The sequence below is a fragment of the Phalacrocorax aristotelis genome, chromosome 5 (assembly GCF_949628215.1).
Source record: "Phalacrocorax aristotelis chromosome 5, bGulAri2.1, whole genome shotgun sequence".
Taxonomy (NCBI): Eukaryota; Metazoa; Chordata; class Aves; order Suliformes; family Phalacrocoracidae; genus Phalacrocorax; species Phalacrocorax aristotelis.
This window is the reverse complement of record NC_134280.1, coordinates 7,132,469-7,204,557: the sequence shown is the minus strand read 5'-3', so window position 1 is coordinate 7,204,557 and position 72,089 is coordinate 7,132,469. Positions and strand designations below refer to the sequence as shown.

General features: G+C 43.8%; 1 protein-coding gene across 1 annotated transcript; it reads left to right on the top strand.

Moving 5' to 3' along the window:
- The first annotated feature begins 21,631 nt into the window (after positions 1-21,631).
- On the top strand, positions 21,632-39,171 carry LOC142057221 (histamine N-methyltransferase-like). Its single transcript, XM_075092834.1, has 7 exons — positions 21,632-21,741; positions 25,009-25,205; positions 26,144-26,196; positions 29,664-29,771; positions 33,305-33,435; positions 34,019-34,112; positions 37,169-39,171. Exons 2-7 carry the CDS (start codon positions 25,069-25,071, stop codon positions 37,522-37,524), a joined length of 879 nt encoding a protein of 292 aa, XP_074948935.1. The 5' UTR covers positions 21,632-21,741; positions 25,009-25,068; the 3' UTR covers positions 37,525-39,171.
- Positions 39,172-72,089: the final 32,918 nt, after the last annotated feature.

Sequence of the window (72,089 nt, the reverse complement as noted above, 5' to 3'; positions counted from 1 at the left end):
GCAGAGCCATTTGCCAGACCTCAGATTTCTTTCAGCCCTTCAAGCACGTGGTGGCCTTCTGGTAGCACCTTGTGAAGGGGGCTGTTTTCCTCAACCTGGATGAAAAAAAGAACCCCAAATTTTGCCTTTGCTTCATTTGCAAAGGTTTCTATAGCCCAATCACTCAACATCAGTCACCTGCAGAACAAGGAAATGTCCTTTCCCCCGGTGACAGCCATTGCTTCTCATGATTTTTACCATTAGATTAAAAGTTTTGAAAGTATTTCTGTGGTGTTTTTTTTTCCCCAGTAAAAGATTAAATGAAAAGCCATTCTCTTTATGCCTTTTGTTTTCATGCATTCCAGAGAAATGTACTGTCAGGGTAAAAGAGAGCTTGAGACATTTCAGCTTGAGAAATGAGAATTTGGGCAAGTTCCTAAGCACAGAAAACCAAGATTTAGAATAGAAGCAATTAGAAAACTTTAAAGGTGGCACATTTCTTCTGTTATAATCATCAGACTTAAAAGATGTATAAAATGCAGCCTGCTAAATAGCAATAGAATATCCTGCATTCTTTAAAACTATATATTCCTCCTAAAATTTTTTGCACGTCAGTTAAATCTTACCAGAAAATGAAGGAAATTACAATATGTACAAAACGTTAGCTGATGCTGTCGTCATGGTACAAGAGAACCACCCTGCTTAAAATGCTTAGACAATTACAAAACAAGCATTTTACAAAATTTTTAGGACCCAACCCTCTGCAAATTGTGAATTTCATAGGAAATTCATTGTACCACCAGCAGAAATACAGCACTGGCATCAAACCCGTCTTTTTCTAAAGAGTTGAAAATTTTATTTTCTTTTTCCTTTGACAACCAATGCAAATGCTCTAAATCTTCTCAGGCCTAAGTACAGATGGTGTCAGCTGACTTCAACAGGAGGCAATGCTTTTAGATGCTTATAAAAAATGTGATTTCATGCATCTCTCCTGTAGGCTATTATTCAGTGATGAATGTGCAGAAGGCCTTCACAATGCCCAAGAAGTGACTAAAGCTCTTTGTTAAAGGCAGAAGTTGGTCTCGGCTACTGCAGAGCTCTGGCACAAAGCATTGCACAAGGCTGAAACCTACCTTACACGTCTGAGTCGAGATGTTCTTAGGTAAGTTCACTGAGCAAAGCAGGTCACATCAGCAGATATAATGTGTCCTTTGAACCTCCGGTACCTCATTTTCTGTTCTCCACTGTGGCATCTCTTTTCCTTTGATCATTGCATAAAGGGCAGTTGTTTCATTACAATGGAAATAAAAATAGTTGACACGAGAGAGTCGAGTTTTCACTATTCAGAAAGACAGTGGAAAGTTGCACTCCAGTGTTAGCTTGAATAGAGTGAACATTATTAAGGGCTAACATGAAAAAGACCTCTTGAAGGAGGTAATGCCTTCACCCAATTAATCCTTCCTAATGAACTTACCCTTCGGAGATGGGTAGAGCACTTTCAGCGTGAAGTTTTCTTCCTGTGATCATTTGTGCCAATAAAAGTCTTGCAAGAAAGCTGATGAAAACTGATGTGGATGTGCCTGAAGTGAATTTATTTTGATATTTGACTTGTCAGAAGAAGAAGGGGTTTGTACTTTTCAATCCCATCTGCTATCGTGCTCTCTCTTGATGATTTCTGTTCTTTAATAGTTCCTCAAATGATAATAAGGCTCCTAGGCATCCGCTTCCCTTTGAATTTGCAGCTGAGAAAATTCCATATTTGAAATACTTGGAAACGGAGTTTTATTTGATAACTTGTATTTCTGAGGTGGATAACTACTTTGCTGAACACCTTGATGGTTATTTCAGTAACAGTAATCTGAAAATGTTCTGGTTCTGAGAAATTTTGTGTGAGGAAAGAAGCCTTTTTCCACCCAAGCTATGTTATAATGATACTTTGCACTTAGGCATATTCTTTTATCGAAGCATGTTTTATTCATCAATTCACCAGACCCACAATTGGCTTTGTCTAATTGTGACTCTTCTTTATACCACACGGGCTTGGAAGTCCAATCATGACAGTTCTTTACTACTTTTCCGTGTGCTTTGGATATACCAAGAAAAAGGGTGCCAGAGAGGAAAAAAAAACCCTGTGAAAATTCAAACGAAGCAGAGGGTGTCAGGCTAAAACAAATCCAGGGAGAGGAAAAAGTCAGAAGGATTGATGAGATTTTATATATTTATGATGTATTGGATCTTTTGTAAAACCAGGAGCTCCTGTTGAGCTGTAATTAGGTCTGGTCCTAGGTAGTCAAAAGTGTGAAAGCATCTCCAAATGAGGATACCCGAAATTAGCTACCTAGTTCCTACTTCTATTTTAAGCACTCGTACTAGTGATCTGATTTTCACTGATGCCAGTGAATATTTTTGCAGTCTTGGAAAAAGAAATGTGCCTGAAAAATAGGACTGAAGTTGATGAACTGAAATACCCAAATTTTAAATGTTGGCCACTGCAACTTGTCCACTGCTATAAAGCGATTTGATAGTGTGATCATGAATAGCAGCTATGAGTCTTCTCTCTCTCCAGCGTAACCAGCAAAAGAAAAGACATTTAATGAGGACAATGGTGCAAATATCTGGGGAGAAATTACTTTCCGACTGCTACACATTTTTGGGATCATGATAAAATTAGCCACTTCGAATTTGCGCAGCCCAGTTTCACACCTCAGATGAAAAATCGGGATTTTTTTTGAGCACCTCAAGAAGCTCGCACTTCTCAGCCCCTGGGGCAGGAAGGAACAGTTTTTAAATTGTACTTTGTTAAATATGGTTATGGAAGAGCAAGTGTATCAAGGCTAATACAACCAGGTGATGGGCACTGAATTAATATTTCTTTCTGTATTCTGGAAGAGTCTCTCAATCAGAGTGAGGCTTTGCGGCCTGTTTATAATGTCACAGTTATAAAGATGAACAAGCAACTTTTTCAAAGGCATAATTAAGTATCACAAAAAAAGCGTACTTCCCTACCAAATAAAAATAACAAGACATCTAATTAAGTGAAAAACTATACTAGCTCTAACAGATTTTAGGGTCTATAATTTATCTCTATAGTAATGGGTATTTTATAGTCTACCTTACTTAGTGTATAATAATGTTTTTTTAAATTATTAGTTCTGCTTCTGTTCCATGTATGTTAGCAACTGTTGCATTCATCCTTTTCAATTAATATCTTAATATAGCTTCCTTCTCATGATATGTTCATGAGACAGAGCTCCTTTGCTCATTTTTGCCAGACATTGTATATCTGCATCTGTTCTTTGTGCTGGGTACAAAACATCATACCTGCATCTTGCTTTCCCTGGTGGTCCCATTGACAAGCTTGGGTTAGAGTGGATACTCCTGTTAGGGGCCATTGTTGCTGCTGCAATGAATTGCTGGTGGATTTTGTTTCAAAAGTCTTCAAAATCAGCTGTTTGGTTGGGTTTTTATGTTGTTGGTGGTGGGTTTTTTTGTGTGGTTTTTTTTTTTTTTTTTCCCTATCCCTGTTGATACTGGTGATAGCACCCAGCTTTTTGTCATCAACAAATTTCATGTTTCTGTTATTTTTGCTAAGACTTTTAATGAATTTACTATTACTCCATAGACATTCCACAGTATATTTTCTTTGTCCTGAAAGTTACCTTTTCGAAACATTATTTAGCGTCTCACTTTTAGCCATTTCCCCACCTATTTCATCATCTCCAGATGGCTTTTCTGTTGAAATAATTATGCCCTATGGGGCGTCTTAACCAGTCCTTATTTAAAGACAGAAAAGATTAGAATGGTGGTATTTTTTTCAGTTTAAGTAAATAAGTAAATAATCTTCCCAAAGAATAGCTCTTCCAACATGACTTTTGCTATGCCCGTGGACCCCGTGGTGCATTACATCCTGTTTTCCATTTCAACATCTTTATTTACAGTTTCCTCCAGCCTTTGCACCAAAACCAGCCCCACAACCGAGACCAGGCTACCAGGGCTCTGGGTTCCTGGATCACATTTTTCACTCTATGGTTCAATCACTGGACTCCTGACTTGACAAATTTATTACAGAATCTTCCTCCTGGACTTGTGACATTGCATTCTTGAATCCAAAAAGAAAAATACATATATAATATATAAAATACATATAAAAATACATATAATCACATGAAAACTGGCAACAGGTTAGTTTGGGCAGACTGTGGTCCTGAGCTGGCCATGCAGGTTATATAGTGGCTGTAAAACTCTAACTAACAAATTGTGGTGTTCGAAAAAGAAAAGGACATTTCTGCTGGCCCTAGTCTTCAAGCTTGTGTTTCTCTTTGCTATGATCTCGCCCTCAGGAGCACTTTGGGCTTGTGCCTCAGAGCAGGAGGAGGCAAATGCTGCTCTTGTCTTCCAGAGCACGAGCAGGTTAGAGAAGACATGTTCCCCAAGCTTGGTTCTAAAAGCTTAGACATGCTTTTTGATTATAAAAGACACAGATGCATCAGCATCAGCCAACGCCAGAACCATCTATTCACCCAGGGAAGTGCTGCAATAGATCAATGTTAAATGCTTATTTGTGCTTCACTGCTTCAAGGCACAGAAACTAATTACTAAAGATAAATTAGCGCTTGTGACAATGACTAAGAAATACACGTCCCAGGACAGACCACCTTGACCACAAACACACAAAATTCTCCCTCTGATTAGGAGCAGCAGAGGGTTACACAGCATATCGTTCAGCCAGAACTTGCTCGGGGTGGAGCGCTGTTGGGTTTGTCCGTGTGCCAAGGAGTTGGCAACCATTTGCTGAGCCCCTGACTCTTCCTTTTCCCTATACGAGTCAGCCACTTGACTCCTCTGTGTCTCTGTTTGCCCAGCTGCAGATTAGCAGCAGTAATAAAACACCTCATGCAGATACCAGAAGACAACAAGTGATGGCAAAGCCTCCCCAGGGCATTGCATTAGCACGTGAACTTTCTCTCTACATGCTGCCTGCTCAGGAACAACACGTGCCTTGCTCCTCTTCCATATCACCTGTACAACAGCTGGTAGCAAGCTGAAAGTTTTCTGTGTTGTATGTGAATGCAAAGAGTTTTTCTAGCCAAAAGCCCTCAGTGGTTCTCATTGTAGCTGTGATCAGCGTGTGGCGGGCGCAGACGAGAGCCCAGCAGGACTGCAATCGGCTTGTAATGCAACTGCTCCAGTTTTACCTCCCCTGAACCTTTTGTTTCTCTCTTCTTCTTCTAAGAGTTGCCAAATTTGGTGGATCTGAACCCAGAAATTTCTACCCTATCTTACTCCCTTATCCCCTAACTGGCAAAAGTATCTGTAGCTGAGGGATGCAGGATGGATCTCCAGGTCCCTGGGGAAGGTGAGTGCCTGGGAGGCTGCAGAGCTGCTCTCAATTTTCTCTGCAAGGAAAGCAGGAGCGAGCTGCTTCCATTAACTTTTTGCAATCAAGCCCTTACAAAAGAGCTTGCAGTCAGGCTGGGCACTGCATGTTCAGCAAATTGTGTAAAACCAGCGGAGTACAGGGAGCAGCACAGAATCAAGCCTGTACACTGCATCCATCATAATGAGCTCAGGGGAGATGTGAAGCACTGCAGTAAGGATAACCTGAGTGGGGAAACCTCATGGAAATGCTTCAGGAATGGTTTCTGGAGGTGAGGTGGCTATGCACACCCAGTGCTTGGGGCAGCAAATCCAGTCTGCCTGGTGGGCCACAGCAGTGTCTCAGCATCTGCAGCAAAGCTCCTCTGTTACCCATGTTGGTTTAACTACAGACCCCAAATAACTCCAAAATGAGTACATTGCTTCCCTATCTCCATGGAAAGTACAGCTACTGTTATATCTTAGGATTGCACTTGTCTTTTTCACCTGGTTGTGTTACTGTGGCACCACAGACCCATCTCAGGCTGCAGCAGATCAGTTCCTTGTTTGTCACCTTGCACCATCCCAAGTTGTAGTTTCAGCTCTCAGAGATGTCCATTACTCTCAGTGTCATATCCCAGTCCTCATCTGTACTGAAGGTGTCCCCTGGGTTGGTGTCATCAGCAGTTTTATCACCGCACACTTAATTTTCTGCCAAGGTCATTAATGGAAATATTAAGCAGTGTGACTGACCCTCGAGGAAGACCCTAGAGAACACCTCCAGGTCTGGTGCTCCTTTCAGCATTATTCGTTACCAGACCCTAAGCATACTTAAGAGGAGTAACCTGTATTTTTATAGTTATGTTTTGACATGCAAATCTTTTCTAAATATGAAAATCCAAATTTTGGCATAAGCAGCTGAAAGAGCACATCTGGCTCCCTGGCACCTTCTCCATCAGTTTCCCAAACAGCACAGCAAAACATTGAAGAAGTTGGTGGAATCAGCTGAGCTGATGGCTGGCTGTGCATCCCCTCACTGGGGCTCTTCTAAGACCCCCTTTTGCACCGAGCCGGCGGGGTTGGGCTCACCAGCACTGTCTGCCAGCTGTGGGGACACGGACCCAGGGGCTCCCTGCTGCTGGAGGCAGCCCAGGCCCCAGCATCACCAGTGGAAAAGGATTTGGCCCCAACTTGTAACCTGGCCGGCTTTTATAGCATCTCCTCAAGGTCTGGCTTGTGGGGCTGACGTTACGAACCCAGCCTGTGCTCAGGCAGGTTAGGTGACATGGATATGACACCTGCGGGGTGTTACAGCTGCTCCTACGAAGCCGCCTGGCCAAGCCGGTGCTGTTGCAGGTAGTTTTCATAATTTTGATTTCAGGCAGCAGAGGTCAGCATTGCCCTGCTGATGGGCAACCGTGCTTCCCACCTGCAAAGAACAGCAAAGCATCTCTTCTAGTTAGTCCCCGTTTCATTGTGATGAAACGGGCATGAATTGTGTCTTGGAGCTACAGCAGCTCCTTTGGGGTAAGTGCCCAAGCCACCAGCTGCACCTGCACCTGCAAGGGAGGTGGCGAGGGAGGCGGCGAGGTGGCCTTGCACATGTCATGGGCTGTTCAGGGTGCCTGGAGACAGCTGAGACGTCCTCAAGGTGCTGCCAGGAGACCTGTGGGACACCTGTGTCCACCCAGTGTTGCAGCAGCAGAGAGACTGGTACCCCCAGCACCACAAACATCCCCAGGCACAGGTGTGTGATGGACCCTGTGGGTCTTGGCCATGCTAGGGACGTTCCTCCAGTCCTGTTTGTATCAGGACTGTATTTTGTCTAACTGATTTACATCTTGTTAAATGGCTAAGGGATATTATAAGCATGTGACTGACCTAAATGCCATTGCATATAGCTAATTATAACACTTCTAAACAATCTATTGTACAGTCTAGTTAGTCCATGTAATAATTGCTCGTTCTTTAAAAATGTACTTTTGACATAATGTGGGACCAGGAGAGGAGACAGAGATGTGAGCAGAAACTCAGGGGAACACTTTAAGGGGGGTCAGCCATGGAGGGGAGCTGGCCTTGCTGGGGGAGAAGGACACGAGTCTTCCTGTTTGGGGCTGAGCTGTTGGGTGGACAACCTTGGCTTGAACCACAGGGGAGAGAGGTGGCAGCAAATCTTCATGGCCCTAAATATGTCATGCGGGGCACTCCTGCACCACATGACTTGTTCACACTTCCAATCCTAAACAATATCTCTGTGCATTGAGCCAACATTAGGCACTTAAGTAATGAAAACACTTGTTGTTTACGCTTGGCAGTCATTAAAGTTGTATCTGGTCAAGAATACACAAAGACCCATAACATTTGCAAGATACCAATATAGACTGCATAGTGTAACTGCTTACTTAGATTTTAGCCTTTTTTCCCTTTTTTTTTTTTTTGCAAGTAGATTATATCTTCAAAAGTACTGAACCATTTTTCTCAATAACCCATGCCTTTAACATAGGGACAATGCTCTGTGTGAGTGAACACCAGGATGTCCAGCTGTCTCTTTCCTGCTGCCTTCTTTTGCCTGCTCTGTGGTTCCAGCCCACGACAGATTTCTCCCCTGTAAATGTACTACTACAGATGTATTATTAAATGCATAACACATTTTCAGAGCCATCAGCCTGGCATCAGGCAGCCCATCCACCAGGTAGACTATCTAATTGCTGTTCTATGTCCCAAATATTTTTTTCTGAGCTAGGAGATTCGTCTTTCTGATCAGAAGTAGTCTTTATTTTGAAATCTTTGGTTTTTTCACCTACATTTTGAGTGATTCAGCCAAGCAGTTTTCAATCCATGTGTTCTGCACCGTGTTAATGTTATATCACTCTTGGTGCATAATCAAAATATTACACATCACAAAACCAGCGGCTGTACAAGTTAAATTGGTTGCCTCAGCATTATTGTCTTCATCAGCCAAAATCCTAATCTCATAATAAACCCCAGAGGTTCTTGACAGGAGCAGTTTCCATCAGACATACTATCTGGTGCTCATTGTACATGTCCTCTTGAAGCAGGGAAATGTCATGGCACAAAGCTCTTCCCAGAAGCCTGAATGTCCTGTGGGTACTATATTGTCACCTCTGCAAAGCAAAGTAGCTTTTATGGCTCCAGAGGTCTGGGCAGTGCATGGATGGCCAAGGTACTGACCAATCTTTGGCCCAGGTTGAGGGCAATGGCAGAACTTAACAACTTTGTGTCTTTTCCGTTGCCCTCCAGGAGGTACAAAAGGAGCTAAATTTGGGTTGAATATCTAATAAAAATAAATAATTTGATGGCTGGAGTTGGTAATGACAAGGAAATTTAGGTGTAGTGGTAAACCTGGTGTGCTTGGCCTTCAGCACTAGCTATCCAACTGAAGCTCAACATTAAATTACCTCAAAAATATGTGTGGTATGGCAGACTTTGCTGGATTGATCTAGGCAAGCTGTCTAGGGAGACCAGCACTGAAGTTTGTTAGATGAACAAACTCTTATTGCCATTCCCTCAGCATCCCTAAGAAATTTACTGTATCTCATATATTTCTGAGCTTTCTTGTATTTTCTACCTCTTGCACTTGAAGGCAATTTAGCAAGACAGTCCCATGAAGAAAACTACATTAGACCACAAGCGAGACATATACCAGTGGGACAAGGATTAACATAGCAGCTTTGGTCTCAAGGCATTAGGATACAGTGCCACATCGAGGTGAAGAACCCACTCATTGCACCACAATACTGTGATTGGAGCAGCCGGGACCTGGGTGCTCACTGGTCCACCCACCTCTCCACCCTGCAGTTTGAGAGATGTTTAGTACTGAGTTCATAAAAGAAACACAACACAGAATCCCCTGACTGTGGCAATAGATTCAAACACTCTCAGTCCATTAGTTTAAATAATCAATAGCCGTAAGTGCCATAATGCTGTCTCCTACCTCACCATGAAAGCTGAGAAGTTACAGAAGGCCATGTGTAATTACGGGCACTTTCTCCATTAACTTTAGGAAAATTAAACCGTCACTATTTGGGTGTCTGGCAGGTTACTTCTCTCAGAAAACCTGGTGCATCCAGCTTAAACAGAGCTGATCAATGGAAGAATAATGTATATTTTTATCAAGGTTTTTCATGGCATTATCATGTTACTCAACACCCAGCAGCTCAGTATGTGTTTTGGATGGCACAGCTGCATCTCTCCAGCTGCAGGAAGGTCCTCTTCTCTTTATAGTACTGACCCCAGCTGCAGGGGCCAGAAACAGAGACGTATCCCTGTTTTTAAAGGATTGCTAAAGATCATCGTCCCTTGCGCTGGAGCAAGAAAATCCTTCAGGCAAATTGTAATAAATAGCAAGGGGAGGGGGGAAAAATCTCTTCTTCCCAACTTTTCTGTCTTGTTCCCATGCTGTAAAACCTCTGTCTGTAGAAAGGTGGCTCCAAAATTTATATTAAACTCCTTTTAAAGCCACTGTGTATGGTGGATGCAGCTTTTAAGAGTGCTGGGGAAGCTCTTGATGTCTGCTTTTTAGAGGGTCCAAACTAAGACCAGGTTGGCTCTTCACAGCATGCCCAGTCCCCCCAAAATCTTGACCTCAGTGTCAGAAGCAGGAGCAGCTGGAGGGGCTGTGGAAGTGCTGGGTCCTGCTGAGCAAAGAAGCCCAAGGTCAGCTGCAGAGACCAGGAGATCCTTTGCTTAAACTCTCAGCAGTCCCAGCTGCCCAAATACCTTTTCTGTCCCTTTTTGCGCCCCTGGGGTGCCTGGCTGATAGCAGGGTACCTGCCCCACTCACACCTCTGATGCTGCCAGAGGTGTCAGTGACCCTGGCAGCACTGCATTTGGATGGGGAAACAGCTCCAACCTGGGCGAGGGATGAAAACCACTTTCTAGGAGACAGTGCCTCATGGTACTGCCCAGCAGCTGCTGCGGGGTTGGGTGCAGAGAAGGCTTTGGCTGCAGCAAAGAAGGATGCCGCAAGTGTCCTGGTGGTGCTTCCCAGCGGGAAACCCAGATCCATGGGGAGGACTGGGGACCACAGTGCAGAAATGCATTAAACACCCATAACATCTGCAGCTGAGCCCCTGTTCCCACCTTTCCAGTGCGGCCACAGTCCCCTCTTCTTGCTCAAAACACGGCTGCCTCTGGCTCTTCCCCAGCTCAATCTCAGCACTGGCAAAGCCATGCCTTGTTCCTGCCCAACCCTTGAGGTGCCTCCTTCTGAAAATTGGGACAGCCCAGCGTCAACAGACCAGACCCACTGGGTGTGATGGAAGGTTATAAAACTCCTTAACACACAGAAGGACAAGCATGAAACCAAGAGCAAAGCACTGGCCACCTAAAACACTGTTTACAGATTAACTGTAATGACTCACAAAATCATTTATGAATATTTCAAGCATGAAAATTTGCATTGCATTTCTGCATTCTGTAAATGTTCCAGGGTTTTTGAGTGAATTATTTTTCAACCTTAATTATAGCATCATTTATTTCTTTTCAGGGGGTACAAGCATCCTCCAAATTAACAGTACGCTCCTATTAATGTTCCATTTCTGATGTGACAAAACGGTATATTCATCCTAAAATACAACTGGGCCAATGAACCAAAAAATAGGTGATTAACAGAAGCCCAATTCCTTGAATAAATCAAAGTTTTGATGTAGAGGTTCTCATCTCCCCAGTGAGTGTCTTAATCCCTGGTTTATGCGCTTATCTGCAGCGCATTTCTTTCTGCCGAACGCTTTCATTTTTGCACAAAAGCAAAACAAAAGGCAATTAAGTCCCCATGGAACAAACCCAATTGTTTCACAAAATGAAATTCTTGTTTTCTGGCCGGCCTTAAGGTCATAGACTTTGAGAGGAGGCTGTGGTACTTTGGTCTGCAGCGAGACTGCACCTGAGGGCTTTCATGATTCAGAACTGCTGAAAGTGGTCTATAACCATCCCCATCCCCAAAATCCTAGGTGGTCTGTGACTATCCTCCTCCCCCCAGATCCCTCAGTTCTAAGCCACTGACAAAGGCATGGTGAAAGGGGGTAATCGTGACCGGACCATATTACTGGCTCAGGTAGGAACTGGGCTCCTTCATCAAAACTGGTGCTTTTGTCTCATGGGTGACCAAACGCAGCAATTTTACCTTGTCTCGTTACCTGACTTGATGGATTCCTTCCATTAGGAGAGGTAAATATAAGCTTTCCTTCATTTTTCCCTTTACACTGTCTGCCCCCTGCGACATCAGCTGCCCATGTGCAGGACAGCTCGTGGGCGATGCAAAGCCACAGTGCAAACAGGGCACATCGCAGGGGTCCGTCCCCTGCCTGCCACCCCACAGCCCAGGGAAAGCAGAGTCTGTCCAAGCCATTGATCACCACTATTCTCTGCCTGACTTAGTGTTTTACACCACAGGAACTATTTGTGCTGCAGCTGAAGCTTTTCTCCTAATTACTAACAAACAGCAGCAGGAAGCCTGTGAGAAGCTATCACTAGTTGAAGTGTGTGAAAGAACAAGTGCTTGGGTTTTGTTTCATATACCCACCCAGCTGCCAGCTATTTAGGTGTTTCCCCAAGCCCCTTATAGGGGCACTTATGGGCATCAGTGGGTGTCTAGCCCTCATGGACCTTGACCGATGGACTTACCTAATAACTTACCAAAGTGTTTATGCAAACAGCCCTGCCCTTACACTTGTCTCCTATTTTCTTCTACTTTCATCACTGTTCTGGCTTCCTTTTTTCAGTTCCCTCGATGATACAACAGGGACAACTCGTTTTGCCCAGAGCTGGCCAATGTAACTTGGAAGTGAGGGGCCATTCTAGGATCAGCGTCAATAGGACTATTTTACACACATATCCTGAAGACAGGAGCTGGGAAAATATCACCTGGAGGAGTTATAAACTATGCAGATGTCTTTCAGTTTTAATCATAGCAACTCCTGGAGCCCCACAAACCTCTTCTGCCACCTATGCAACAAGGTGAGGGGACAAAAGGAGGACTGTCTCTACCACACAGAACACAGACAAAGGAGGTGGCCTCAGGCCATGCTGAGGCAGGACTGGAGATCCCTTGGGTCTGCCTTAACCCTTACCTGCTACATTACCCTTTCTGTGGTGTGTACTTTGGTTTTCACTTCTGGGGAATTTTGAGTTTTGACTCATTGTTAGCCAGTTTTTTGCATGTTTTGGGTTTGGTTTTTTTGGTGGGGCAGTGGGGGGTGTTTGGGGTTTTTTTGTTAGCCCATCACAGCTGGGAGGGGACAGTGATGGCTGTTCTCATGGCCCTTGTTATAAAACGCATCCCTAACTTGCTCACACTTTCCCTCTACCATGCCAGCCATGGACACAGACTGTGGTGCACAGCACTCGTCTGCTTTGTGCACTCTTCAGGAAAATTTAGGTAGGGGAGGGATAAACTCTGAGCCCAGCTGGGTCAGAGGGGCACTGTGAAAGCCACTACCCTACATCTAGTCAGACATGAAGAGACCCAAGGGAACTGCCCCTATGCCACCTTCCCGAGGGTGGGACGTGCCTTGGGGAAAAAGTTGTAGTGCAGTGGGGAAAATGCCAGGTTTCCTGTGTGTGCTGGGATCAGTCTGACTGACACGTCACGCTCTGCTTTCATTTGTTGATTGACAGATGGGCTTGGACTTGTGGGCACCCCCAAAATAGCAGTGTCCTTTGTGGAGCTCCTGCGGGTGCTGATGCAACGCTAGTCCAGACGAGACATCATGCGTAACTGAAAGTGGCTGGAACAAGATGTCATAACATGGAGTGTTGTCTGCAGGCTGAAACAGCGTGGAATAAATAAATAAATAATCCTCAGCTGCCCTAATGATTTTTGTATGTTTTCACATATTTATTCACCTGTGGCTGTGCAGATGTTTGCCTCTGGAAATCCAGAGCTGGATCACTTTTGCATTTTCAAGCCTGGAGGCTAGAGGCAGAAGATTTAACCCCGTATTACCAGGAAGCATCCCACAGCCAGGGGGTACAACCACAGCTCAGGCCTCCCTTCTCTGGGCTCTGAAGAGCATTGTTAGTAAAATTCATTAACTATGGCAAGACGCTGTATTTTTTTCAACTATCTATGACATAACTGCTACACTTCAATGAATTTCAGTTTGCTCTGTACTTTCTTGTCCCATACCCATACTTGCATATCCTAACCCAAAAGACATTCCCCGCTGCCATTCGCTACTCTTCCCAGTCCCCCCAGAATCTGGATGTGACTGCAACAGAGACAAGCTTCCTAGTGTGACAAGGAGGTGAACACCTATCACTGAAATCAGGACCAAATTCTAAAGTCCTTTTGTCACCATTAACTTCACCAGGGGTTTGTCAGGGCAGAGACAGACAAAATCAAATCCAAGTAAAATACTGAATATGATCTGCAGAGCAGGCTCATCTCAGACCAGAGATTGTGAAGAGGATTCCTGCTCAATAAAAGCATGAATACACGTATATATAAAGAATCTCAGAGGCTTTTGTCTGTGAGAAGATGAGAGGTGAATAGGGATCAAAATAACAAGATGGCAATGTAGCTTTCTAATAAAACCCTGATACCTTTAGAGTAACTGGTCCTGGGTTTATTTAATCAGGAAAATAGCTGGGACTTTAAATAACTTGCAATATAAAGCCTGAACAAAGGAGAGAGTGGGCAGGCTGAGTCGGATGTGTTGGTATCTTGCAGGAGGATATGATGCTTGAAAGAAGCAGTGACACATGGAAACAGCCTACAATGGCACTGGCTGGATTGAGGCGAGAGATAGAAACGGTATTAAAAAAAAAATTATTACAAGCAACAGTTGTAAGCCTGCAGGGCAGAAACGAAAGGGAGAGTAGGAAGCGTTGCAATAGATAAGGAGGGCGAGTGAAAAGGCAAGGACACGGTACCAGGAATGGCAGGAACGGTGGGAACGGCAATTACTTGGGCTGTGATAGGGGAAGCAGCAAAAAGGATGCAATAGGGGACCACAGGTGGCTGTGGGCAGCACCAAGCTGCCTCCTTCCAGGTCCGCCCCACTGCTACCTGCAGGCATCCCTTGCAGCCCCCTTTCTCCCACTCATAACCTTCCAAAAAATCCCTTTTCAGAAAAAATCCGTCACGTCTGGGTTCAGTACAAATAAATGTGCCTTCAGTTTAAGGTTTGAGGAAACAACAGTCATTTCTTTGGGAATGACTTTTCACAGAGAGGGATAAAATCCACAGTACTTTTACTTCTCGAAAAGTTTTAAGGTGGCCTTTTCAGCATCCCCTGCAAAATATGAATGTACTCTGCAGGGAGGAGTTTTCCAGCCAAGGCTCCTCTTGGCTCCAAATTAAGTTATGTTTAAAAAAAATAAAATGACAGCACTATCCATGAAAATCTCTTGTACATTTTCACTTGACCAATGTTATAGTACTACATCAAGGGCTTTTGCATGATCCATGTACCTAACACTGATGAGTGCTAGCTAGGAAGTAGTGGTTTTGTACTGATATTTCACTGCAAAATTCCACATTTGCAACTCTTTTTGGCAGTGAAACTAATGTATTGGTTTGAACTGTAGTACAAAATGTAGTATAAATTAAAGCATGGCTATACCCAAAGCCAAGCTACAGCATGGCAATACGAGGCCCTGGCAGGCCACAGACAACCTCACTTTCCACCCTGAATAGCAGCATCCAAGGGTCTAATTGCATGTGACAGTAGTTGGCCATAACATCTGGTATTTTAAAAAAAGTGAGATCAGTTTTACAAAAATTTCAGCTTGTTTCTGTGGTGCTAGGTGCAGTTTGTTTTGTACTTAGGAGTTATACGTTGCCACTTGCTCCGCTGGGGTGTGCTTGCTGAAATTTGAGGGCTGGAGAGGCAAGGTTGAGCAGCTCTCCGTGCCTATCCCGTGCTGCTTGCAGCAGTATTTGCTCTTTATTTTCCTTATTCCTCCACCTTTGACCCATTGTTAGGCCTGGAGGAAATAACAACAGCATGACTGACCTTCACCTCCCATCTGCGCCCAAGGCCGGGGGAGGCCTGGGGCCACGCGATTCCCCTCAGAAAGTCTGGTGTTGCTGAGCCGGCTTCCCACGCAGGCAGTCGGATGCTCACTGGCCCTCTGTTATCAAATGCATTTTCATCAGTAACCTGCAAGAACTGGTCATATCATTGTAATGAAATTGGCAGAAGGGACAAAGACTTGGGGGTTGGAAGAAAAAAAGGCAAAGGAAAAAAGGCAAAGGCAAGTGGCTGGTATGAAGGGGCTGGGCTTGCTGGGTGCAAAGCCCCATGTTCAGGACACCCTTTTATCTCCCAGAAAGCAGAAACTCTTCAAAAAGACATATGGACCATGTTAGATGCTTGGTATATATAGGTTGCCACAGTAATTTAACACCCAAAGTGGTGCATAGTCTCCGGGCTGTACAGACACCAGGAGGGAATGCCATCCCTGTGCTGGTACTGACAGCTGCCATCCGGAGCAGGACCCCACAGACTTAAAAATAATAAAACAGATTTTGTCAAAAGAACACTCTTTACCAGGTCAGGGTAATTTAAATGCTGGGGTTTGGCACCAATTATGGCTTACAAGCATCTGAAATGTTCCTAATACATGGTTTTAGAGTCATCTTAATGCAAAGATTTTGACTATGAGAGTTGTAGGCTACTGCCATCAGAGGGGGAGGAGTGTGTCTAAGCCGTTTCCAAAGCTTATCGTAAGTTCCCACAGGAAGAGATATGAATGGCACGAAAATATTACACTTCAAGCAGAGAGGTTTAGGAGGCATGTGAACCACGTCGAGGAGCTGCAAGCGGAATATTCAGTTGTCAAAATAATGCTGGGATGGCAGCTGCTGCGCTTCCTGCATTAACATGTCAGAACCAGTGACAGCTGACGTCAGTGCCATGTGCTCGGGGGGTGATGGCTTCCCAAACATGGGCTAGAAGAAAGCCCTTCTAATTTCGGTTGATTGCTTTTCAAATGCAGCTGTTTCAGATCCTCTTCGTCGCACGAGCTCATTAGGGAACAGCTAGAGGAGGAGGTAAGAGGAAATTAATAGCATGGAAGGTGCTGATCGCAAGTAGATATTGCATAGGTATTTGAAAGACAGTGATCTGCTGAGCCAGGAGTATTTATTTCAAAATAAACAACAGGCTACTTCTTTTAAAAGTGAAAATTATTTAAAACATGGACAGGTATCAAGAGCTGCATGAATTCTGCATCTCTTCATGCCTTTATCACCAAGGTGCAGCCTAATAAAGTGGGTCTGAAGCTCCGCTGAGTACTGGGGCAGACCCATGTGACAGTCTCTGAAAAAAAAATGTCCAGGATGGTATTTTTCATTTATAGACAGTTGGGTGTTTCTGTCAGTTCTGTCCTCGCAGCACTGCATCCTGAAGAGGGAAAATAATTATTCCCACATATGGGTAAAATGCCCTAAAAATTGCTTTTTTATAATGAATGATTGTTGCTTGCTAAAATCCATACCTGTGGAAAAAACCTAAATCAGCAGCAAAAGCGGCAAAGAGGAAGACCCAGATCCTCTTCCCTGGCACAATTCTGCTTTCCCATGACATCCATAATCTGAGCCAGGTCTTTGCTGAGTCCTTCATGCTTCTTCAGCACAGAAACTAGTTTTTTTGGCAGAGATTGAAGTCCCAAAGAAAAAGTGAGCTGCATACTGCTAGGGGCAGTGAGAGGCTGGCGGTCTCATATCTGGTCCATCTCTGTCTCGTGGCTTTGCCGGACGAGAGCTGTACACTCTGGGTGATTTCCAGCGGCATTACCTTCCACCAGCTCTTTCTTGTAAGGAGTACCAGCCGGTGAAGGTGTGCACCATCCTTTACGACCTCCCAACCCAGACACAATAATGAAATCCCTTACCAACATTTTTTTTGAACTTGAATTTCTTTTGAGATTATTTTTAATTAAGAATTTAAGTTTCAAATTACTAATTGAAATACTCTAAATTTTTTTTTCAGTCTGGGAATAGAGCACTGATTTGTTTCACTAATTACAAACCAGTGCTCCATAATGAGATATTTCACAAACAATCTGTGATTCAATTAACTTCAGGGAGGGGGAAAAAGCAAAATTATTTTAACTAAGGCACACTTTTGTAAAAATTTAATCTGTTCCTCAGAGTTACTTGGTAAGATAAAAGGACATATTTTTTGAATAAATTGTTCTCCATAGCTGGTGCAGGTATGGCCTGTTGCAGTTGCTTAGTGTATTATGAGAACAAAAATTGAAAAGACAGCCAGCCTGCCTTCCCCGCCCCCCCCTCCCCAATATTTTTATTCTGTTGTCAGTGTTCAAGAGGCATTTGGGCAATGCCCTTAATAATATGCTTTAACTTGTGGTCAGGCCTTCAGTACTGAAGTAGTCAGGCAGTTGGACTACATGATTATTGTAGGTGCCTTCCAACTGAAATTGTTCTATTCTATTCTATTCTATTCTATTCTATTCTATTCTATTCAGGGTCGGATGGCCTACAGGGATGAAAAAGTTGCACTGGTTTGAGTCTGGCCATACTGGAGAGGGGCTGGGGTGCTGCACCCCTCTTGCATGAAGATCTGTGGCAGCCCAAAATGTGAAAGGCCCAATTTTAAGGTGATGATGCTGGGTTTAAGGAGAGAGAGCAAATCCTCACCTAAATCAGATGGGAAATCCATGGGGTGCAGCTGTGGGGGAGTGCATCGCACCCACCTAGGGATGCTGTACCTGCCAAACCCACCCCAAAGCCATGGTGAGGATGGGGGCTGTGAAGACATGGACCCCTTCACCTGGTGCAAACACAGCTGTGCTGCAGTTCCCCTGAGGCACCCCGGTTTGTATGGGTTGTACCGAATGAGCTGCCAGAGGAAGGGGGCGGCTGTGGCCTTGTGCTGGCCCCTCTCCCCCTCGAAGGGATGTCTGCACCTGTGGCTGCGTGTGTGTGCATGCAAAGCTTTGGAAATTTCCATTTTAATAAAAGCAACCTTGGAGGAGCATGAGCAATAACCTGTCTGCTCTTTGGCACTGACGGTTCGGTTGTCCTGTAAAATGAGATTTTGCTACCCCAGCACAGCGATCTTGTTATCAACCCCAGCTTACATCAGCGTGCTTTATTAGAAGACAGCAGAAATAATTCTTTGGACATTAAGCAACATCTAGCTTCTGCTTTTATCGGGCTTGCTGAGGTGATTAAATCAGATCCAGAAGTAAGCCCAATAAACTCCTGGATCTCTGGGCTCAGATATTTGGTCCATCTACAGATGCTTTGAAGTCTGGTGAGAGTACAGAAATTAGGTCTTTCCTGCCCAGCCTTTCCCACTCCTGCTGCCTCTTGAAAATCCAGTTTCTTAGATATGACCCATGTACTTTGGACTCTTGGGTTCTATTAAAGCAGAGGGGACATTACTTGTGGAGCCATCCCTTCTGCTCCCAAGCTCAGCTTTGCTCAGCTGTGACTTCAGGCTTTGGTCCCTGCTCCAACGGGATGGATCTTTGCACGAGTGACAGTCACTGCAGCCATACGCATGACTGATGGGCTGTGCCGGTGCTCCTGTACCTTCCAAGATAAAGTTGGCATTACACAGCTTTACACCTGTATTCGCCTGTCTTCAGGTGTAATCAGCAGCCAGTCCCAACGCTCTGCCTGTGCCCATCTTTTTTGTTAACTTTGCACTTTTCATCTCTGAAGGCATCACTTGATTAACCAGACATCACAACAGTTCTAAATCTTCAGTGAATACTTTTGTGCTACTATTCCCACTTCTGCCACAGGACCGATGAGGTTGTTGGAGCTTGTGGCTCCGCACAACCTACGGGAAATCCTGCGCTGCTGCTGGCCATGGCTGGTGGCCACTCCAGGAACAAATGGCAGGGCATGTTCCCCTGCACCTCTCCTCCTTCAGTGATGTCTGTCTCCCAGCATCGCTCACAGCACCCCAGGAGAAGAAATTATAATGATTGATTTGGACCAAGACCATAACATTTAACTCCTATCTCCTCCTTCCCAGAGTATAGATTTCCAGCCAAAACTCATGCAAACTACTCCAGAGAAGGAAATGATCTGCAGATGTTGACTTTTCCCAGCTCTCACCGCTCCTAAGGGGCTAGTGACAACTACTCAAGTCTCTGCCAGGTGTCTGGGTGGACTCGTCTTACTCACAACTTCGTGTTTTAATACCACATCACTGTTGGCCAAGTATCTGCAAAGTTGTGATTTATCCCCTGAGCTGTCATGACAGAGAGCTGTTCAATGTACAGTAGCTATTATTTCCCAAATATTGATGCCCTCAAGGCTCATGGGATCTCCTTTCAATAACTCAACCTCCTGCCATCTAGGACAGTGCTGTGTATGGGAGGACGCATGGTAAAATATCACAGAGAGGTGATTTTTCTTTTCTAAATGTTGACATTAAACAGTGTAAAACCACATTAATGAACAAAGTGGTAGATCTGCCTGAGGGTGGCGTGACAAGCTTCTTTGCAGGATTTCATTTTGCAGAGCTATGCCAGCTGCCCTCCTAGCTCCTGCCCTTCTCTAATGGCTTGTAGCCTCTGGCTCAGCACAGCCCTGCCCTGGGTGCAGGTGCCTCTGCAGCACATCATAGACACTGTTGGAAGGGAAGGTGCTGGGGGCAATAAAAGTAAGGTTTAGGCAATAGTGTAGCATCACCCCTCCCCATTTATTCTGGACTAGGGGAAAACTGAGCTCATGTTGAACTGAAATGGCTGGGATTTGCATCAAAGCTCACAGAATGTGTCTCCAGAGGAAATCAAAGAAGCAAATTAACAGCAGCATCTTTTATTTTCATAAAGCACTTAAAAGTACCAGGTGCATATAATTTTTATCTTTGGGTTTCTAAACTTAGGCTTTCATATTAAATGGCAACTGGCACTTGGAAAACTCATTTTTAGAGGATTGCAGAAGGAGAAAAACATGGGCCAGATGCACTGAGTTTATTTTCTTTTGACAAACTTGCACATTCTAGCTATGTTCAAACATAGCTGAACAGCAGTGCTTATCGCTGGTACGGAGCCAGGACAGGACTTTGCACAGCAGCCGCTGCAGCAGGGTTTGCACCCACAGCCTGTGTGGGAGCCATTGCTGCAGAATTAGCATTTGCTGGGACTCTGCAAGCCAAGAGAGGCTGGCTCAGTTCGCAGCTGTCTGACAGACTAGCTGCGGTGTCATTTTCCTTAAAATGTCCCTTGCAGATAAAGTCGTGATCGTTGATTTGAAACAACAAAACAGTTGTGGAGCTGCTCATCCCTCCCTTGCGGCTTTGGCATCCCTCTTTGCTGAGGGACCAGCAGAAGGTACCGAAACACTGTAGCCCTGTGGCTCTTGGTTTGCTGCTTTGTACCTCCTTCCCTCCAAGTGTCCTGGAAATGGTGCTGTGTGTAAATGCAGCAGGGTTGCCTTCCCACATGGTCATCATTCTAGCTGAACAATTTTAAGTGTTGATATGAAATCCTTATTTCAGTAAACTTTCAGCTAAATGTCAAACTATAGCCATTCTTCCTGTAATTGTGCCTTTGAAAGCATAATTATTAATATTACTGGTATTGCTTTATATGACTTTCACAATGTGAACAGTTCATTTCTCCATGAACAGTTCATTTCTTTATCTAAGTCCAGAAGGAAAACTTCTTCATTTAACTTCAAAAAAATTCCTTCTCACTAAACATGAAGTAACAATGAATAATTTGAGGCACACACAGAGCAAATATTTTATTAATGCTCTGAACGCAGTGTGATAGCAGATGTGTGTCAGTGTTTTTTTTCCACGTGTGTGTTCCCTGGGATAAAACAGCTCATAACAGGGCTGCGGAGGGTGCACCCAGCTTCGAAAATGCTTCCCATTGCTTAAGCCTTGGAAAGTAAGGGATAAGCAAAATCTCAGCTGCTGGCAAGAAAACTAGCTAAAAGCAAAGCAACCTATAACAGTAGGCTTCCATAGGCAAACTCTAAATAAAACTGTATATTGCCATGTGCCACACACCGAGACAACTATTTCCAATTTATCAGGGGTTACATTTCTTATATACCAGTGGCAGGGCTTTATTTTTCATCTGGACTCTAATTAACATGTTGATAGATCTCCATGTCTAAACGCTCCCAGCGTGCTGATGGCCGCGCCAGGTGTGGCTGGTGGGACAGCCAGTATGGACCACGCGGAGGGTGCCGGGTGGACATGGCGGGCAGGGTTTAAGCTGCCCCCTCTGCCTCTGCAGGCAGCTGCTGCTGCATGAGGTTATGGTGTTGCCTGCTCCTTTCTCAGGCAGCCAAACCTCCTCCGTGCTGCCACGTCGCGGCCCCGGGGGTGGGACGGCAGCAGCTGCCGGGAAGGTGGCCGGCCGGGAACACATCCCGAGCTCCGCAGCAGCATCACGCCGTGGGAGCCCGTGGCCCCGAGAGGCACGGATCACTCGCACGTAAGTACAGCTGCCTCCGAGGCAAGCACGAGCTTAACAGATTGCGTTAAATTCTTCCAAGAGGGATCCCTGTTTTGCTGGCTTTCAGTGAAAAGCCATAATCCTGTGCTAATAAGCCCAAGCTCCTGCTGCAAATAGTTTACAGCTGAGGGCACACTCACTTTGTTTTCTGGCTTCATGGGGAAGGTTTAAAGAATTTTAGGGTGAGTTTAAAGGAGGTTTAATTCTGCTAGTGCTGGTGAAAACCAGGGGTGGATCAAGCAACTGCAGCGTAAACACAGAGGCCGTTTTTGACACTCCTCAATCTTTTTAGGGAGGTAGTTATAAATTTGGATTATCATTGAAGGGGACATGCCTAAATGAGTATTATTATCCAAAAGTTTCTATCAGCCTGATTCAGAAAAAAAATCCTTCTCTTCCTTCTCTTTACTCCTTTTTAAAGTGAACTGGCCGCAGTTCTAACAGCAAAACACATAATGAAATAAATGGGGCAAATTCAAACAGCCAAAAGCATAATGAAATAAATGAGACAAATTACTTGAACTGCACCTAACAAGAAAATGAATCTCAGCCTCTCATTAGAGACCGTCGAGCAGAGGACGTCAGCAAATTAAATCACAGGAAGTAGAGGGAGGCATAGAAAAAAGGTTGATCATCTAAATCTCCTCTTATTAACTGCAAAATATTTTTTCAAGATTGAAGGAAGCAAAATATGTTAGTGGCAAATGGCAAAGCCTCTTTATGCACTTAAAGTAAAAAGCAAGGACTTGGGCAGAGCAGAGGAATGAGTAAACAAGGAATGCCCCGCTTCATTTTCAGGGTGGGTTAGCAGCAGTTCTCTGACGTACATCCAGGTGTTTCCTTCCCTACTCTCGCTGGCAAAATTTATACTTGGTTTCCCCAGGTTAATTCAGGTTTTGCTGGGAATCTCAGTGCTTGTCATCTGGGAAAAGGGTCTGAGGGTGTTGGTGTGCCTGTCAGAGGGCTCATGTGCGGCGGCGGAGCTGGGCGGGTAGTGTGGGCAGATACTGCCCTGTGAGCCTGAGCGATTGTCCTCCACCTAACAGATGGATCCATAGTAACTATCTATGTTAGTTTGTTAGTTATATAGTTAATAACAACAGAACAGAACAGAGTCAGTTCAGCTGCAACTTCTTGGTCTGTCTGTCTAACTCACAGAATGGATTGCCTCTCTTATCTAACACCACCAGGCTCATTGAAGCACTGGTGGGGGGGTAAGCTTTGTAGCTGGGGGGGGCTATTGTGGGCATCCAGGACCCAGCATAGCTTTTAAAGCTCTCCCATCTACTTGTTACCAGGCCCTTTTAATCATTGTTGTTGTTTAACAGACTTGGCTTTTCTGTTTTTTCCCTTGAAAGCATCCTTGCTGTCTGAGGGGCTAGGGCACGAGGAGAGTGCTGAAAGCCAGGTCTGCCTCAGGGGTGGTATGGGCGGAAAATCATGCCTTGGGTCCTGCTCTGGAGGTTGCTGCCCTGGGACTGCCTCAAGGACGGAGGTTAACAGGCGTTGCTAATTGACCTGGCAGCTCTGGTAGCATCACCTGCTGGAGGAGGTGCATCAGCACCAACCTTCACCACGCGTCCTCCTGTGGGAACCTTCGAGATGTGTAGAGATGTGGCTCATGGGATGCAAAACAAAACCATGTCATGAGTTGGATGTTATCTTTGGCATGAGCAGCAAAGGAAGGTGGGCAAAGCCAAGCAGCTCACATTATCGTTGAAAAGGGAGCAATAGGAGCTGGGGAACCACAGCTGCTCAGCACAACGGTTATCCCTAGAAATTGTTCTTTGAAAAAGAGTGAGCACGAGAAAGAGAATAAGGGGATGGCTAGGCAACGCAGAAATGTCAGGGAGAAATTGTGCCAAGCCCATCTCTCTGTCAGTGCTGTAACTGTCCCAGTGTACAGGGGAGAAGGAGGCACTCCTATACAGAAGCTTTAGGGTTGGCACCGCCTTGTATGACATTCTCATAAGCAAGCAAGGAAGACGTGACCTTGATGAGACAGTTATTGGGTGGATGGAAAACTGGTTGGACAGTTAGTCAGAAAAGTTATCCACAGTTCACCACCAGAAAAGGAGGTAATGATGAGTATGAACCTGAACTTGCTACTCTTTCATGTTTCCATTCATGATTTGGGGGAGTGGTGAGGCTGTGGTTATTCAGTGCGCCACTGGGAGGGACTTGAGCACAACAGAGGACGGAATTATAATTCAAAGGGACAGGAGAAGTAGTCTGGAAAAAAACCACGGTTTGTATTTCAGTGGTCGTGCTGGTGAGTGAAGGCAATCAGCGTGGGGTCTCAGTGGGGCGAGGGAAGCCGTCCTGGCTGCACTCAGAGCTGGGGGACCTCAGCAGGTAGGAGGTTTTTGCTCTTGGCTGCTGCACTTCAACAACAACAGGGCTTGGTGGGAGGCAGTCCAAAGGGAGTACAAAAAATAACAAGAGATGGCTGGGATGTAAGCTCTGCAGGGAAGTCGGATCTGATGGTAAGAGATGCAGTGTGGTCCTTAAGCCTGGGACCCACAAGAAAAAAGAGGACCTTTTTCTCCTTGCCAGTTAGGACAAGATGTGATAGACTTAAACTGTAGTTTAAGAGGGGATGAACACGGCTTTTTGTACTTTTCAAGGTACAGCCCGACATTTCCCAGTAGCACACTCTGCTTCCCCTGCTCCCTACTCTGTGTAAGCCAGGTTTAGCACAACATCCACTCCAGTAACTCACGTGGTTTTCGTGAATTAACTGCTTAGCCCATGGGAATCATACCATTATCTTCAGAGGAACTAGAAAAATAAAGAGTGCATTTATGAGGTTTTTATTGTTTTCACCCCACCATCAGCATTCCATTTAAGAACATCAAAAGATTAAAAAACCAGATAGAGACATCTGCCAGTATCTCTGGAGATGCGTGTTGCACTTTCTTCTAATCCAGACCAAGTCTTTGGAGCCTCTCCATGCGTTTAAGAAATAGGGGAATTTTTCTTTTATTTAAGAACCGTCTAAAGACCCTTTTACTGGGTTTAGCAGAGCCCTGTGTCAGCACAGTTAAAAAATGCTGGCATTTCCTCTGCACAGATTAAAGATGATGTATTACCCTTTGCTGCTCAAACCTGATTTACAGCTTCTATCTAAAACTTACATCATACTTTTTAACTGTTCTAAGGCGAACTAGCAGGGCCAAGGACAGGGAGCAAAGTCTGGGCATGTGCTGTTTTTTACTTTTCCGGCATTTGTTATTCCTTCTCTAGGACTGAAAGAAGAGCTGCAGGGAGAAACCTGTTCCCTCCTGCACCCTTCCAACCCCCAGCATGGCATCACCCATGAGGAGCTTGTCCGTCAACCCTGCCAGATACCTCCAGTCTTTCCGCCTCTTCCTCGCGAATTCAACCGAGCACCAGTGCATGCAGGGGTTCATGGAGAGGCAGCTGCCGGCCGTGATAGCGAGGTAACTCAGAGGTGGCCACACCGAGCTGAAGGACAGCCCGGGGCATGGTCCTGCGGTGGAGATGGGCTCGGCCAGGCTCGGGCGGCAGCCTGCAAGAGGCAGATTGCTGTTCCTTGTCGGCCTCCCCTTCTGTAGGTCTGTGGTAGGGCTTGGCTGGCATTTTCCTCTGCACACACCACTAAACGGCTGTTCTTTGGGGCGGAGCCTGCCTAGCAGGGAGGAGATAAGGCTGAATTGTTTTGTTGCATGCAAATTTAACTTACCCTGAATCAAGTCTAAAATGCAGTAAGAGATACTGCGTTCCAATATTAATTTTGATTGAAAACATCTTTTTAAAACTAATCTTTTCAGGTAATGTTTAGGTGCTCTCTAGTATGTGTAAATAATGCTTCTGCTTTGCCTGCCATGCATGTTTTTTGCTGGACCCCTCACTTTGCAGGCTGGCTTGGGCAGCAGGCAGCTGGGGTCAAATCCTGGTTCTGAGGAGGGCCATCTCTGGGCCCAGCGGTTTATGGCCTTGCCAAAGCCTCACTAGCGGATTTCAAACATGTTACACTCTCGTCTCTTCCTCCCCATTTTACAAAATTTAAATCTTCTACAAACAATTTTTAAGCTGCTAGTCCAGATCCAGGGAGGTCTCTGGTCCTTGAAGCACAGACATGGAGAAGGTACATACCTGCTGCTGCCTGTATGCGCTCATAACAAAAGCAGCACTCCTCTACAAATTGGCAAAATAACTGGAAATCAGGAATCTGCAAAGAGCAGGGTTCTGAATCTGCCCCCTCCTGCCAGCTCGCAGGCATGCCTGTACATGTGCAGTTGCGTTTGATTTTGTCTTCCAGATTTTGGTCTTCATAGGATCTCTGGTGCTTCCCAAAATGGATGTAACTCCCTCTACTGGGTAGCTTTCAAAAAAATGTATAAATAATGTTTTTCAGTGTTGGAAACGGGAAGTCTACAATCAATATTCTAAGTGTTGGTGGTGGAGCAGGTATGCTATGAACTTCGATATGGATATGTTTTCCCCCTCTTTTTCAAAGAATAGAGGATTACGAATTGCAGAAAGGAGCAGAGTGGGAAATAAGTCTTGTCTTGGGAAGTCAGCTGCAGGAGCAGATGGCATTAGCTGGTGTGTGGCCACATCACCTGAAAACAGCTTGTGCTTCCTCACGCTGATTCTTGTATGTCCTCCACGAGAAACCTCCTTCTGCACCATCACTCCTGAAGGGCAGAGAGAAGCCTGAACTGCCCCACACTGTTTCTATGCAAACAAAGCACCATAATATCTTAGATGCCTCAGAATATTAAATTTTCACTTGCATTGCAGTTACTCTCCCCTGTAACTATTTACTGATGTAGTAACTCCCCATCATTGCCACCTCCTGCCCTGCTATGTGACAGCCTTATTGTGCCTCTATCTACTTGCTGGCCACTGTCAATGCATAAGACCGTCCTGGAGCTACTGTACCCCAAAACACTGGAGATGAACATAAGCTCCAGAGGAAATCCAGAAGAAATCAGAAGATATAAGTCTCTTATCTGAAGTTCACTGGGTGGAAAAAAAAAAGTCAATAACATCAAGTGGCTTCTTCTCATTAAATTCTTGCTTAAGTTCCCCCATAATTAAAGCCTATGTTTTCTAATTCTGCTCTGCCCATTAAGTCATCAAAATTAAAATTTATAAGAACAGTTAATTTAGTTTAAATGCTTTAATCATACCATCTCCAAAGACTAATCTCAGCTTTGTCAATCTCCCCTAATAAGTAAAACGAATTGTATGTAAATGGTGGGTGTTAGTATAAAACACAGTGTGACAGAATAGGAACATTGCTCGCCAAACAAGGGAAACCATTCTTCTGCCAAAAAGAATGTTGTTTTTAACAGGAACACTTTACTTTAAGTGAGGTACTTAACTGCCTAACCAGGGACACTCCAGCTTAGCATGACGGATATTCAATCAATAATGTGAAGGCTAATCTCATTTTGTGATGTAAAAGAACCTCAACACCACCAAAACCCTGCTCCTTGCTGGCTTGTTCCCACCACGGGGTGTCAGGAGGAAGCCAATTCCCAAATTCCCCCCCCCAGCTAACCCTGGCGAGGGAGCTGCCCTGACCCCATCTACCCCTGCACTTCACAGGGAGGGAGAACCGAAGGAAAGCATTTCCTTTCCATTTTTCCACCTCAAGAGACAAGCAAACCATTTAGTGTAGCATCATATCCCATTACATCCACCGTCTACAGCGGCTGCCTTTGCCTACAGCCTCTGCCTTATTAAGTTCACACTCCAGCGTGCAGCACTCTGTACCTTTAAAAACCATAAAAGTCATCAAGGCTGCTATAAAGTAGCAACTGTGCTATAAACTATCCCGTTACGTAAAATGTTTAATTAGAAACTTAATGGTGAACATAGTGGTAGCCTTTAAAAGGTAATTGTGTTGGAGAGTTTAAATAATTTGGATAGCCTAATTGCCAAATTGTTGATAATGCAAGCTGCCACAGATTTGACTGTAAAATGCCTCAGGGCACTTGTTTGCATATAAAAGACCTAACTGAAGTCAATTAAGGCTGTGGATTAAATTATGAATCAAAGGGGTGGGTTTTTTGTTAAAAAAAATACAAGGGTGGTTTGGCCACATAAGAGTGAAAGGGAATATATTAACCTATCCACATATGGAAATGTGAAATTCAACTTTTTTTTTTATCAGGACCTGCACAGCCTTCTCAAAGGGCTAATCCATTTTACAGAAAGTTGGTAAAGCAACCAAAAATCAAAAATATTGCAGTAGTTCATTAAAAATTCTGTGTTCCCAGATTTTACCATGGTAGGCTGCAGATGACTGACTTTGCTCTGATTTTTCAACAGAATACAATGTTTGCAGTGATAGCAAAGCTGCAGCTATTTCAGCTACGTCAGAAATCCAATTTCCCTCCCTCAAAGAATGTGCTTGCACAGATGCCACGTAAATTTTGGTGTTATTAGTTGCTTTAAGACACATAGGTTTGAAAAGATTGAACTTTTTGGGTTAAATTCTCGGGGTGCTAAAGAGCAGGTGAGACCTGGGCTGGTGTACATGGTTTTGACCCACGGTGATGTGTGGTGGGGCCAGAAGCAGTCAGAGAGCTCTTTGTAGTGAAAAGGATGCTCCTGGGGGAGGACCTGGTGTGCTGGGTTGAGCTCTGGGGCACACATTATGGCTATTTAATCCTCAATATTTTCCTTTTTTACCCCAAATCTTCTGGAAAATGGAGCTAATGCTGAAGGGGCTGACGGGAGCCCAGAGGCAACTGAAAATCATGAGGGTGGGCAGAGGCCCTGCAAATACGATGGGTGCCCTCCCTCCATGGTCCCTCAGCAAGAGCCTCTCTGACCATCAGAGTTTACTGGGTGATCTTCCATTCAGTACATAATTTTGTTCATTTGTGGGTAATTTTATAATATGGCATTGTGTGCAAGCACAAGTACATCCTTCAGGACAAAGCTCAATATTTGTCTGTAACACGACCCCTGGGACCAGTTCACCAGTTACCCTCTGCTTCACTCTTTCTACCTTAATTTATTCTTCCACTATTTATCCACCTAAAATTTATTCAAGCACAATAAGCAGAAGTGAGCCCTAAGAAACTTAAGCATGCCAGCGAGGTGTTGTCCCTGGACCCATGCCTCAGCCAGGAGCATCACCTCCCCGAGCTTCCTATATTGTAGGTGGGGAGATGTGGCCAAGAGCAATGGCAGCTCTTTTTTAATTTTGAAATATTGGATCTATTGGTACTTCCATCAGTAAAATAATTGCGGCTAGCCTGAACAGTATCCAGAGAGAACTACTCCTCAGAAAGGAAGTACTGTCAGCTCTGGGATATTCTATAAACAGGAGTTAGATAAACATAAGTGGTATGTGCACTATTTGTTGTACTTATGGAAAAAGCCACAGGACACTGAAGACAAACCGACAGGAATGTTGTTTCTGATTCCAGTGAAAACACATATTCTTGTCTCCCTCACCCACATGGCCTGGTAACCAGTGAGGTGCTTGGCTAAAAATGCTCTTACTGACGAGTAAGAAATCCTGCCAGGTTTGCTGGTGACTTGAGACCATCAGAACTGGTATTATCAGAGTCATTTAGGACCTTCTGTGGAAGATTAAGCCACGTCCAGAAAATAAAAGGTCACTCCACACGCATGACTCTGTCTGGTTTCCCCTTGGCACTGATGGAGTTAGTCAGAGAGGAGGAGTGAAGATAGTTGGGATTGATATTTAAATTTTTCTCAGATCCTAAAGCTAAAGCCTCAGTGGCAATCTGCTGAGAATACAAAGCAGCTGCATGTACCTGTGTGGTACATTCTCTGTCCGTGAATGGCAGGCATCAGTCTTCAACCTGGGGATGAATTGGTGGTTGAGATAACATTTGCCTGAGCTTTGCTTTCATCTTGTATTCCTATGTCGCCTGCTTCCCTAGGTGAGATAGACCTGCTGATTCTCTCAAAATTACAAGCCAGATATCCAGGGGTCACCATCAACAATGATGTGATAGAGCCAAGTACTGACCAAATCTTCAAGTACAAAGGTATTTTACATTGATACATTAATTTAATTTATATATTGACTTTACATTAAGTACACTAAATGTATTAAAAAGAGTTGAATGCTGGACAACCCCACATTCAACTGTGTTCTTGTCAGAACTGGTTCTTAAAAGTTAAAAAAAGTCCCTATTTTATGCTTTTTTTGCCATCAGTGCTTTTCAACAATGTTCAGTCTTGCATTAAAATCTTACTCTCTCATCCTGCAAAGAGCTCTGCGTGGCAAACGCTTGGGACTAGGCAGACTTTAAAAGATAAGCAAGGTGGGAACTGGGGAGTGATTGTATGGGAATAGAGTAAAATCCCCACATGTCAGAGAGAAAGCTTTTCTCCTTCAGCTTGCACTGAATCAGGATCCTTCCTCAACTTCGAACAGAAAATTTTAGTGTCTCATGGTAATTCTCACATCTCTTAAAAATAATTTCCAAATAGCTAAATCTCACAGTATTGCACTAAATTAGATGCCATCCTTTAAAACTGAAAACAGGGAAAAGAAAGCAAGGTGGATAAGAAAGACTTTTGCTGTGTGGTCCATGGCTTAGAGCTTGTTTCCTTCCACCAGCACAAAGGACTGAGCAACATTCCTGAAGGAAAGCCAAGCGTTTTCCAAGGAGGACTGAATGTTAGCAGGGGTGCTTTGGTCAAATTGCCTTACAAAGCGAGCATTAAATATCAATCCACAGTTTATCACTGGATTAACACCTACCAGGCTTTACCTTAGCAGGTAATTATGGTCTTGTATGGAGGTGACACCAGCTACACCGTACAGGCTGTGAGCAGCCCCGAGCAGAGCACACCTTGCCAGAAAGCGGCTGCTGAATGGACGTGGCAGTAATGAATGAACCTCGTCAGCCGCCTGCGTAGTTGGAAATGCTCCAAACAATACTAAATACCAGACTGCAAAATCACGCTGTAAATCTCCAACTCTTACTCTTGCTTAAGGCCTTAAAAACAAAGCATTCCCAGTATGAAGCAACTGTGGAAGTCTAAGAGGAAAAATAATAATAGCAACAAACCCTTTCTCCCTGCAGCAGGGGAGTTCACAGTCACTGGAAGCACCAAAGGCTCCCAGGAAACACATCATTGTTTTATATCTGTCTCTGTGTTACATGGACCTGATCTTTGAAAGGCTATCTTGTGCAAAATCCCAGGAGCTTTTACACTGCTCCAGGCTGGGATGGTGAAGAATGGACAACAAAGCATCTGCTCTGTTTATAAGACAGTTTGGGCAGTTGCACACAGCATTTCTGTCCGGTCTGGGCCATTAACCATAGGCTATGGGGGACTGGATTTGCGCTGAATCTTCCTAGTGGTCTCGCCACCTACCACCAATTAACTGGCAGTCCTATCCTACTTCAGCGAGGTTTTTTCCGGAAGAAAGTTAAAGAAAATATAAGACGTTGTCCTTATTTTAAGTTTTATGCTAGACTAGAATGAAATATTCATCTGAATTTCTTTCTTTAAACTTTCTTATTTGGTAATTAATCATGTCCCCAGTAGGTATCATTAATTAGGTTTCTGAGCCCTAAGATTTTCCGGGGAGAATTGGAAACATTATCTGTGCCTCTGAGGATTCAGTAGTTATGTTTTCTGCCTAAACAGATACTTTCTCCTTGGGAAGGAGAAGCTACGCTCACAAGAGAAACTTCATACAGGGACGTGCAGTGATGACAAACTGAGGTTTTTCTTAGGTTGCATTCTATGATGGAGGCTCTCCTCAGAGTCCCAGGCTGTGACTTTCCTATATTCCTGGTCCATGTCCAGGTGAAGTCCCTTGTTGACCGTGGTTGGCGTGTTGGTCACATCCCAACTGAGCTGTGCTGCCATGGCCTGCACAGCGCGGCACAACTGCAGGCAGCCCAGTTTTGATGGCACCCGTCAAGGGCACACGACCGGCTTCTGACCCAGACAACAATCTCAGCTGAGCCCGGGAGAAAATTATGGAAAACTTTTCTGAACAGCTAGGGTGATGTGTTTTAGTTTCAGATGAATCTTTGGGTGGAAACTTCCCATAGTCAGAATGAGTTTGTCCTTTCTGAAATTTTTACTTTATAAGCCCACCTTGGCAAGAAACTCAGTGTTCTACCTAGTTTCTCCTCTCAGACTGTCTAACAATTGAACCGAACCAGATTGCACCAGATTATTTGTGATGGTGAAATGAACTGCTGCTGAATGAAGCATGAGTTTATAACAGCAAACTGAATCTGAACTACAAGTGCCGGGGCCAGTGACTGATAAATGGTAGCAGACAGGGTAACAGCAGCAAGCATCTGAAAGGGGTGGCCCATTTCCAGCCATAAAAGAAAAGAGATAAGCTCTGATGGAGCATTTCTCATCTGTCTGACCAGGGTACATCCTAATCAGAGCCCAAAAGGAGAAACATTGTGATTAGTGGTGTAAAGGCACTGGTCTTAGCAAATCATGTTGTTTTGAACATGTGTTCTGTAGCTAAGGCTCAGTCTGCCTTTGGGCCATTTAAGTTTTAAATCTACGTTAACTCCAGCGAAGCACAGCAATCGCATCAGGGCTAGCTTTGTCCTGCAGCAATCCCGAGTGCCAGGCAGGAGTGCAGTGAGATGAGCTCCATATGCCAGCAGATGGACATTAGTATTCCAGCATCCCCTAAATTATGAAATTATCTCTCAGTTTTGCTCTCATAAAAAGCAAAGGAATGCTGTGATGATCCAGGCCCTCAATATAACTTATTCCTTGAATCCACTTCTCCAGCTTTCTGCTTTCCTCAGGTGCTGGATGTGCATTGCAGTAAAGCCTGAAAATACCCCATGTGTCTTTGCTTTAAAACACTATTATCCCTTTTACTTGAAGCAGTCGGGCAAAACTGTGGGCTTCTGAAAAATTATTTGAACACTGAAGAAGCCAGATGTCAAGAGATATGTCCTTGCTTATGGAGCAAAGCTCCTTCCTTCTCTCACCATCCCCGGGACATTCCCAGAGCAAGCCATTTGCTTTCTCTGCCCTTTTTGAGCTTTTAATTGTGCTTTCTCTCCAAAACACAGTCCCCTCGATCCATCCTCGAGCCCCTGTATTTATTTCTTCAGTCTCTGGAAAACCCTTTGCCATGGCCTGCCTTTTGCTCAGCCATGTGGGTCTTGCATGGCACCTAACAAAGGGGCATTCAGCTCTTCTCCAATTCAGCATGAAATGTGCTGCTCATGGACTCTTAACTGTTTATCCCAACCAACATCTTTTAATGCATCTTGAGCCAGTCACGGGGAAGAGTTTATTTCTTTTGTGTAACCAGGTAAAGACTGGGTGAGCCCAAATGAGGGTGTGAAGAGTAAAGCACCAGACCCTCTTAAGACTTCATCTTACAAAGACCTTTACAGCCCCCTTCTCACATACAGGCTCAAGGTTTTAAATATTCCACTGCTGTGTTAAACTGGTACCAAAACTTTCTACCTAAATATGACTTTTGGATGTATTAAAGCTCTGAATGGAAATTGGTCCCATATTTGCAATTGAGATAAGTTCTGTCCTGCCTTCTCCCGTATTTCAGAGCGTGTGGCTGAGACAACAAACCTCGAGAACATAAAGTTTACCTGGCATGAGGAGACAGCTTATGAATATGAAAGTCGAATGAATGCAGAAAAGAAGTCTAAAAAATGGGACTTCATTCACATGATCCAGGTAAAAGTCTCTGCAAAGTAAATGTTGTCAAAGATTTGGCTGTTAAAAGGATGCATGAAGTACGTGACCTCATTATCGACTCTAAGGGAAAGAAAGGTGAGTTTATTTCCCTGTAATTTAAAGTACTTAAGTATAAGTGAATTACGAAAATGAAAGATGAGTTACAGCAAAGCAACTCTGAGCACAGTATTCCTATTAACAAGGCTGTGGGTGGCAGTCAACTAAAAATACATTTTACCTAGTGTTTTCAAAGCTCCTTGTCCTCTCTGTGAAATTACCTTTGTACTTCCAAGTTTACCGCAGCCATTACAAGCCATCTTCACTGCTAAGAAAAACCAAGTCTCTTTAACCCAGGTTAATGAATGAACATGATCTTGGTCCTGGGAGAGCCAGAGAGCAGGCAAGACAGTGACAGCCCTGAGCTTGTAGCGTGGGCCCACTGACTGGAGTTGTGCTAACGTGTCTTGTCACCCAGCTGCACTTCTCTCCAGATTGCCCCCATGGGTTTCTTTTACCTAGTGGTACCCGTTATAACATTCACCAGATTGCACTGTACCTCTGTAAGCACCTCTCTTCTTTCTAGATGCTGTATTATGTGAAAGATGTCCCAGCGACTATCCGGTATTTCCACAGCCTCCTGGAAGCACAGGGGAAGCTCCTCATTATCCTGGTGTCAGGTGAGAGCTGCTCCGATAGCACTGCTTGGTCAGGCAAGAGCCATTAGGAGCTTTGGGGTTCCTGCAAGTTCAACAGATGCCAACTAGAAACCAATGGACATTTTTATTTAAAACATCCTTTATCACGTATAGAAGTGAACTGGCTGCATAATAAATGGTGTCCACCCATCTACATCCATTGAAATCTTCATGCCATCTATATCTGCACAGCTCTGTGCTGCAGGCTGTAAAGCCAAAGGCTTTGTGGGCCAGCAAATCTGTGCAATGGGCACAAAATGCCTTTCTCTTGCCCTCTGCCCTTCCCCATCCTACAGCCTGGCCAGTGATGGATGGCAGCAGAAAGCCCCGAAGTGGGCGAGAGGCTCCGTCCCACAACTCTCGCTCACAAGAGCTCCTTCAGCTGCCGCTATTTTCTGTAAAAGGCTTTTCAGACTGGGCACTGCATTACCTCGCTCCTGGAGACTTGCGGCATTAAGCAAAGAGCTACGATTGTGCCATGCAGCAGGTGTTAGAGCACATATGGTTCATTTTCTTCTCAAACTGCCCGTTTCCTTAATATCACCATTTTGGGTGGAAAACAGCATTCTTAGGCTGTTTCAGATCTCAAAGTGTTGCTCTGTGGTCAATCCAGCAGGAAAATGTGGGAGCAGAGTAAAAAATGACCTTTTAATATTGTGGGCAAGATATGCTAGAGATACTGCAATGGCGGGGTATAATTTGACTCTAGAAAGCCTCAAATTTGCCTCACAAGCTATGGAAATTTTAGTTCTGTAAACAGTCACATCTGATAGCTTTGTCAGGGGTGTTGTTACTTGTTCAGAGGTTTAAGCTTAATTTTTTATTGAATTTGGCCATGTCTGCAAACTGTAATGTGTTTGGTGGAGTTCCTTTTTTTTGTGGTCATGAAGAGTCCACACTGAAGCGGCACTTATCTGACCTGAATTTATTCAAACTATTTTTCTCCAAAATGTTTTTGCTTTAAAATGTTTTCAAGCAGTTCGCTACAAGAAATCTGTATTTTAAATTATCTGAGTTACTGTTCTTGCTCTTTGGCTGAATGAGAACAGATCATAATATGAGACTATTGCTGATTACCTGTGTATAGTTAATTGAAACTCTTTTCCAGTTGCTTAACCTGTCCCTTTGGATATTCATGAAATGAATACAGGGAGGAACACGTGTCTATTCAAAACTGATGTGATTAAAAATCTGAATTCATGAAAAATATTGGAAGTCCTCTCTGGGCCAGGCAACTCAGTGTTTTATGATGGAGCAGAATGGAGCAGAAATTGCTGGGGCCAGCAAGAAAATGGGAGAGAGGAGTAGGGCTCAGAATAGCAGAGAGGAAAGGAAGGGGGAAACCTTGGGGGCAAGAAAAGTATAGAGAGGGGAAGAAGGAAGTGTTATGAAAATGAGCACTGTAGCAAAAAGAGGCACTGAAAGATAAGCAGGACAAAGCTCATTTCAAAAAATGAAGGTATTGCCATCTCCAACACAAACACATTAAGTTGTGTTAATTAAAAGCCAGTCTGGGAATAAGATTGATGGGAGGGGGCTTGGTCGGTCAGTCAGTGAAGGTTGCCATCCTTCCTGCTCCGTCCTTGCCGGGAGAGCAGGCGACTTGCAAGAGCTATGCAGGGTTATTTTTAACACATTTAAAAAATCTGTTTACATCGTCTTGAAAACAAAAGTAGTGCCATATGCTGAGCCTATTGAGAGCTATTATAATAATGCTTCGTTCAGGTAGTGTATAATTGCTCGGCTCAGAGATGGCACTGAGTCACACAACACTGACACCAGCAAATTTTCTGCAATTAGTGCTCTGCATTCAATTTCCACCAGGTGAAAGAAAATATTGTAGCCCATCTTCTAAACACCAAACTGTTTATTTGACTATAAATAACTGTTTGCAGATAAAGCATTTGCAAAACCGCCGAGCAACTGGTTTTAGTAGTTATGGAGATTTATAGTCATAACTCTCAAGAGCTGCTCATTAGGCTCCAAGTTATTTTCATCCCATCCAGTCATTCTGAGTGATCCTTTTATAAATGATTTACAGCAGAAATGCTGAATCACAGATCCAGGGTGAGGGGAAATAAAGATGTGAAGACATACCTGGGGAGTTTTCAGCTTACCCAGCTGGTTTTCTTTGTCTTTGTAAAACGTCCCTTGAGAAGAGGTGTGTGCACAAGCGTGGGCTCAGCATGGGCTTAGTTCTGGAGGTGATTGCGGTGCTACAGGAGCTTTTTCCCTTCCTCACCCTTCATCTTTGCACAAACAACTAGTGCACAGCCAAAATGTCCCTCTAGCACCTCTGGGGAGGTCTACTTGGGGTGATGGGCAGCCCTCTCATTGCCCATGCCCAACAGCATGTGAGCATGATGGGAGCAAAGGCTGAAGCCTGGGAGGATGGTGCAGCTTCATCCCGGGCTCTGTCCACCCCTCCCTTTCCTCCATCACACATCCAGCCACAGGGACAACATGGTCAGGCTTTTGCACCCCATGTATTCCAAGTAGCAGAGAGACAGTTTACTGGCAACAATTGTTTCAGTGAGGCTCACATGTAGCTCTACCACAAGGTAATTAGGTGAAGGAATAGGAGAGGATTTTGTCTTCCAAACAGGCAGCTGAAATTTAGGGAATAGTTTAAATCAAGAAGAAGGCTCTGAATAGCTGGTGTTCAGCATGTGGACTATAGAAGGATGTCCCTGAGAGATATTGCCAAAGCAGATGAAGCAGAGGGGTGCAGCGTGCTGGGAGTGGAAGGGGGGAGGACTGAGTGCACTGAGCTGCTCTGGCCTCAGCTGGGGGCTCAGTGGGAGGTGCTGGAGCTCCAGGGTAAGTAACATGTCCACACCCCTCCTGCAGCCCCCAACCACGAGGCACAGAAACAGGGAGGCAGCTGTCTCCACCATGCTCCAGGACACATGTCCCAGCTCTGGAGAGACCCCTCTCACAGTGAGAAAAACTGCTAAAAAAACCCAGATGATCAAAAATTTGTTCAAATAGTGTTTTTTCCTTAGTCGTGAGCATTCTTCTGGTGGTTTATCTCTTAGGAAGCAGCGGCTGGGAAACGCTGTGGAAGAAATTCGGGTCTTCCTTCCCTTTGGATGATCTCTGCTCTTACGTTTCCTCTGCTGACATCAAAAAGATACTGGATTCAGCAGGGCTGAAGTACCAGTTCCATGAGCTCCCATCCTACATGGACATAACAAGCTGCTTTATTGAAGGGAACGAGGATGGGGAGCTGTTGCTGGATTTCCTGACAGAAACTTGTGAGTTTTCTAAAACTGCTCCTCCTGAACTAAAGCGTCAGGTAATGGAAGAATTAAGAAAGCCTGAATGCAGTGAAGAGAGAGATGGGAAGGTGCTATTTAATAACAACCTGAGTGTAATGGTGATTGAGCCATGACTTAACCCCTTCTTGCTTCTCAATCCAAAACAAAGAGCCAGATACAAGCTGTTAACAGCTGAAATAAATTTTTCATACTTTGTAAGTGGCTTTATTTTGGTACTGATATATAATTTTGGAGCCTGTTAAGAAATCAGTATTAATATCTGTTCTTATAAGCGAGCTTTAATGCCCAATTAATTCTGCACAAATCTATGAATGTGTAACTCACTAAGCAGTTAATTGTGCTGTATTATATGAATGTTGTGTAATCAGATGTAACTTGGACCATCCACTCAGGCACTGCAGAAAAGTAATCAAGAACTATATGTGGTTTTACCATCTTAATTTAAAAATTCTCTACAGACCAAATAAGCAAATTGCAACTTCTCAGTGCAGCTGGCAAGAGAGGAGACTCAGAATGACTGACTGTTTGGGTGGCTACTCAGTGGGATCTCTTGAGCTTACTGTGACTTCAAGATCTCACACCGCCAGTTACCAAAAAAGTGGTCTCACACCTTCTGCACGTGCAGTGGTTGCCTGGTCCTGCCTCCGCAGCCAACTCATTTAATGGCACTGCTTCTCTCTCCCTGTATTTTGACTTTATGATTGTGCTGTTGCCTCTGCAGAGTGATTTGTGGGCAGGTCCTTACTGGCACCACAAGAGCAAAACAAGTGAAGATGGTCGAGGCACAGCAGTGGTAACAACCGTTCTGGAGAGGTGGATTTCACTAATGCGTGCTGATGCAAAGCATTGTCAGGAGTCAGCAACTGCTGTCACATAGAGCTTTTTAGTATTTTTAGCTAAACACACAAACCTCCTGCTCACAGCCTTTCACTAGCCTGGCAGCAAGGGCCGTACATGGCTTGTGAGCTTTGTAACATGGAAGATGTAAAAATGAACCCTGATGCTAAACTGACAGGTTTCGGTGGGATTTGTTTCATTTCCAATGGGGTCACGTCAGGTAAGTCTGTCCAATATACAGTATAGGATGTTCAGCAAGAAGGTGCTTCACGTCCTCGGTCCCTTCTCTCCGTGGGGCTGTCTCTACTCCAGTAGTTGATACATTTGCTTTGCTAAATGATTTTACAGTTTTAAGAAGTGTTATGCTCTCTACGAGGCACAATGCATGGTGGAATACAATATAGTCACTTGAATGCATTTAATGGTCTGAATACTCAGTTTATCCGGTGAGCCAGGTGTGATTTCTGCCATTGAAATAATTTGATTCAGTGTTGAAATGATTTACTTTAGGTAATCCTTTAGCTGCAAGAAATTATTTTTTATTTTTGCATATATGTTTCTGATTCAATATTGATTGTTAAAGATTTACAAGAGTGATTTACAAGAGACCACATTGGGCATTAATGGCTGTTTATAATAATCTTAGAGAGAATTGTTTGAAACACACTTCTCTTCGTGTTCAAATATTAATTCCAGTGTATTTTAGAATGCTTCCATTATATTTCTCAGCTGTTGAACAGAACAAAATCTATTACTGCTTTTACACAGTGCTATGTACAGATTCCTGCATTAGAAGACCTCAGTATATCTGGAAGCTGTTACGGTGACATGCTGGAGCAGGAAGGAAAGAAAATCTCTCATTAGGACAGATTGCTGCATACATTTCTAATGGGAAACAAATTAAAGTTACAATTATTTTTGTAGCTCTTTTGTGCTGCCAGTGACCTCTTCTAAATAGTGTGCATGAAAGAGGTGACCACTGAATATTGCCACATGAACCCTGTCAGGAGTGACATATCTTTTGGAGCCACAGTAATGCCAGAACAACAACAACAAAAAAACCAGATCCAACAGCAAAACCCAGCAACAAGATGCATAGGCAGGTCCTGTTGTTTTCTGCTTTAGCAGAGGTAAAAAATACAAGAAAAAAATCTTTTTAGAGTTTTTTTTGGGAGGTTTGTTCTGAAAATGTGGGAGACAGCAGGGAAGTTGGGGAGCAGCAGAGATGATCTGGAAAGAAGAGAGGAGGATATGACTACCCACACAGAGAAATAGGAGATTCAGTGTGAATGCATGTGTGAGCTCCTTCCCCTCTTTAATCACCAAGCGAGAGGCCGGGGAAAGGGACTGCTTGCTGGGTGTGGAGTGGCATGGGGTCTTATCTGAAAGCAGAATTCACTGAGGGAAAAGGCACTTTCACCCCAGGCTGGAGAAGACAACTCCTTACCTCAGACCAGACACGTCAGGGTGGTCCTCTGCCACTGCTTCTGCTTCTGCGGAGAATTCTGGGGGTTGTTCAGCCTGGAGCAGAGAAGGCTCCAGGGAGATCTTATTGCAGCCTTCCAGTTTTTAAAAGGGGCTTATAAGTAAGATGGGCACTAACATTTCAGCAGGGCCTGTTGTGACAGGACAAGGGGTGATGGTTTTAAACTAAAGGAGGGGAGATTTAGACCATATTTAAGGAAGAAATTGTTTACACTGAGGGTGGTGAAACGCTGGCCCAGTTGCCCAGCGGGGTGGCTGATGCCCCATCCCTGGAAACATTCAAGGCCAGGCTGGACGGGGCTCTGAGCAACCTGATCTAGTTGGGGATGTCCCTGCTCCCTGCAGGGGGGTTGGGCTGGATGGCCTCTAAAGGTCCCTTCCAACCCAAACTATTCTGTGATTCTATGAATTTCATTAAAAACTGTGGAGGGGGGGTGGGAATGACAGTAAACTCCATTCTGTATATGCAGCTGCTTCCATTAAGGGCCTGGGGGAAACCTGAATCAGAAAAGCACTCTTAAGGGACAAATTATTTTTAATTTTAAATTTGTAACACACACATTTCCAAGAAGGAAGTACTGTAAGTGTTGTTTAGCCCATTTAATGAGTGTGAGGAAGACCAATTTTATGCTTATTTGACCATAAAAACCAAAGGAGTTTTTGTAAAACTTTCAAACAACATCTGAACAGCCTGAAGAGCCACATTTTCACGTGAGATTCACCCTTAATTGTACAGTGAGATACTGTTATTCCACAGCATGTCTGAGGAGTCCAGCCCATCCGTGGACTGGGATTTATAGGGCAAGTTTGCCTGTGTGCTTTCTGCACCAAATTGTTTTCCTCTTAGTAAGTCTGCCTTATCTCAACCAGTAGAATTTTAGTCCAAAAGCACTTCTCCAGACCAGCCTTGCTCTTTGCAAACCCCCAGCTGGATGTGTGGGCCAATGGTATGGGTATTCCTCACTTGCAACCCTAGAAAGTCAATTTATACACTTTATACAGAGGTTTGCTGAGAAAAATGGTCTTAAACCAGCATAACACTGATTGTTAAAAATATACCAGAAATGATTCTGCAAGTTTTTTGTGCATGGGTGCCCCTTTCTGGCTAAATATGTGTTTCAGATGTGAAGTGTAAACATTTTGCAGAATATGACTCTGGGTAAATGCAATCCTTAACATTGCATCTATAGGTTCATCAGAGATGGTTCTGAACAGTATTTCTTTTTGAATTGGGAGACATCCTTTTTTCTTTTCATTTCACAAGAACGTAAACCTAGAATATAGAGATTATATTACAGGTACAGGAGAAAAAACTGGAGGGAGGGAAGGAGGAGGAGGAGGGACAACCACTCTCCTTTGAAATAGCAGGCAAACACCTGGGCCTGTGTCCCTCTGATAAGTAAGCGTAAGCTGGTGGCTCTGTTGCTGCATCAGGTGATTATTTCCCAAAGTAATTCCCATGGGAGGTTTGCTGTGCAGGGAAGGGAATAGCCTGATGTCCACAGATGAGGCATAGCTTTGGAACGATGCCACGCGGGAAGGCTGGGGAAGAGCAAAAGTGGGGGAGGAAAAGGCTGACCTGCTCCTAAGGAGCCTGGTCTTCACGTTTATATCCCCTCTGCATCAAACACATCTGCCTGAGCAGCTTCAGGGCTGTTACTTTAAATCATACGTATAAAAATATTCTCACTGCTCTGTTAATTACAACCGCAAATTGAACAAATGCACTTACAGCGCGGTTGCTGTCGCCATTTCTAGATCGGTGTAATTCATGCTTGCAAGCCATGATAGGATTTTTTAATGTCATTACACAGTAGGGCAAAGTCTTCATTTTTAATAAAAATACAAATGCTGAAATGAAATGGATTAATATCTAATTTTACATCTTCATTTACATGATGTGTAAAATTATCTTAAATATTTGTTATGGATGGAGTGGCTTTCCACCAATTTAGGCTTTTTTTCGTACTGGAGAATGTTAACATAAATTGTAGCATAAATCATTGCCTTGTAGAGTACCAGAAGGCGCATATAAAAACCCATATCTTTACTGCACATATTTCCCATTAACCATAATCTATTAGTAATTGAAGTTCATTACAAATTCTTGTAGACTTTATTGCTATCATGCTGCATGACATAGTGAACCTGGCTTGCATAACAAGAAGTCCTTGCTGGGAAATATCCTATTAACAATGACAGTGCATTTGTCATTGTGATAATAAATCCAAAGCTGCCTGTAGATTATAAATTATTGCGGCGCCATTTCCACTGTTGTAGTTTAAAAGTTTTGTCAGCACTTCCATTTTAAACCCCTGCTTTACAGGCAGTTATAACTTGACCGTAAAAATTTGCAGTGAGCTGAATCTCAGCTTACAAGGTCTCAGTCCGAGAGCACGTTTCTTCCCCCAGTGAGATTCATATTTCATCCACATGAAAATCTTAGAAGCAGAAGCTGTGTTTATAGCAGATTTTTTTCTTCTGCATTTGCATAGCTTCTGATTGGAAAACCCAAGCCATTTGACAAGCAATTTGTCCATAATCTTTCTAAAGGTTGTGGTAAAATTTAAAAATATATCAAGACAAAAAGATGGGAGCCAGGCTGAGCCGGTTTAGCAGCTGAAAAAGCCTCAGTCCTTATCTCCAGGTGCCATGGACTTCAGGGAGGCGTCGGACAAACCCTGCTTCTCTTCAAAGGAGCAACTGAAGAGAGATGATGCTACCCATATGCCTTGCAAAGGTGTTTTGAGGATTAATTACTAATGCTGAAATTCTGGCATCCACTCAAGTCATCCTTCATCATGTCTATGCAATTCTTTGAGCTCTATATAGGTTTTAAGTGTTATTAAAAGAAAATTGCCATAGAGTTGAACTTTAAGTGTTAATTATGACTTGAGATATAAATGACATCAGGTCAAATCTTTCACAATTTAACTCCATAACTGACTTCAGCTCGCTACACCAGGGGATATCTATCTAGCTGAATGCATCTGTCTATCATATTTCTCAGGTGCCTACAGCAATGCATCCCATTAGCTGGATGAAACCATTATGCCTCAACGGCTCCTGTATAGTGTAGGATGAAGCCTTCACCTCCCTGAAATTGCTGGGGAAAATTTCCCTCCCACCATCAAGGGCAGGTTTGCACATGATCTTGCAATACATGCTCTGTGTTGAAGTACTGCTCCCGTTTTCATGGGTTTGCAGTAAATGCGTGAGTTTCAGTTTGCGTGGGTCTCATGGATTTTGCAGTAAATATAATAATCGTCTTTTCACATCAAAAGTGTCTTCCATGCCCCAAATTGCTTTAAAATCTTGATATGCGAAACTGCTTCACTTACTGCTGAGGTGCAGCGGTCTCATGGGTGAAACTCAGCAGCTGTTGGATGGTTCACGGAACCATTTCACAGCGACTCAAGGCAGGAAGAGGAGGCGGCGGCGGCTGTCGGCAGTTGAAGTGGCAATGCCGAGGAGCAGAAAATAATTACCCAGGCTGGCACTGAGCCAGGGCATGGGCGCTAACATGTCTCCTCTGGCCAAAATTGCCATCATCTCACTGCTTCCCCTATTGCTCAGCGGCAGAGTGGTGGGACACGGGGCTGGCTCAGGATGAAGCCTGGTGCCCACCACCGCGCCAGAACGTCCACCAGCTTACGCTGGTGGTGGAACCAGAGGTCTCTGCCATCAGTGGGCTTGACACCAGCTTTTGTGCTGCAGTCCTACCTACTGTCCTGGTTCTCCTTCATGCCAGTAGCAACAGTGAGCTCTCCTACAGCTCACAAAGCCAGCCTTCATTAGCCCATACCTCCCAACACCTCACGTTCAGATCTTCCCAATTTCCTGGCACATCAACAGGTGCTTCACCGCCAGCCTTCGCTAGCAGAGTTCATACGGAAGGCAGAGATGGATCCAGTGCGTGTAAAGGGTAAAGAAGGTATCTCCCTTTTTACTTTAATAGGATAATTCTCTTTCCACTCCCAGGTGGATATGAATGGTACCTAAAAGAGATGCATGAATGTGTGTGTCCAGGGTGGTACTGGTGTGATTCAGGATGGTGCTTTTATTCAAGAGTCATGAACTGCTCTAAATAAGCGCTGGAAAAAAATATTACAACATATTGCTGATTTCTTACTCAGTTTTATGCATGCTATCTGTATTACCAAGTCTCAAGCAAAAAAAAAACCAACAAACCAAAAACAAAAAGAATACAAAAATAACCAAATTAATGACTCTTTGAAATCCCTAAACCTAAATCATATCACAGTTTTCCACTCAAATATAATATAAAGACCTAAAATCTTTGAGAGTCTTAATGCTATAAATACATTTTGATATTTTTATACCCATGATTTTGCAGAAGTGGCAATGCATTATCGTTTATTTTGGTGAGGGTAAACAGAATATTTGCCAGCAGATATAATTTCTTTGTTTTCTTAAAGAAAATGAAATGACATTGTTTGGAGGCTGTTTCAAGGATCTGGTATATTACAATGGATCCTGGCGGAGATGAATTAGTGGCCAGAGTATAGGTGATCTTGCCAAAAATGAATAGCCATGCAATTTATCATACGCTTCAGTAATTTATCTCACAACCATGTATTAGATTAGATAAAGACAGAAAGACATGTGAATTGGGTGGACTGGACTAATACCGAAAACTTACGCCTGCTTTTATTGAGGTTGACAGGAAGATTTCTGTTGCCTGCATTGCAATCTGAATTTGGCTTCACATTTTTAATTTGCTTTGAAGTATGATCTTGTCCAGCAACGAGAAAAAAGCTAACTCAGCGTTAAAGAGCTTGTTGAGAGTGTCTGCTATTTTGTATTCAACACAAATTTGTTCCAGCGTATATTTCATATACAACCATTTAAAAACTGTAAATATAAAAAACCCTTAGAAGCTTAAAAATAATGGTGATAAGCAGCTGTGAAACTGCTGCAAACACTCATTACATGCTACACTGTTTTTAAGGTAACAAACCAATAGTTTACTTTGTCCCCTTTCAACAAAATCCATACTTCAAAATCCACTTTTTATACCAAATCGGTCTGTCTGTAAGACAAACAGGCTGCAGCTCGGAGTGTTTACCTACACACAGCAAAAAGATGTGCTACACTGCCTTCAAATTCAGTAATATCACCAGCTACCTTCTCTAGGCTCGTTGCAACCAGTGATTGATATCTGTTCTTTTGCATTGCTTTCCTCTCATATCTCTTTGTCCTGCTGCTATAATCGATCACAGATTTTTCCATCAGGCTTCATGTCAGATTAGGATAGTGAACATGACTTGCTTAGAACAAACTGCTTCAAAGCACACCGAGGCAAGCTCAGGAGTTGAACTGCTCTAAAAATGATTGGTTTGGGCACGTCCATGAACACAGTGTAATAGCAGGGAGTCAGGAATATGCTTTTATGGAAAGGGTTTGGGATTGCTCCTCTCTATGATGCCTGATGCAGTCAAATCTGCTACTGTGGGGCTGATATTTTAAGCATGGAGCAATGCCTGGCTCGTCATTTTCCTGATTCAGGAAGAAATTTCTGCTTAGGCGTCAATGGATGTATCTGGCAGGATTTGCACACATATTCCGCCTGGGATTTGAGTTGCAAAGTCACACTTAGCTTTTGTGTCTGGTACTTTATGTGTGCTATTAAGAATTGAAAAGAATGAAAGCCCAACAACTTTCTCTGCTCTGCATAGAAATATATTTTAAAGATTCACAGTGACTAGTCGTCTTAGGAGAAGTAAACTACCAATTCCTTACTTTAAAAGCTCTTTGGGGGATACTGCTTGCTTTTATGGTGCCTAGCACAGTTGAGTCCTCATCTTGGTTGGTGGATTTTAGGTGCATCTGTTGTATAAATAACAAATGTTTTGGTTTTTATGTGAAGGACAGAGCATTATTTATGGAAGTGATTGAGTATGTAAGGATTTGATCCAAATTTGGATCAGTGATTGTGGATGAGTTTGCTGATAGCGATTGCCTCCCCCATGGCTGTGGTTGCTGAGATCTATAAACCCTGAAGAAGGTGGTGCCTCTTCCCATGGCAGCTGGGTGACCTCTGGGACTACTCCTGAAAGAGGAACACATGTTAAACCCTTACATGATTTCAAGAGATGACAATGACATAGTGGACAAGAAGTGTTTTGAGGAGGAACATCCAGCATCCAGTGCAGGAGGTCCCTGAGCTGAAATAGGTGCAAAAATGTTGAAGAAAACTATCATACATGCTTGACCTAGGTAAGATGTATAAGATAGTCTTTCCTAGGTCTCCACCTATAACCACAGCTGGAGAAACACTAAATAAACAATCATGACAATCCAACCATTTTGAGCTTGTTATAGCCCAATCTGAAATTGTTCTCACTGGAGAAACAATGCACGAAGTCGTGGCACAGAAATATAATTACCCATTTTACACACTAAATCTCTTCTTCCTCAATTACAATCTTTTTTCCTAATAATGACTTACATCTAAGCCCAGGGCAGGCATGAGGCTATTGAAAGCAGTGCTTTCGCAGCCCACGGGAGCATGAACCCTGATGGCCTGAGCTTAATCCCAGGGAAGACACAGGCAGTGGTGCATTAACGTAATACTTCTCAGCAAATTCTGAGTAAAAGGCTTTTTGCTGTACATGTATATAAAACAGGTTCTTTCAGGTTTTGCAGTGTGAGGGTGGATACTAAAACTGCCTGAAATGGCAGCTTTCTGGAAAACAAAACCCAAGAAAGCTTGAGTCAGCAGTCACAGAATATTTCCATCGGAAGTTATTACTGGGACTGGGATCTTCCCTAAAATGAGTCAGGGAATTGCTGCTCAGATGGACATACTGCCAGGGTAGAAGGCAAACTATGAAATAAATACCTAAGTACCTACGGGCTGCTGTGGCGCTGCATGGCCGGCAGCAGGTAATGGTATGGGGGGATAATAAAATACGACTCTAAAAAAAATACAACTAAAAGCTTGTACCCTGCCAAAGGCAAAGCCTTTGCAGCACAAATTTTGCAGCATTTCTGGTTCCTAGAGGTCTGCTCCTGGCTACTCCTCCTCTCACCTTGCAGACGCTTTGAGGCTGTGCCTGAAGACAGCCCTTGCTCTGAAGCAGAAACTGGGGTCTGCTGGAAGGCAAAGGACCATGGCCAGAAAGATCTGGGTTTCTTACCTTGCAGGCAAACCTCAGGCCAGCCAGCTGAACAGTTGATTTAAACCCTTGGGTACTCGCCCACACAGCAGGAAAGGTTAACCCAGATTACTAAGGGAAACCTCATTCGGGCATGATTTATGGAGAGGGTATGACTGCCCTGTAACCAAGCGAGGGACACAGATGCCATGGTGGTTTACTCTTCAAATGGCTTATCGATGTGTAAGGTCATTCGTCACACATTGCTTTAGACTCCCCAGTCAATACATATGAAAGCCAGTCTTACAACAACGGCAGCCTTTTTGACTCCCATCGGCCCACAGCAGCCCTTCCAATGTTGCTAATTGCATCCCTGCACATTACTCTATTGACTACAACTCGCCTCAAAGCTGCAGCTGTACCGATGTGCCCCAAGGGTGGATTGTGTTAACGAACACAAAAGATGCAGGGCTTCTGCTTAAGAGCCCGTTTCAAAGCCCAGAAGTTGTGAGATCGACCTCTGGACAATCAGACTTCCATTTGGAAGGCAGAGCTGCTCCAAGCCTGCCTTATTTGTTTCAATTTGTTTGCTATAATTCAGTTTCTCATGTATATGTGGCTGCACGGAATATATTAGCAATGCATTAGAGCTCCATTTCTTTTGCAGTCAAAAAGAAAGATCAAAAGTAGACATGCTGAGTAGACAAGAGAGATCAGCTAGGGAGGGACCCCAAGAGAAGCAAAGCCGGTGGGCTGCAGTGCAAGAGAGGGTGAGATCTCCTGGTCTTCCCTGAAGAGGCACGAGTGGGGGAAGAGGAACACTGGGGGAAGAGTTCCCTCTCAGATGTTATGAAAAGCAATTAAAACAACCTTAAAATAGGAAGGTCTCTCCTTGTTTTTTCAGAGCACACTTCTGCACTCCCAAGGCTCTCACTGACCTAGATAGAGGTAGAGGGACATGTCCGGCCTAAAGCACAGGTGAAAGGTATTCTGTTTATTAATCAGGGACATGTATCGTGGCAGCACCTGGCAGCCCAAGCCCTCGGAGCAGCCTGAGGGCTCGGGCTGTAGCTCCCAGCAGGAAGGTGCCCTGGGGCCATGCCAGGAGCGCAGAGGGCAGCAGAGCCACCCGCACCCGCTTTGGGGAATGCTGAGCAGAGGAGGTAAACCCTGCCATTTCTAGGACATAGGTATTTATCCTGGTCATTAGGCATCTTCATGCCCCAGGGATTTATAAACCTTCTGCTGGAACTGGGGGAGTCAGCCAGAGTGGGGTGATTGGTGCTTCCTCCCAGAGAGTGCAGGGGAAGCCAAGGTGCAGCCTCGCCTCTGATTGCATCTGTGAGAAACCTCCTCCTTATGCTCTCCTTGTGATTTGGAGGAGGGATGAGAGTCAAATGCCCCCACAGCGATGTCCTCGCCACTGACATAGATTATTTGCATGAAATGCAGTGGTGCTCAGGGAACATGTAGCAGGGGCACGCAGCACTGGACCCACCAGTAGCTACATGCTAAACAGCCTGGTTTTAAGTTACTTTATTGGAAGAGGCAGGTAATTCCAGTTTTAGACACAAGATCTCAACCCTCTAATGCTTTTCTGTCATGGACCTCACACTGAGAGCTGCCTCTCTGGAGCTCCAGCTGTGCATGCTCACCTGCAAGCAGAGAAGATAGGTGAGGTGTCCTTGTGAGGATTTGAAGAGGGCTTGAGCTTGAGGTCATCACTGTCATGGTTTTAACCTTAGCAGCAGGTAAATCAGTGGGAAAGGAGGGTGCATAGGAAGGCAGAGGGCTATGACACCTGGCAATGCCATGTAGTGATGCACACCCAGACCCTTATCCCTGCTCCAAACGATGGGCAAGAACACCAAAGGCAGTGCTAACTTCGGAGCAGTTGGTAGCTGTAAGGGTATGAGGACATGGCTGTGATTCATGTCAAAAAAATAGCAGCTTTTGCCCACCGAGTGCTACGCCACTGCTGAAGGCTTTGTAGGCTCACACCCGTGGCGAATTTTAAGGACGGAGCTGGAGAAGGATGGGTGCAATGGTCTTTCAAAAACAGCTTAGGAAGCCTGGAAAGGAAACTTGGTGAGTATTCTTCTTGAAAAAAAAATCTGATTGTACCAACAGTGTTAACATAAATGGAGCAGGGAATAGGAAATGGTGTAATGGAGTTTTTAATTACAACCCCTTTTGCTTTTTTAGAAACCATTAAAAAAGTCATGATGTGACCAAATGACTCAAGCCTACAAAACACTTCAAATTTTATTTTTATATTCATTGTGGCCATTTGTTAATTTATAGCAAGTGATATAATAAACAAAGCCAATCTTATAATTTTCATCTGATACTATAAATGTGGTAATTTTTAAAAGGTTACCTAGAATCCGTGCGACGCTTGGATTTCTGTCATTAGCATATTTAAGTCTAGCTTAGGAAAGGTTTCTTCCCTGAAACACACATTTTGTTAAAAGCTGTTTAGTGCCCATAACCATTCTGCTGATCTCAAAATATGTTCCCCTCATAGGCCAGAGCAAACCTGTGCATATGAAATGAGTTCGGCTTAATGTTGTGTTAAAAGAGTTTGGTCTCTGGAGCAGTCGCTCTTCTTAATAACATGTAATCATATGCCATCTATTTGGTTTTCATTTAACTTGCCCCATACAAGCAATGAATCCAGTTTAATTAAATGTTCTTTTAAACAGCGAAATGACACTGGTTTGTATTTTAAAAAATCTATATGCCACAGGGCACGCTCAAGACACAAAATCCTAATAAAAAGGATGTCAGACGTACAGCTAATAATACAGAGCAAGTTTGACATTTGCAGGGTAATTTAGTGAACCAAGTGTTTCCTTACAGGCTTCATGTGGGAGCGCAGTGGCTGCAGTACCATTTAATAGAAGATGAAGAGCTATGTTTGTAATAATGTTAATAAACAACTGATCTGAAAATTAGACTAGCATGTGGCAAAGGGATGTTGTGCATGTATAATAAATGCTGCTCAGCGACAGGATGAAGATTGTCAGCTGATGCTGAAATCCTGGCACAGCGTTAATCAGCAGCCTGGGGTGAGCGGGCAAGGCTCGGTCTCCTGCACCCCACGAGTCCCCAGGCTGCACGCTGCAGGGTGAGGAGTGGGCAAACGTATATTAAAGCTAAGGGATGGTAATGGGGTGCAGGAAATGGGCACTGCAGGTACCCCAACAGAGCTTAAAGTAGCCCCGAGGTCCTGATGACCAGGGGAATGGCTTTAAGTTCAGTGAGTGCTTACTGATCTTCCTGATAAGGGCTGAAGATAAGCATTGATCAAGCATCCGCATTTAGTGTTACTTTTCTCTGACAAATTAAATCTGGTCTAACCCAGGCCAGTAAGTAATTTTATTCTTCTGTTTTCAAGGGCATCATAAGGTAGAAGAGGAAAATGAGGCAGAAATGAGTGGTAAATGTACATTTTTCTCCTTTAGAGGAATCAGGACCTTTAATAAAGTAAGTATTAGGGCAATGAAGAACTAAATGCTGAAAGTGTCTCACTCATTACTAAAATGAAAGTGCTTGCTAATATATGGAGTGCACCTGGAAGTGCCCATTCAAGTAATTACAAAAGGGAAAAACACCAGGGAAACAGGCAAGCATGAAGACAATAGCCATTAGAAACAATATTAAATTAAGCACACCTTTTGAGATCTACAAATTCACTGATTAAATTGTGCATTACAAACCCTGCCTTGCCTTCACTTAGCTGGAGTCCTGGGGCGAACCTGCAAAATTTGAAAACAGCCTCTTGATTTGTATTGAGCTGCAGTCAGGGCTGTTCCTAACTTTGCTTAGTCCTGGGATTTTTAAAAGATTAAAAAAAATAACCTTTTTTTTTCTTTCCAGTTCCAGCTAGCAGAAGGCATCGCACTTCCCCAGTCTGAGCAAAACAAGGGCAGAAAAAGGGCACTTCATGTCACGCAGCGTTAAGCCTGGCAAATGGCATAAAGCCCATCAAAATCAGCAGGCGTCTTCTCATTGACCGAACAGCCCTTGAGCGTGGCCACCCATGAGCGTTTGGGCGAATTCGGCTGCGGTGGCCCCTGCGTGCGCCCAGGGCAAGGAGCCCCGTGTTCTCCAGGGAGCCCCTTCCCACTCAGCTAGAGCACAGGATGGCTTCTTACCCTGTATTTTGGCTCAGGTGCCTTTCGCTCTGGGGCAGACCCCGCAGGCGGGGGAATGACTCCCCTGTGATTCCTGCCCCTCTGATACTCCCACCCCAGGGACATTCATGGAGCAGCAACTGTGAGATGTGGTTCAGAGCCTGCTCTGTTAGGGCACTCACAACCATATGGATGTTTGTCTGTCTGTGCAAAGAAAGGGTGGCACAGAGACCAAGACATGACCTTACTGGTGACAAAACTGTCCTCTTACAGAGACATGAGAAATGAGCGAGGACAGGGTTATTAATACTTTTATTGGAGTGCAGGGTTGTTTATAACCATTTTCCTACCATTGATGAGATTTCCAGGGCTAATGGAAACTCTCCCACTTTCTCCTGTTCTCTGAGAGATCTCCTAAAATTGATTGTGGAAGCCAGCAACCACTTCCAATTGATTTTGTGTCATTAAACATTAAAAATCGTGCACAGCTTCCGTAGAGTTCTGTCTGCTGGGAAGTGGGCTATCGCCCACCGGAGGTCCCAGGTTGCTGCTAAGCCATGGTTTGGCTGGGAGGGGGTTAAAATTGTTAGAAAACTCTTTTCTAGCTAAGACTTCTTTGTAACAACACACATACATAACCTGTGCTCCTTACTCTTCCAAAACCTGGGAGATGATAGGCAGCTTTACTTAATTTTTCAGCTTTATTTAGTGGGAAGAGAAGAACTGAATGGAGATCACTCATTTCTGCTGCTATCCACTGTGAGTTTCTCTAGGCAATGAGGTGCTCCTGCTTTGTATGCTCTCAGGGAGCCTCCTAATATCCTTCCTCCCCTCACTCCTTCAAGGATTTCCAGTGAGCCAGAAGAAAACAGGACCTTTGGGAAGTCTTTGCTCCCAGGAAAGTGGAAGGTGAGGGCTCCTTCCCTGTTTCTCAGTTCATTCCCTCCATATGAACAATCTAGAGCCATTTTAGCTGTTGATGGGCAGTGGGGGAGCAGTGAGCTTCTCTGCAGTTGCAGATTGCAGGGCTCATACATGATGCTGATCACAGTGAGGACTCTGTGGAGACCTATTTTGGGAATACACATATGTACATGAGGCCTTTCCAAAAACCCAGGGAGTTCTGTGAGAAGTGAATTCAGGATGACTCCATCCCTGTCATACCTAAAAAACGGACCTCTGTGGTCTGAAGCTGGCAGGACACCAGGAGAAAACTGGAGTCGCACAGTTCCTTTCCCCTCCATAAACCCATTAAGGGCCCCCTAAATTCTCCCACTGCTTTGCAAGTCACATTTCCATTAGCTGTACCAGAAAACTAGAGCAGCGGTGAGCTGCTGAGGGTATATTGGCTGGATGACTAAGGGCAGGACCTGCCACCTTGAATGGTGAAGAGTGTCAGCTGCTTTGCTCAGACGTCCTGGGTACAGATGGAAAAACACCCTGACTGAGGGACAAAGCCGCTTGTTCCTGCAGGGAGCACATTCACGAGGAAGCCTTTGTGCACCATTTCAGACTTTGTAATTAAGGCCTGAATTAAGCCCATAAAGTGACACATAACATATTAAACACCTTCTGTGTCTTAGGAAGCGCAAACTAGGTGTTGCAAATGGAGACTCATATGGCCCAGCTGCCTCAGGCCATATGGTCACTCTGCCCCTCGTTGTGCCACTGCGCGTTTGGAAACGCAGCAGGATGGCTGTTGGGATGCCGGCGTGGGCAGGGAGCAGCAGCACATGCAAGGATGAAAACGATGCTGGTCGGACAAGGGCTGCTCAGTGTGCTTTCTCCGTTAGCGTTTGTGGACTTGGTTCAGCTACTCAATTTGAGATACGTAGAGCAGCCAAAATAACTCTATGCAAAATAAACAGCTGAGAGGAGATGAAGATGGAGCTAATAATACAGTCATTAGGAAGAGAGCCAAAGCACAAATTGCACTCACTGGTGTGAAAGGAGAAGTCAGAGAAGGGAAATGACTGTAGGTACCCTCCGCTGCACGGGAACACAGATATGGCCCCAAATAACAGCTGTCTGTAGCAAAGGGACAACAAGAGGCTGTGTAGCCAGACCTGTTGGCTGGGCACTGGACATCACCCCAGCAGGATGGTGCTCGAGTACTGGGCAGGTTGTTCATGGCCCTGCCTGGTCAGCAACAGCTCGGAGGAGTGCAGTGGCAGGCAGGGTAGGAGCATCTCACACCACAAATTTGTGTCACCTGGAAAGATGGGAGCACAACCCTGCAAAACACATCTGCGAGGGGGTCATTTGCTGGCACCACGATGGGTCACGATTAAGAGAGCCACAGCCAGATGTTTCAAACCAACAAACTGACAGTCCAGGAGGGTCGGCAGTGGTGATGGAAAACACCTTCCAGTCCTTGGATGGGCATCAATAAACACAGCGTAGGGTGTGGGGCTGCCTTGTCCTGTCCTGTGGAAGTTGCAGTCCTGCAAGGGGAGCTTAACCTTGGTGCATTTTATAAGGCAGGCACAATGCCAGAAGTGGTTAACAGTAGCAGAGCAGTTCGGTATATTTTTTACTGCCATTTTCTTGATATCCAGTGTTTCTGATCCATCTAAGGTCAGACAGTGTGTTTCTTTTTACCCTGAGGTAGAAGCTAATGATAATGCAGCTTCTTGCCTTGCCATTCACAGCACCTATTTAAAGTTGCTTGAGGAGACTGTGCAACTGCACATCCTTAGACAGAAAACTTCACGTGCCTTTTTGTGCAGAGTGCTCTTGAGTTTAGACCTACCTCCAACTTAAAACAAGAGAAAAGTCCTTCTACAGAGCACAGAGAAGGCAATTAAATATACACTTATTTATATAATAGCCTTCTGCCCAAGATGATCAAGGCTGTTCTCTTCTCTACGAGCATTTCTGCTATGATAAAAATGCTGCAGAGCAAACAATGCAAGCCTACGCTTCAGAAGTATTAACTGGAATGATTTCTCCCCGCTCCTCTTGCCGTCAGCTTTCTCAGATGGTTCCCCTCCAGTCTGTTGCATTCTTAAAATGGAAAAAAAATATTCCTGATTTCTTAATCACATGTTACAGAATTATTGCGATTTCCCTCAATATCTCCCTGCGCCTCTAGGGAAATATAGGCTAGGGCAATTTCTGGCATCTGTCTTTTCTAATCCCCTGTGCACACCAAGGTTTATTTAGTGGTGTGGGAATGTCCACCTCTTCAATGAGATCTGGTAACATCCCGGTTGATTTTCTTTACCCCCTTGAAGTTGTCAGAATTTCAACGTATACAGTGAATTTTCCTAAATAGCTGAGGCACTTATATGGCCTCTGCCAGGAGTTTCTAGGCTTCCCACAAAAGTTCAAGCTAGAGAAATTATTTTCTCTCCATAATACAGGTGGGAGACCAAGATGCAGAGACTTGAACCAGATTTAAAAAATAATTGTGGCGTCTAAAGCTGAGAGTAGAAACTATGTAGTAGTTTCAGGAGCTCTCATTGTGTGAAACCAAAAGGAGTTAGTAACTATTTTTTCATCTTTCAATAGCTAAATGTCTTCCACCTCTGTTCCTCACCAATGTGCCCAAGTTCACCCAGGAAGCCTGTGCAAGTTGAACCTGCACTCCCAGCTGTGGCCCAAAGTGCTGACTGAGCCCACATCAAATGCTGATGTAAACTTGGCTAAATATAGAGAAACATGTCCAGAAAACCACAAAACAGTAACGAGGGCAATTAAATAGACTTTGAGAAGACAGTGTCATGGTGTTTGCCCATGCAGGTGTGGCCCATCTTCGCCAAGGTGGTAAAAGTGGCTCTTCTAAATAGATGCTCCAAATGAGCTGAATCAAGGCAGAAAGATTTCCCTCTTTTCTCTTCACTCCTTGCACAATGCAAAGCAGAAGTTACCTATGCCAAACCGTTTCATTTCTTCCATCTTTATTGCCAGCCTCCGGGCTGTCTCATTCTGGACCTGCTGCAATCCAATCTGCTCTTGCTAATACTTCTAATATAATATTTATAACAGCTCAGGTTGAACCAAAGGCTACTTGCACTGACAGATGCCACAAGCTATATCTCTCCTTTTCATTTTATTGTTTGGTAGCTTCTGGCAAAGAGGGAGAGGATCTGGTAATGAGATGCTCCTTCTCTGCTTTAAACGCACAGGAACATTTTGCTGTGCTGCCTATTATTCATGGGGGAGTAATCAAGAGGTTGCCGTTTGGTTATCAATGTGTTATGGAAGGGCAGGATATGTGATTGCAGTGGATAAGATATGTTTCTGATTTAATTATCAGGCTGCAAATGCATATCAGCTTTCACACTTGTGGCTTTGGGGACGTGCACGTGGATAAACTCAACTGCGACACTGTGGACAGAGGGACCTTATTCTGTAGCAGGGGTGCAAAGCAATTTCTCTGTAACTAAAGATAATCAGTTCTGCAGGACTGTAAATAGATGTGGAGCTGTTTTGCAGATAAAGCATCTCTTTGCTACTTTTCTACAGCAGAGCACTGGGGAAAATTCTGCAGGGAACAATCTTCTCCTGGCAGATGGTTGGACCAGGAGACCTGCTTGACAGTTTCCATGTCTAGTTTTTATGATTTATACAGCATCACCCGTTGGAAAAGCAATTCTGAGAGGACATTACGATTCTATGGTAATCCACTGTACTTGAAAGAGAAAATAAAAGCCGATATAAATATGCGTATCCCCTATGGTCAGAGCTAAACAACTTCTTCAACTCGAGTTCTGTTTCAGTTTTTCAACTTTCTTGGCTAGAACCACATGGAGTTTTTCATTAGATGGACGACTAAGCAAATTTCCATGGGAATAATAGTGATTCTGAGGGAGAAGTGAGGTGGTTGGAGGGAAAGAAGAGGGGAGATGAAGGCAGTCGGGCATGCTGGGCCCTGCACTGTGCAATAGCTAAGCTTAGGCTCTGGTAAGAACCAGGCTGAGGAGGTATTCAGTGTCTTCTGCCCTGGACATGTGCCCTAACCACTGGGCTGCTTATTAGCTCTCTCTGGGGGAGAAGGAAAACTTCCTTTTTACTAAAATCCCTGTTTTCATCCAATCACAGAATAAGAAAGATGATGAAATACCAAAACCCTCTTTTCGAAGGAAAATAACTTTCCTCCAAGCTCTATTCAAGAGCCTCCTTTTGATCTTCATCAGAAAGAGAAGTGTGAATCAATGGGGAAAATAAGATCCAAGGAGAGCAAAAGGCTTCAGGGCAAAGTTTTTGCTCAGTACAACTCACTGTAATGTTGCTGGCAACTGGGAGAGTTTTGCATTGCTCGGTTATGAGCCTTTGTTCCATGCAGCAGAGCTACACTCCAAGGGCAGTATTCTCCAGAAGTAAAGGTTGAAATGTTCAGTCCTGTTCATAAGGACATCAAACACCAGAAAAAAAAAAATTTCAGATAAAGGAAATGTCATCAGGCCAAACTGGGAGGATGATAAAATGTACTGACCAAAGAGCCCATGATGGGAAATGGCTGGAGACAGATGATTTTGAAATTAACAATTAGTTTTAAATCAAGATAGCAATTCATTTAAAACCACAGTCTAAACAGAAGAAGGCAATTCAGTCAGTAAATATAGAAAAGCTGTGGAAAAAAATAATATGCCAACTTCATTTGTTTACAGCTGCACTCTGTCCCCCACTTTTGATCTTTTTGTACAAACACAGTGTGGAAAAAAAGCTAGAGCTTTCCAAGTGCCGTGCACAAGAAGAGTGCAGGAACCTGATTATTTGTTGGTTTTAGTCTCTCTTGATTTATGTCCATGGCTATGATATAACACCCACTGATAACTCCTACTTCATACTATTGCTCTCTCCTGCAAAGGAGCTGTGCTCCTCTAAACAGAGGGTTTTCTTTGAGATAAACATCACCCTGAGAGCTGGACACCCTCATTTTGTGCAAATTTAATCTGAAACCACAGAAAAAAAAAATATATATTCTGAATCCAAAGCAAATAGCAATTACCCTGACACTTCCTTACTTCAGCAATGAACTGCAGCTGTATTTGCTCTTGGGCAGGGGAACTGTTTTAACTTAAGCCATGGGGGGAGGAGGCTACGAATCCCAGATTTTCATTGCCTGGAGGAATCCCCACGGCACATACATATGGGTGTGAATTGCTTGAGTCCTTTGCTGGAAAGGAGCACTCAAATTATCCTTGTTGCTCTTGGACGCAGCCAGCCGGGACAATTCACATTGCCTGGAAACCAGCAAACAGAGCTTACATCCAACTGATTTCACTCAACTATTATTTTTAAAAAGCCCCAGCCTCAGCAGTCCTCCAGAGGTCTCTCCCACTCCTTTAATTTCTTAATACATGCAAAACCAAACAGAAGAAAAACAGGGCAGAAGGTTCATGCAGTTAAGCTCTAGACTGACTTCATCCAACTTAATGCTCTTTAATCACTCTTTGAACAAAAGATTTAGTTTTCATAATCCTCCTTTTGCTCAATTTGCTCTTCCTTACTTTATGAAGTCTACTATTTGTTTGGTTCTCTGATTGCCACCCTCTGAATGAGTTTGCAGGAAAAAGAAAAGGTTACTATTACAGGGAAAATTACTTTCAAGAATAAAATAAACTACAAATTACAGTGTCAGCTTTTCTTTTATAACTCTTCATTCAAAAAGTGCATCCAAAACCACATGAAGCCCTTTTCACTGGGAATCATCTGAGCTGCTAACATACCGATTTGAGCTGCTAACCCAAACTTCTTGTATATCTCCAGGAGCAAGAATGTGATTAGACCCTCTGATTTCAAGGCTAATGCAACCCTTGTTTTGGAAGACTGAGCTTTATTTTTAGTGTTAGAGACATTTGCAAAGGAATTCCTACCAGAAGCTCTGCCTCTTGAGAGTGTCTAGCAACGTTGCCACCACTCTCTTTTTCCAAACAGTTGAACCTATTTTTGTCTACATGTACTTTAACTTGACTGTGATGGAAATTGCAAAATCCAGCCAGCGCAGTGCTGTGCCTCTGGCGGGAACCAAGATCCACTGCAGGAGCTCTCAGCTGCTGCGAGATGTCTGGCTATCACCAGCTCCTCCCTCGCCGCTCTGTCAGACAGAGGAGAATAACTCTGCCCTGACAAACAAGTCTTTCTTTCCTTTCCAAACATTTATCTCTGATTCATTGGGCCTTCAGGTCTGTTTAGGAGAAAGTAATTCAACCTCAGTATTTCAGCTGCAAAGAAAAACACTGATGTGGGCAGCAGTGCGTTAGGCAGGAGAGCCAGGCCCGCAAATCACTGCTTCCCATCGCCCAAATCCTGCTCTACCCTGGATTTCAACTGGTGTGTTTTGAACAAAATCCTCTAGACCTTTTTGCAAAGCTCAGAGCTACCTGTGCTTATACCTTTCCGCATTTTCACAATATCTATCTCAGATGTGCTGTGACCCTGTTATGTGAGAACATTTGCAAAATAAAAAATTAGATGCATTTTATCCTCCTTACAGACTGTAAAGCTAAAAATAGATCTCATCTTCCATTAGCTTCTCATTTACAATAAATATGTCAATTAAATATCACTTTTAAGACATTATAAACTATTATATACTTGAAAACTTACTTATTCTCCAAGTTGATAATAAATAAATACAAGTGCAAATCAATCTAAAGTATGCTGTGAAAGATTTTCTTTCAGTTAAACAATTTCAGCCCTTAAGAAAACTTATTGCTGTGCTTCCTACTGTTCCATAAGGTCAGACCGATGTGATCAAATATGAGTAACATGTCAGATATATGCAAAATTCTCTTGCCATAGTTTTTCTTTATGAGAAACCAAGAATATGCCTTAAACCACGTGAAAGGGAAAAGTCCATACACCTAGATTCAAACTGTATCTGTATTCTTCTGGAAAACTGGAACATGATTTCCTCTGAATAACAGACACAGAGCCCCAGGCACTTTATATGTTCAAAAATTAAACTTACAACTGGCATACATCTGGCAGTGATCCTGTACACTAAATCCATTTGGTTGGCCAGATGGCCTGAGACTTGCAGCTTTTTAATCTCACACACAAAGCACTTTAGGCTGGAAAACACAATAAATACAACATAATACACCATGATGACAAAAAGCCTCTTTTATTGGTTTTGGAGCTATAGGTATGGAAAAATATGAGCAAAGCAAGTATCGTTTTCACAGTTTACTTCCTAAAATGTGCCATATTCTGTGACTGCATCCTCTTTGCCTCCATTCCTTACACCTAATTGATCCTCAGCAAAGGATGAGTGATTTCTTAGGTGCAAGGTTGGGTGCTGGAAGACCAGGATGGCATGATCTGCCACGACTCCTCTGTGATGAGGAAGAGCAGGACTGCATGATCTTAATATCTCTTCTATTCCTCCTCTCTTTTGGACAAACATTCCACATTGTCTTTATGCATTAAAGACAGAGCGAGTTTTAAAAAGTGAATTTTTCTACTGTCAATACGGTAGAAAAAAGCCAAGTCTTAGAAAGAACGGTTCATTTGCTTTGCTCTGAATGTGCATTTCTTTGTCTCGAATACTTCTCTGCATGTTATTAATGAACACCCTTCCTCCCTTTGGCTTCAGCAGGAGCTGCAGTGTTCTTCCTGTATGCTACTGATCAATTCCTGTGCCTATAACTGCTTTTTTTTTCCTCTTGTGAGCCACATTCTATTAAATTAAATGTAAAAACTCCCACTGATTTAATGGCTATGTGAACAGCCGTCTACTAAGTCACTGCGATATCACTGTAACTTTCACCTGCCCATACCACCGTTAAATGAACGCCGGCAGGAAGGGCGCACATCGCTATGAGTTTGTGTTCAGTCCTTTGGTGTGTTCTGCAGCGAAAGCAGAAGCATCCCTCAGCTGTGTGATCCAAGCAGAAATTCAACCTTTCAGCATTACTCCCCTGTTGTTGCACTAAGGCTACATGTCACCGTCAGGTCATCCCTTGCCACAGCTATCCCTTTCTTACCCTCTCTTTGGAAAGGCTAATAGAGCATCTTTGGCTTAGGATTCTGTTATTCATTGTGCAACTAATTCGCTCAGAATAGCGGGGTTTAGGACAAACAGATGACTTCACTCACTGGCTTGTTTCATCTTTCCAGTGACGCCTTTTTTTGCTGGCAGCTTCAAAGGCATCTTAGTGGATAAACTGTCTGACCTACTAAGAGAAGTACAAAGAGAATCCCCTTCTCAATTAATTCTTGTGCTCCAAATTCATACTCAGATTTGTTTCTGAGCAGCTTTCATTTCTGTTAATCAGCTGCGACAGTTTTAGTTCCCTTGAGTTGGTGCTTGACTGCAGATCTCCTCCTGTACTGTACTTTTCCCAGTCGTTTTAGGAAATGTTGCTATTGAAAAGGCAGAGGCCTGGACCTCAGCTGAACTGAAGCAGTATCTCCACCAAAGGAAATTCTTTCAAATTCACTAAAGCTAAGAAAGCAGATTTATGTCACCCAAGGCTCCTGTCCCTAAATGTTACAGAGATAGCATGTATGTATCTTACTGCCTAAAGACCTAGTCTAAATGCTGTTTCACACTCTGAAATTCCATAAATACAACTAGCTTGGGGGAAGAAAATTGTTCTATACTTTCATACCAAAGATCCTACAGTAAATCTGTGCTTTGAGGAAAGTCGCTGAATAAAATGAGAGATGTTCACAGCATACATGGGAAATAAGCATCGTCATCGCTGTCTTATGGACAAGAAACAGAGGCCAAGGGAAGTTTCACCCAAGGCCATGAGGGGAGTTGAAAGTGGAACTGGGAGAGGAGGTTAGTGATCTTCACCTGCTCAGAGCACTGGGCTGTGCTGGTATTTTCAATGGGTGAAAAGAAAGATGTGTAGTTCAGTGTCAAGATCTGTGGATTTGTTTAAAAAAGGTAATAAATGCACAAAACTATAGAGGTTTAGTGACTACCTGAGGTGCTTACCTACAGCATCTGAGGCTTGTAGATGAAGATTTGAGCTGAGAAGCAAAGCCATTAAAGAAACTCTTCCCTTTGTCCCCAGTATTCCCAGTACCCACATGCAGCTGTGTCACTGAAATCTCTTCAGCTGGACCAACAGATGTGCACCACATCTGGAAGCAGAAGACTTTAATTTGGATGCCTAACTACTGATTCATGTGCCTAACTTTAGCCAAACAAGTTTGACAGTCCTGGCCTCTGCCTTTAATGCTATTAGTATTCTGGAGGGTCTATTGATGGTTTCATGCCAGATCAATTTTGGCACATTAAAGTGATTTGTCTGAAATCCAGCAAAAGAGCTTTCCTAATAATTCAGGTCTCAGACTCTGCAATGCTGTCAGGAAGGTAATATGTGCCTGCATAGGTGCCCTCAATTTTCTTTGAAAATTTCAGAAAGATTTTACTGGAATTTAAAGCATTTTAACAGATACTTTCTTATAAACCTTTGCCATTCTTTTTAATGCTAAGTAATCCATAGTTCATTTCAAGGTAATTTTAAAATAAGAAAGTCAAAATTGTCCTTAAGGAAAAGGCGTTTCCTCTTGAACTTAAAATCTTCCAGGTGTATCTGTTAGATATATCTGTATTTGCACCTGCAAAAAAATGCACATTATATTGTCAAAATACATATTAGAAAAGTAGCCTTGAACTACTCGATGTTAGTCAGGCAACATGTTTGTCTTTCTGCCAGAGCAATGATGGTGCACAAATAAGCAAGGGTCAATGTATGATTTAGCAGTGTCCTTTGTGGAGTAGGTAGCAGTTCCTTCCAAAATATTCTAACTTTTCACTCTACAGGTGGATTCATATAAATGTGTTGACCCAATGCTTTTACATTTGTAAATTATACATGTCAGAGATGAAGGATCATATAGCTGACTTTATAGGAAAGGTTACTTACACCATAATCAAAGCTGTGAAAAGAAGAAATATGAAATACGATGTTCCTCCCGCCTTCGTCCATTGGGTGAGGCAGGTTCGGAGGTCCAGGAAATATTGACAATTGGGAACGCTAAAGAGCATAAAGATTTAGTTGCTGTCTGGGTTTGATGCGTATATCGTTAGCAGTCACTGGTTTTTTTTATTGAAGGATATCAGATATTTCAGTTAGCAAAGAAACAGCCAGGGATGCTAAATAGCTTGAAATGGGAAACAACCATCACCTGAACTGCCAGCTCATTTAAAGGAGTGTTTATGTGGATATATTACAGTACAGAGGCAGAGTTGTCCAAGTTCCATCCAAAACAGTGCCACCAAATTCATAACGGCTAACCATAAAGGAAAAGGAAAATAAACATTTCTGCCTCTTTGCATTTTTCCTCCCCGTTATGGAGTTTACTGTCTACTCCTCTTTATAGGTCTTGGATAGGGCCCCGGCACCAGCTGATGGCTTTGGGTCCGTCAGCGTGACAGCCAGCTGCCCGAAATGGCCAGGGTCTGGCTCTGGCAGCCCGTCCCCATGGAGGGGAGGCCATCTGGCACCACCACCACCTCACTGGGTACCAGTCCTGCAAAACTCACCAGAAACCCTGCGCTGTGCTCCAGGGCCAGGCTGCTGGCAGCACTGCCAGGCCAGGGCGGCACCTCTTCTCTCAGGGAATTGCCTACCACAAACTGATTTTGGGGTGACTAAAACCTCATTAAGGAACACAAAAAAATACCCTCACAGCCTCTAACATGGTGCAAGAGTCTTCTGGTATTGACTCTTTAATGCAAATATATCTTATAAATTTCATAGATGGGAAAAAATAAGTATCCTTTCCCTGACTCTACGCTATGCAGGATGGTCAAGGAGACCTTTGCAAGGGGACTAAAGATAATGTCCCAGAAATGAAGAGCACATTTTTCTTGCTTTAGGTAAATATACTGATATGCATGGGCAGCTTTTCCAGTTCTGGCACATTGCTTCAATCTTTTCTTTCCCACCATGTGAGCAAATGTTTGTTCGCTTCAAGTTCAAGACAAGCTCTCCAAGGCAAAATCCATCCAGATGGTCACCAGACAAAGGGAGGAGTCTCAGATTTCTCTAAAGTCTCAGATTTCTCTAAGTAGTTTTTAAACCAAAGAAATTGTTTTCTACAGCATTCTTCGCTGATGATGCCTTTTCTGCTATTGCTCACAACGTTGATGGAATAAGCTGCTTTTGTTGATTAAAGCTCTTGAATCCCATAGGCAGTTTAAATCCTATCAAAAGGTTCATCTTCTCAGATGTTCTTTTTAAGTTCTTTAACTATGGTTTCTGAATTTTCCCTGCTATTTCAATCCTCATAGCTAAGCCCTTCAAGCTATCTTTATGTAGCTCCTGGAAATGACATGAGCACTCTATGTAGTACACATTTACTTCAAATTCATATCTATGTTGTTCTTGTACATATATCGCATATGGTGCCCCAAAATCGCACTCGTCGTGTACTGCATATGTAGTTGATGTGTAGATAGATGTTTGATGAATACTTGTGTATTATTCCTGGTTTTATTTCTTCAAAACCAAAACAAACACCCAAACGTTTAACCCCAAAATCTCATTATATATCCTCTGTGCTGTTTAAGAGATTGCATTTCTTTTCAAACCCAATACTCTTGCCTCCTGTTTCAGAAACAACCACTTTTGTGGATTCTGGTGACACTCCATTTGCTGCAGGCTTGCTTGCCACAAAAACTATACACAGCTTTCACCCAGAAGCAAAACATAACAGGTGAGATCTACCACTTAGCGCACAAATGAAGTATTGATTCCTCCAGCAGAGTAAAATCTTCAACTGTGATTAGCCCAAACACGTTATTTAAAGCAAGAGGGTCTTCATCACAGCCCAGGCCTCCATATCCTAAAATGTTGTACACTGTCCCCTTTACAAGGGAATTTTATAACCAATACCAGGGCGTTGCAGGGCACTGTGTGGGCTAGGGGTCTGTGGAGGAGTTTCATGGCTGCTCAATGCTGCAGGGATGCTGTGGTGCACATGCTGGGAGGGCAAGCCACAAGCACAGTGACCTGCCAGTGGCAGAGTGTCATGGATGGGACTGGTGGGACGAAGGTACCAGGAGGCCAGGGCACAAGAGTTTATGTACGCCAAAAGATGGCGAATGGGAGACCCTGTCCCCAGGAATGTCCTGTCAGAAAGCAGGAGTGAGCCAGAATGACAACGCAGCAGGTGGATTAAAGGAGATGGCAGACGTGGTAGGACCAGGTGGCTGGGGCAGTGAAACATGGGGAAGAAACATCGGTGAGATGGTCTCACAGGTTTTGCTCCTGATTATTGCACAGGTCAGGTTGTTTATGGGTAGTAAATCTCCTTTGTCAGTGATTTTATGCTTGTACCCTGTTCAGTAATTAAAATGGATTTCCCCTGAGAGGGACAAGACTTTTTAGTGAGCTGCAGAAAAATCACAGATTTTGGTATGATTCATACTGCCTTTGTAATTTCTTGAGATTCGCTTTACTAGAGCCAACTTTTGATGTGCTGAGGTATGTGAGATGGTTAAATAGCTGTTATAGTCCACTTGGTCATCACACTTGGTGCTATACTCCACATATGGCTTGAAGTGTTTGGGATTAAAGATGATGGATGCCCATCAGGGTGAGCTGGATCCAGAACCCACCCATTCAGCAGGTCACACGGGGTCTAGTTACTATCAAGGCACCTAAAGGACTTGAAATATCCAGCTTCAAATTCCTGCTCCCTCAGTGTGTATGACCTTGGGAAGCACAAACAGTCTTTCTCTGCCTCAGTGAAATGGGGAAAAATATGCTTCCCCATCTAATGTAGTCCTGAGGATAAATTCCTGAAAGCTGCTGAGGTGCTCAGATCCGATGGTAACGGAGGCAATATAAGTACAATAGATTGATAGTCTTTCCATTAACTTTGGATGAGACCTTATAGACATTGTGCATTTCTTGCAATGTTCAAAGTAAGCAATTATCATTATTTCCGTCTGTTCTTTCTCTGCCTGTGTCCTTTAAAAGTTATGGCAATGGCTGATGAGGTAGAAAGACTGTATGCCCTAGAAATGAGCAAAGTGAAACAAAACCTCTCACCAAGGTATGCCTGGAAAAACAATACATTCTCAGAACTGTGTTACCCACTGAGCAAAAATATACATAATATCAAGCCTGAAATTTTTGCAAATTATTTTGTGAACCACCATGAAGAATGTCTTTGGGGCTTGGGTGAATGGCACCTCCTCACCAGCATGTTCAGGCCAATGGCACAACTAGGTTTTAAAATAAGTAATTTCTGAGTATTGGCATGTTTTAGTTTTCAAAACACTTTTATTTTGCAGTCTTTGGCTCAGAAATGGGCAGTGTCATTGATTTCTTTGAGAAGACTAAGACAAAAAACCTTGCTACAGGTAGGGAAATCCAATCCTACGAAATGATGACTTCTGCCTAACAAAGCTCAAACAGAGTAATTACATCTTTTACCAGATGCAGTAAAAGACCTATAAAGTCATATGAAAGTGGACAGCTAACTATTGGCTTAGTATAAACCCAGCTGCAGCGAAAACTGGAGTAGGCTCTGTCTCTCAGAGAAGGGGAAAGGCAGATTGGTGATAACATACCAGCATAACTTCTGAAGAGAGAGAATTATTGTGATATCTCTAAAATTGCTGCCTTCTTAAAACTCACATATACATTGGTCTTCCCTTAAATTCTATTTAGCTGGTGCCAAATGTTCTGCTAAACCTTCTCCCTAAATACAGATTCCCTGTTCCTAAGGAAAATGTAGCTTGTTACCTATAATACAGTTTCTCAGTTCCTCTGTTTGTATGAAGGTTTATGAATTGATGTTGCAGCTCCTTTTAAACACAATATTCAAAGGGTCAGAAATATGATCGATGGTTAGGAATCAATTCATATTTATCGCCTTTGAGTCTAGATAATGTGTTAGATTATTTTTTATATTGCATTCTCAGCAAGATTTAGCATCATTCAGGTATCAGAGAAAAACACTACCTCCAGCAAGTGCCCTGGGAAGGCTTTTCAGAGCAGCACTCACCTCAACTCACCTGCAGCAGGTTCAAAGGATGTGGCGAAAGGACTACCAGGGAGTTACTTGTTCTTTCTCACAGGTGTCACGGCTCCTTTTGGGAAGCAGAGAACTGCTTTTCCAGCTCTACGTAGCAGAAAATCACTGTTGGTGTAGAACCAGGCAAGAGTAAGGGCACTCAGAAAAGCTTTGAAAAACTTCTGGAAGTGCTGGCTGGGTACTTGAGTAATTTCACAACTCAATAAAGTAGATGAGAGCAAGGGGAGTTGCTCAGTTTGCTTCCAGGATGATTTTCATGTGAGTTCAGCAGAATTATGAGATGGTCCTTCCTGTTCCTAAGTGGGATGGTGTGAAAGGCCAAAGTCTGACACTGAACATTTCCAAAGGACCAAGTACCAGCATGCTCTGGCTTTCAAAACATTTTTACAGTCGCTCAAACCCTGCTCAGAAAAGGACAGCATCTCTGACTCCCTTAGTAAGCATCAGATTAGGAGTTAACAGCAATTGGCACCTGACACTGTAAGGTTGCTCTTAAGTTCATACTGCTCTCCTCCTTCAATCAGCGTATACAAAACACGTGGGTGCCTATGGAAGCGTGGGTTTCTGTCACAGGCTCTTGTGGGCAACTTCTGCTTCTGCTAAAGAGGTTCAGATTTAGTTTCTCAAATGACTCAGTTGGTAACCAAGGCATTAAAATTCTGTATTCACTACTAGAAAACGTGGGTAGAAGTGCAATGTCCATTTCAAAATGTATTTCCATCTATGTGTGGATAGGCCTGTGTGTCTGGAAATGTTATCAAGGTTAATTAGAAAAATTATCTCATCAGAACAACAAAAAAAGAAAAAATCAGGTGAGTGGAATCTCTCTTCCTGAGACACACTAATCTTTCCTAGCTCGGTTTCAAGTGCAACTGCGATCCATCAAAGTCATTCCCCTGTGCAGTCTCTCGAGGACATCAAAAGTTTAGCCGAGTGTGGCAATATTCATGTTGCACATACAGTACTAATGAAAATGGGTGTTGAAGCTGCTTCCTCTAACAGTGTGCAATAAAAAAATTTAAAAAATAACAACAACCCAAGGCTGAACTATCCATGCCATTAAATACCATTATCCCTATTTGAAAAGCTACTTGTATGTTCTTTCCATGGTTTTTGAACACCTCCCCTGAGTTAAAAAGAAGTAACAACTATTCTCTGTCCCCTTTGTCATTTAACTGTTCTTGCTCAATATTTGCTTACGTGCTTTCTGAATAATTTTTTCTTCTAATAAAATCAGATGCATGGCCAGGCAGCACAGTGAATGAGAGGTGCATTTCTGTAAGAGTGGTTTTCAAAAGAAAAGCCAATGATATCATTGAATCTTTACTTGCTTAGGTGTACGCCACTAGTTTTTGCTTGCTTTTTTTCCAGCGGGCGGTCATCGCCACTGAAACCTTAGTGGTTGTTCAGGTCATTGATTTTGAAATGTTCGTTGTCTCCTTCAGCAAGTTTTCTTTGGATCAAAAAGTCTCTGATTCACTGCTCACCTGTCACGCAAACACTGTTCTATTTGGAAAAGGCTGTAACAAAAGCCAGATATTTCTGTTTTCAGCTATAATGATATTTCCCATATTCTCCTGTGGGAGGATTTTGCTATGTCTCTAGTTCCCAGTCTTCTCTCTCATCATTCACAGGACTCACCCCTTTGACTTCGGTTTCAGGAGAGCAAGATTTAGCCTGAGGGGTCTTCTCCAAGAAAAAATAAACTGTAAATTGTTCGCTGGTCTGTTTTCACCTTTGCTTCCTTGAGAGTTGTCCTGTTCATCGGATGCAGGCCTTTGGCTGATCCTTCTGCTCGGGCACTGCACCTCACAGGTGGTGGAGGTGGGAGCTCCAAAGTGCCAGCCTGAGATCAAGCAGCAGCAAAACTGTCAGCACCAAGATCTATTTTTACATTTTGCTATACAGTGCCACCATAAATAAAACGGAGAAACACTGCTGCAGCTCTCTTGCGTTCTCCCCTTATCAGCTGTTGTCCTTTCTGCTGCGGCAATATAAAACAAGCAAGAGAGAAAACAAGTTAAATTACTCTCTGGAGCATGGAAGGAACTGGGACTGCCAAGCTGCACCAGGGAGAAGTCTCCTAATGCTGCTGCTGCAACATGCAAGAGCATTAAGCGGTTGCCACCTCTCCTGGCCAAGCACCGTGCACGGGGAGGCACAACCTTCGCCCGCTCCTCCTGGTACCGCTCCCTTTGCAAGGGGCGCAGAGAGCCACAGTGCCGGGGGGAAGCCCTACAGGGAGGCTGCAGAGCCCGAAGTGCTTCCCGGTGCTCGCCCGAGGGCCGCACCGCAGCCTGCCAGCACAGCGCAGCTGGCTCCTCCATAGAGCCATTCAGAGCCGTCCTCCGGGGCACAACCCTGCCGCGTGTTTGTGCAGGGAGCTGTGGGCTGCCTGTGTTTTTAACATGTGCCCACAGGCCATCGAACTCATCCTCCCCACAGTGAGGAAGAACCACAGCCATCAACTCCTTAATCACAGTCCTCTGCACAGCACCACCCCTACAGGTTCAAAGCGTTGCATGGGGTTTAGGCTAACACTTCCGATGTTCTTAACTTGGCCTTAAAGGGGATGTAATTTTAGCCTGATTGTATGAACAGAAGTAGGCAGCTATATACCTTCCTTACATATTATTATTTGCTACTACTCTATTTTATTTCCATAGCACTCAGGAGCCACAGTAGCATAACAAAGAGAAGTAACCCTGGTCCTTTGCCAGATCCTTCCACGTATCTCAGTCTGGTTTGCACAGACGAAAGATGAATTGGTTTCCAAACTTCCAATATCAGTGTAATGGCTTGTGTGGTAACCATGGTCCAGCACAAGCTTTCTCAGGTGCTGCCCCTGGCATGCACATGGTCCTATTGAAGTGATGGACATCTTCCTGCAGACATGGAGAGAAGGGACCTGGGGACCTTTCAGAAGGGGTTTAAGTGCTGGATTCCTGCATGCCAGACCACTGCTGGCTTCTGCTCTCAGCACCACTACCTCGAAAGCGCACTGTAAAGCAAGTACTTTACAGATTAGATATTCCTGCTCTATATGCAGTGTGTATACTTACAGACAACTCTGTAGCAGAGCCTTCGTCACTAGGACAGGATATTTCTTGACTTGAAATCTTATTCACATGTAAACCTGAGCATTCAGAGATGTGTATAAATTAACCAAGAAACACACTCCAGCGAACGAATATGTCAATAAGCTTGAATACCTTTTTAAAAAACATTTTTTGTGAATACTTCTTGCTATTCAGATCAGTGGCCAGACACAATACTCAGGCTGGAATTCATCAAAAGCAGAGCAGCATCGCGAGTACAGTGCAGGCTGCGGCATAGGCTCTCCGGCAGCAGTTCAGAAAGCTTTCAATCTCCCGTTTACTTTGCATGCTACGCAGGTTGACTCCTTAAATGTTTTTAAAACCTAATTTTGTTTCCAGTATAATTCACAATTACAGACACTCTTCTCTGCTGTGTTTATTTTGTTCCACACTGATTTGCAGTGTCCCTAACGAGCAGTTAACAAGATGTCAATTAATCATGCAAATGGGAAGAAATAGATACTCAGATGATTGCACTACCTGGAACTAAGACTTGGGACTTCATATAGTTAGCTGTCTCTTATTTGTGGGTATTTTGGCTTGGGTTTGGTTTTTTTTTGTCAATGATTTTCATTGCTGTTAAAGATAAACAGATGCTCAAGACCTCCACCACGTCATCATCTTACTGGTCCTGAAATTACACATTTCTGGCAAGACATTTCACATTAAATGTGAAGAAATATGCCAATGTGAAATGGGTCCCATTCACAGAACCATAGAATCATTAAGGTTGGAAAAGACCTCTAAGGTCATCAAGTCCAATGACCAACCCAACACCCCCAGGCCTCCTAAACTGTGCCCTGAAGTGCCATGTCTACATGGTTTTTTAACTCCCTCAGGGATGGTGACTCCCCCACCTCTCTGGGCAGCCTCTTCCAATGCCTGACCACCCTTGCAGTGATGTAATATTTCCTAACATCCAGTCTAAACCTCCCCTGATGAACTTGAGGCCATTTCCTCTCATCCTATTGATTGTTACCTGGGAGAAGAGACCAACCCCCACCTCACTACAGCCTCCTGTCAGGTCATTGCAGAGAGCGACAAGGTCTCCCCTCAGCCTCCTCTTCTCCAGGCTTAACCCCACCAGCTCCCTCAGCCGCCCCCCAGCACACTTGTGCTCCAGACCCTGCCCCAGCCCCGCTGCCCTTCTCTGGACACGCTCCAGCCCCTCAAGGGCCTTCTTGTCCTGAGGGGCCCAAACCTGAACACAGTACTTGAGATGCAGATTTCCTTCAAAAGCATGCGCCCTCCTGCATTCATGCTGCCCAGGAGGTCAGCGCATGTCTGCAAATCCAGCTCGTCTTGGAAAGACGATGCTTTCTGGGAATACACAGACTAATTCTACAGTTCAAAAGGAATAAACACCATTTTGTGGCCATGCTGGACATTGCACAAACAGACACGAGGTATTTGCCACACCTAACCCCCAGTCAGAGTCCTGCTTAGCAAAGTCATGCAATTAGTTTGGAAGCACATTTAAGATTTCAGGACAAAACTCCCAAATTCTCAATATACACAAAGACAATGTTGTTTGGCAGAAAATGAGGCCGGGCTCAGGAAAGCTTACACACACAGCAGTGTGAGGACTTCCACTCAGGTCACGACGAGGAAAACCACAAGAAATATCAAGTCTGTTAAACCTCAGTATTTTTTTTTCATCATCAGGCAAAGAGCCTCCGGGCTTCCATATTAAACTCTCCTGGGAAATTCATCAAGGACAACCAAATGTTTTCACTTGCATGATTGCTTAGAAGGATAAATCTGAATAATCACATAGATTTAGAGGACTGGGAGGGCCAAGAGCATTGTTTTTGATGACCGAAACTTGAACTTACAAGCAGAGAGCCAGACAAGGGGCGGCAGTGCTGTTAAATTTCTGCTTAGGACATCTCCTTGGCTGCCAGGCTGCCTGGATCAGTGGGTTTGGACTCTGGAGGTGCGGGTATTTTAGGATGCTCTGACTACCCAGCCGTGTTTTGATATGAGGGGATTAGATCAACTGGGCATAAGCCTGGGGAGAAGCTGCAGGGGCCAGTAGGACAGCAGGCTCCTGGGGGGGCTTCCCAGGGGAGATCGCTCCACTCCCCCGAATCACCCATTGAAGGTGAATCTCTTCCATCATGGACACAGTAACAGAAATCCCATGCCAAAAATGAGGAGGTCCCTGGGAGGGCAAGGAATGCCGGGGCAGCAGCAGGGCTTGGGGACGGCGCTGGTGGCCACGCAGCTCCTGCACGGCTCCTCCTGTAAAGCCGTGTCCTGCAGCACTGCCCTGGGGGACTGTGCAGCCCTCACATGTCCTTTCCTCTTCCATCCATTGGGAATTTTGCCTTGTTAATTTGATTTTGCAGTTCTGTGTTTTCCTGGGTATACGCATTGATTTCTCTTTTTTCTTTTTTTTTTTCTTCTTTCTTTTCTCTTTTTTTTTTTCCCTGGCAAAACTTCTCGAGTGATTATTTGAAAGGCTACGAAGGCATCTGGGGAGTTTCTCTTGCGCTGTTATGATTTAGGCTTGAAATTGCTTAATTGCTGTTTCCTGTACTTCTCATTTTCAGTTCCCTAATGACTGTATCAATTTGTTGCCTATTATTCCCAATGACAGGGCAGTGTTTTGTGTGCGTGTTTCAACAAGACGCTTAAAAATCTCTTTCCTACAAGCTGCAGAAGGATCTAGCCTTTCGTCCTGGTTTGCTCCTTGTTCCTCTTGGCCATGAGGAATTCTTACATACGGCACAGTCGCAGGCAAGATGACATTTGGCTGATATCTGAGTACCACTAAGCATGCTCAAAGTTATCCTAAGTTTTCCTATCACATATTGCTTTTAATTTAAATGATTAATTACTGATGGAATTCTAGTGGCTTTCTGTGAGGAATTACAGTAATTATAACGTTACAAAAATCTTGACTTAAAAAATATATAGACAGAAAGACAGTAAGGACAACAGCAACAGAAGGGGAGGAAAGGAAAATATCAATGACATGAACAAGTTAGAGCAGAGAAAAATGAAACAGGCTTAAGCTAAATCACGGTTA

Excerpts from the sequence above, each read along its gene's own strand:
- LOC142057221 (XM_075092834.1), top strand. The coding sequence starts at position 25,069 with ATGGCATCACCCATGAGGAGCTTGTCCGTCAACCCTGCCAGATACCTC. Across the intron at positions 26,197-29,663 it reads AAGTGTTGGTGGTGGAGCAG|GTGAGATAGACCTGCTGATT; the intron begins GTATGCTATGAA and ends CTGCTTCCCTAG. Across the intron at positions 29,772-33,304 it reads CCAAATCTTCAAGTACAAAG|AGCGTGTGGCTGAGACAACA; the intron begins GTATTTTACATT and ends CCCGTATTTCAG.